The 72,089-nt window shown below is 39.0% G+C and overlaps 1 protein-coding gene across 1 annotated transcript; it reads left to right on the top strand.

Moving 5' to 3' along the window:
• Positions 1 to 25,131: 25,131 nt before the first annotated feature.
• Positions 25,132 to 66,707, top strand: LOC135703350 (uncharacterized). The gene is made up of 3 exons (XM_065224544.1): positions 25,132 to 25,257; positions 50,061 to 51,045; positions 66,333 to 66,707. Exons 2-3 carry the CDS (start codon positions 50,071 to 50,073, stop codon positions 66,705 to 66,707), a joined length of 1,350 nt encoding a protein of 449 aa, XP_065080616.1. The 5' UTR covers positions 25,132 to 25,257; positions 50,061 to 50,070.
• The last annotated feature ends 5,382 nt before the right edge of the window (positions 66,708 to 72,089 follow it).

Below are 72,089 nucleotides of genomic sequence, written 5' to 3'. Positions count from 1 at the left end.
GCTTACAGTGGCGTTGCCATCATTGTTCATAGTCGTATCAAAAATAAAATTCATTCTTCGTTAGAAACCAAAGTTTTGAAACTTTGGGAGTTTCTGTTGAAACAAAATTTGGTCAACTTACGTTTATAGGTTAGCTGCCTTTTGCCATTCCAAAGCGTAGGCCAGAAACTTTCCCACAATAGGTCTAAATTCTTCATTATTGGTGATTTTAATGCAAAACACCGCTCATGGAATAATGTTCAAAGCAACTCCAAAGGTAATATTATGTTTGATGATTGTTCTGCAGGTTATTACACTATTCAATACCACACAGCCTCCCCTTCGGCAAGAAATCTCTCAACTATTGATTTGGTCTTAACTGATTCATGTCAACTTTCTAGTCAATTGGTTACCCATGCTGACTTCGGTTCTGATCATCTTCCAGTAACTTTTTAAATATCCCAAAAAATATTTTTTTAATCCCAACAGCTCTACTTTCAATTACCATAGAGCTGATTGGGAGCAATATCGATCATTTATGGAATATAGCTTTGATCCAAACCTTTGCAAACCAAAGATGAAATTAATTATTCTTTTGAATCTCTGACTACTTCTATAGTTGAAGCAAGAGCTGCCTCAGTACCAAAGCGAGGTTAAATTCGATTCAATGTACGATGATCTTCAGCTCTCGAAAAATGTCCGCAGGAGGCAATATAAAAAAAACATGCAATTCTGCCATGAAAGTTATCTGGCGGGATTTGCAAAAACAAATTAAAAGTGATTCTCTGTCCTGAAGACCAAATCTTTTGAAAATAATGTTTCGAAATCAGACCTGAGCTTCAAACGCTTTTGGAAACTCACAAATTTTTTGAAAAAAAAACATCAAAAGCCTATTCCAGCGCTGATAGAAGATGGTAAATTTTGTTCACAAATTCAGAAAAAGTTCAGACACTAACTAAGCAATTCAACAGTTCCCATAATTTCAGTTTGGGACGTACTACTCCTATTCAGAATCAGGTTGCTCGTGATTATCTGAATATTTCAATCGAGAAAATATTTTTGATGATTCCTGGTGGACTGATTTGGGTGAATTAAGATCTTATAACAACACACTTAGAAATACCTAATTTTACAAGTGACGGAATCCATCTTTGACATAAAGGATGAGACGTAAACAAACATGTCATGTAAAATTAAATGCTCCGAGACTGAAAAGTTCGTTACTGAACGAAAAGTACGTTTGGTTGAGCTGAATTTCGCATCTATTTTGACTCAATTTTATGTCAAAATTGACGCTCGTATATGTCAGTCTCAGAGTACCTAAATTTACATGATTTTTTTTAAGTTTGTAAAAAAATTAATAATATGAAAGCTCCAGGTGATGATGGAATTTTTTATATCTCTTGTCTTTCTTGATAAAATTATTTATCAGATGTTTTCATTTGGCATACTTTCCTGATAAATGGAAAAATGCAAAAGTTGTTCCAATTTAGAAGCTGGATGAAAATCGAGCTGAAGCTTCGAGCTACCGTCCAATAAGTTTGCTCTATTCAATAAGTAAATTTTTTGAAAAGATAATTTTAAATAGAATGATGCTTCACATAAATACGAATTCAACTTTTGCAGATGAGCAGTTTGGAATTCGCCATGGGCATTCAACTACTCATCAACTCTTAAGAGTTACCAATTTAATTCGTTCAACCAAATCTGAAGGCTGCTCAACTGGACATAGAAAAAGCATTCGACAGCGTTTGTTTAAGTTCGAGCGTAATGTTATGCAATATATCGCGCACATGAAGTGTATCTCACTAATCATTGCAAATTACAGGACATCGCGTAAAATGCTACTACTTATATCTGAATTTTATACTGCGCAAGTAAAAATCAGTCTGCCATTTGTCTTGTGCATTTTGGTTGAGATCTAGTATCACGATCAATCAACCTTCTTATTTCAATCTTATTTCAATTCTAAAATCTTGTATATGGATGGTAATAGCAATGTTTGGTTGGTAATACGTGATAATTAGTTGTTTGTTTTTTTTTTTTCGTTTTCCACGGGTACAAAACGGATTGCTATATTTTATGCTGGTCACGTTTCTTGCTTGAATATAGGGCCGATAACGATTGACTTGACTTACATAATAATATTCTCTGAAAATTTATTGTGGAATGCTTCTTATATGATTAAACTTTATTAATAGTTCTTAATATAAGATCTCCTAATTTTGACCGATATTGACTTGGATTGGAAATAGAGATATTCCATACTTGGTGTCATAAAGATAGAGTCAGGGATCTAGGTGTTATTTTAGACTCAAAACTTACTTTCACCGATCATTATAACACAATTATAAACAGAGCTAACAACATGCTTGGTTTCATAAAACGTTCCTGCTATAAATTTCACGATCCGTATACGATTAAAACATTGTACATTGCTTATGTAAGGTCGATATTAGAATATTGCAGCATAGTTTGGTCTGCTTTTTCAATCACACACGAAGAAAGAATAGAGTCCGTTCAAAAGCAGTTTCTATTGTATGCACTCCGCAAGTTAGGTTGGACTGTACTTTCTCTGCCATCTTACACAGCTCGGTGTATGCTCATAAATATCCAAACATTAAAAGAACGCCGTGAATTTGCTATGATTTCATTCGTAAACGATATTGTATCACATCGCATTGATTCAATGGAACTATTGTCATCCTTAAATTTATATACACCATCTAGGCATTTACGAAATAGAAATATATTTACCACGAATCGTCATCGTACGAATTATGCCAAATTTGGACCCTTGAACCAAATGATGGACACATATAATAAGCACTGCCATAACATTGACTTTACAATGACAAAAACCAAATTAAAGCAATATTTTAATTCCTCGCGTAACGTCAGCTAGAAGTAATTTTTTTATTTGTTCTCAAAATATATTATAATTTATATAAAAAAGACAAAATTGTAAAAATAGCACTTAAGACAACAATTGTTAAACGGTATGCACTGATCGACGACAAATAAATAAATAAATAAATAAATAAATGAATAAATAAATAAATAAATAAATAAATAAATAAATAAATAAATAAATAAATAAATAAATTAATAAATAAATAAATAAATAAATAAATAAATAAATAAATAAATAAATAAATAAATAAATAAATAAATAAATAAATAAATAAATAAATAAATAAATAAATAAATAAATAAATAAATAAATAAATAAATAAATAAATAAATAAATAAATAAATAAATAAATAAATAAATAAATAAATAAATAAATAAATAAATAAATAAATAAATAAATAAATAAATAAATAAATAAATAAATAAATAAATAAATAAATAAATAAATAAATAAATAAATAAATAAATAAATAAATAAATAAATAAATAAATAAATAAATAAATAAATAAATAAATAAATAAATAAATAAATAAATAAATAAATAAATAAATAAATAAATAAATAAATAAATAAATAAATAAATAAATAAATAAATAAATAAATAAATAAATAAATAAATAAATAAATAAATAAATAAATAAATAAATAAATAAATAAATAAATAAATAAATAAATAAATAAATAAATAAATAAATAAATAAATAAATAAATAAATAAATAAATAAATAAATAAATAAATAAATAAATAAATAAATAAATAAATAAATAAATAAATAAATAAATAAATAAATAAATAAATAAATAAATAAATAAATAAATAAATAAATAAATAAATAAATAAATAAATAAATAAATAAATAAATAAATAAATAAATAAATAAATAAATAAATAAATAAATAAATAAATAAATAAATAAATAAATAAATAAATAAATAAATAAATAAATAGATTAATTCCAAAGTCAGCCAGGTCTGGTAATAAAATTCAATCCTAACTATAAAGCAGACCATCATGAGTACCCAAGTAAGAAAAAATGCAACCAAAATTCACAATCTAAACTAATAAGAGTAAAATTACACAATTGTGGAAAATTCCGCGATGATGGTTTGTTATTTTACATGACTCAAAAAAGTAGCATGGAATTTTCTGAACACGTGTAAAGCTATGCTAAGGTCGCGTTAATTTTATGTACGCTAGATTTAGCGTTAATTTACATTTTTTTTTCTAACTGTGAAGAAGTTCATGGAACTTTTTCGAATTAAGATCTCTGACAAACTGCAACGAAAATCCCTATACTGAAGCAAGGATCCCTGAAATTCTAAGAAGTTTATTGAACTACACACTTAGAAATTCCTAATTTTACACGTGACGGAATCCATCTTTGACATATATAATGCGACGTAAACAAACAAGTCATGTAAAATTAAGTCTCTGAGACTGAAAAGTTCGTTACTCGACGAAAAGTACGTTTGATTGAGCTGAATTTCGCGTCTATTATGACTCAATTTTATGTCATAATTGACGCTCGTATATGTCAGTCTCAGAGCACCTAAATTTACATAAATTTTTCTAAGTGTGTATCCTTAGATCTGTATGTATGTAAGTAGCCATCATCCTAGCTTGGGTCTTGCCCTGCATGCGGCGCCACTCAACAGCAAGATCAAATTTCGTCATCATTCTGAATTCAACATACTGCTGTATGAAGGGCCAAAAGGGGTTGGACGGATCCGTAAGCAGAGACACTTACGTGAACCCGCGGGAATAAGAGAATCTCCTTCCAACAATATGATCGAACAAAATGAATAACGAAATTAGCAATACATGTTAAGCGTCCACGGGATGGTTTGTTTAAGAAGAGCGCGTCAAATTCATTACAACTGTTGGAGTGAAATGTAACTATCTAAAATGACAGTACACATTCCCTCCTAGGCTCCGGTTGGCACTCCACTCCATTGTCCAGTTACAACTTCAACTGATGCTCCCTTCCGTACCAGCATTTATTGTAATTTACATTATAAATTTATATATAATCATGTAATTTTTTTTTTTTTTTTTATTTTTTTTTTAATAATTCGTTTATTTTTCCAGGCTCATTTGCTGTAGCTTTGCGGAGCCGATATTCATTGTTTAGATAACAAAATTACTTAAAACTAACGTTAGTAAAGCGGGGGCCGATTACTCGCGGCTATCTCGAGGTTAGGGGTAACAAATTGTAACAAATGGATGGCAGGGTAGGGATTGTGAACACAAGGTTTGGAGAGCAATGTGCTCTTGATCTTGAACTAGGCGACACTCTGATGAAAAAGACAAACATGGGGGTACACCGATGGGTAGCTAACAACTTGAGAGAACACAAGATGACACTAACTTCTAAATCCTCAAATCTATCCGTTTTAAAAACACATAAATTAAATTCAAATAGTCAAGGTCTCGGCTCGCCAAGACATCTCTAACGGGTATCGCGGGTTGTTTTCCTCGGGCCCTGAGGGATGTGGATAACTCAGATCTGGCAACACGGTGTAAGGTACACGACCAAACAACATGCTCGATATCGTGATAACCACTGCCACACGCACATAAATTGCTGCCTGAGAGCCCAATTCGATAGAAGTGCGAGTCTAACGAGCAGTGATTGGACATAAGCCTTGAAATAACGCGTATAAAGTCGCGGCTCATGTCCAACCCTTTGAACCATGGTTTGTTCGACACCTGTGGGAGAATAGAATGTAACCATCTTCCCAATTCACCATCATTCCATTTTTGTTGCCAACTGATGAGGACTTGCTGGCGAGCAATGGAGAAAAATTCGTTGAAGGCGATTTGTCGCTCAAAAATATCGCCTTCCATAGCGCCCACCTTAGCCAATGAGTCCGCTTTCTCATTACCCGGAATTGAGCAATGAGATGGGACCCAAGCTAAGGTGATAGTATAGGAGCAGTTAGATAAAGCACTCAGTTTAGATCGTATTTCAGGCAGGAAATACGAGGAGTGCTTCATCGGCCTCATTGAACGAATAGCCTCCAATGAGCTAAGACTATCCGTAAAAATGAAATAATGGTCAGAAGGTAGTGAGGCAATTCGCTCTACTGCGTAAAATATAGCTGCGAGTTCCGCAACGTATACGGAGCATGGTTTCTGCAGTTTATAGGAGGCGCTATGAAATTGATTAAATACACCAAATCCAGTGGAAGCATTTATGGTTGACCCATCTGTGAAAAATCTTTTATCGTTACTTACATGGTGGTACTTGATTGCAAAAATTGAGGGAACAACCATCGACCGATGGTGATCTGGTATTCCATGGATTTCTTGCATCATGGTCAGATCAAAATTTACAGAGGAACTATAGAAGGCTTGGAAGCAATCACGATTGGAGATTAATGAAGAAGGACCAACCTCCAGCGTCATGTACTCATAGTACAAACTCATGAATCTTGTTTGAGGATTTTGGTCGAGCAGCTTCTCAAAGTGTTCTATTACCAAAGGATTCAATACTTCACAACGGATGAGGAACCGGAAAGACAGCTCAGCGAAACGATCTGTCAGTGGGAGAACACCCGCGAGTACTTCGAGGCTCATCGTATGCGTCGAGTGCATACAGCCAAGCGCGATTCGGAGGCAACGGTATTGAACTCGTTGCAGCTTCAAGATATGTGTTTTCGCCGCGGATTGAAAGCAGAAGCTACCGTACTCTAGAACCGACAAGATGGTTGTTCGATACAACCTGATAAGATCTTCCGGGTGTGCTCCCCACCAAGTTCCGGTAATTGTACGAAGAAAATTGATTCTTTGTTGGCATTTTTGTTTCAGATACGCAATATGTTTTCCCCATGTGCATTTGGAATCGAACCAGACACCTAAATACTTGAAAGATATACTTTGAGTGATTGTTCTACCCTTTAGTTGAAGCTGTAACTGTGCAGGATGATGCTTCCTAGAAAAAACAACCAACTCAGTTTTCTCCGGAGAGAATTCGATACCCAGCTTCATAGCCCAAGTAGACAAATTGTCTAAGGTATCTTGCAATGGTCCTTGCAGGTCCGGTGCACTTGGCCCTATAACGGACACAACGCCGTCATCTGCAAGCTGCCTTAGCGAGCAATTTTCATCAAGACAACCATCAATGTCTTTAACGTAAAAATTATAAAGAAGGGGGCTTAAACATGAGCCCTGGGGGAGACCCATGTAACTAATTCGTGAAGTTGTCGAGTTTCCATGAGAAAAGCTCATATATTTCTCAGACAACAAGTTGCTCAAATAGTTGTTCATAATTGGTGAAAGCCCACTATCGTGGAGTTTATCCGAAAGGACATCGATACAAACAGAATCAAAAGCCCCCTTAATATCCAAGAAAACTGAACCCATTTGCTGTTTTTGCGCATAGGCCAGTTGAATTTCAGTTGAAAGCAACGCAAGACAGTCGCTCGTTCCTTTGCCTCTCCGAAATCCAAATTGCGTATCTGAAAGTAAACCATTCGACTCGACCCATTTGTCTAGACGAAAAAGAATCATTTTCTCCAACAATTTCCGTATACAGGACAGCATCGCGATGGGACGGTACGAGTTATAATCCGACGCGGGTTTACCGGGTTTTCGAATGGCGATAACTCTTACTTGCCTCCAATCATCCGGAACAATGTTGTGCTCCAGAAATTGATTGAATAAGTTCAACAAGCGTCTCTTCGCGACGTCTGGGAGATTTTTGAGCAAGTTGAACTTGATTCTATCCATTCCTGGAGCTGAGTTGTTACATGAGAGGAGAGCAAGTGAGAATTCCACCATCGAAAACGGAGAATCTATTTCGTTACTACCCGACGGACTATCACGAACGTTGGTTTGAACCGTCACCGAATCCGGGCAAACTTTCTGCGCGAAGCTGAATATCCAACTGTCTGAGTACTCCTTGTCTTCGTTGACCGGTGATGACGCGTTGCGCATTCTCCTGCCGACATTCCAGAGTGTTCTCATCGAAGTCTCTCTCGACAAACCATCGACGAACCGACGCCAGTAACCGCGTTTTTTGGCTTTAATCAAGCTCTTAAAAGTTTTCTCGAGGTCGGTGTACCGCTCGAAATCCTCGACCTTACCGTGTTTGCGGAAGCGTTTAAACGCGGCGGACTTCTCGCTGTTCGCGTCGGTGCAATCCTTATCCCACCACGGAGTGAGAGGTCGTTTGCGAACGAAAACACCCGGAACGCGTTTCGTCTGTGCTTGAAGAGCGCAGTCAACGATAAGTCGCGATAAAAAGGAGTACTCATCCAGCGGAGGGAGTATGTCAACCGAATCAGTACCACCGAGAACCGCGGACGCAAATTTTTGCCAGTCGATGTTTTTCGTGAGGTCGTACGCGATGTCAACCGAGCGAGTGGAAGATGAACCATTGGTAATAGAAATTTTGATTGGCAAGTGGTCACTACCGTAGGGATCTTGAATTACTTTCCACGAGCAATCCAACGATAGTGAACTCGAACTGAGGGAGAGGTCTAATCTACTTTCTCTTGCTGGTGGTTTGGCCACTCGTGTTACTTCCCCAGTGTTTAGAATTGTCATATTGAAGTTATCGCAAAGGTCGTATATCAGGGTTGAGCGGTTGTCATCGTACAGTTCCCCCCAGCCTGTACCGTGGGAGTTAAAATCTCCTAATATCAACCGAGGCTCAGATAAAGCTGAGCAGATATCTGAGAGACCTTGGCGAGAAATCGCAGTTCTTGGAGGAAGATATACTGAGGCAATACTGAGGCTTTTACCTCGAATATTTACCTGACATGCGACAACTTCAATGCCTGTCACGGAAGGCAGATCGATTCTATGAAAGGAATGGAGCTTATGAATCCCGAGAAGCACCCCTCCATACGAATCTGCTCGATCAAGGCGAATAATGTTAAAATCGTGGAAAGGGAGATCGGTGTCTGAAGAAAGCCATGTTTCACAAAGAGCAAATGCATCACAAAGTGAGTTGTGAACTAAAAATTTGAATGTGTCAAGTTTCGGTATAAGACTTCTACAGTTCCACTGAAGAACAGAGATCATATCCCCGACCTCATTCGGAAAATTATCCATCAAAGGATATGATCGATGCAAGGAAGGACCACCTAGAAGCTAGTTGCTTCAAAAGAGTTTTCACGAATGGAAGCACTAAATTAATAATGTTCCGAGTTGAGTCAGAGACGTTGAATATATTGAAGATGCTCTCCACAATTTCAGAAAACGTGAACATGGCATCATGTTCTTGCTGATTATTCAGCTGTTTTTCTGGCTGAAAAACTGGGATATCTGGGGTTTTAGATGATCCCGGAAGTGGCGGAAAGTCCTTGTTAAAATTACAAGATTTAAAACCCGGTGGTGGGGGTTTCGGTACATTTCCGCTACCTCTTAAATTTGTCAAGGTAGGTTGGTAGTCCATACGAGAGGCCTTACGAGGTTTTTGGGTGACGTTTATTTTGGACCGCTTCCTCGTGTTGCCATTAAAGACAAAAGGACTACTCTCACCCACCTCTGAGTCAGAGCCCTGATCATCATCTGGCAGGAGGTGGAATGTGTTGTTGCTTTTTGGGGTGGTTTGGGAAGATGAAGCGGTCGTTTTTAAAATTTCTGCTAACGAGCGCTTAGAGCGAGCTTGCAAAGACCGCTTTAGTTTTTCTCCCTGCTGTTTGTACTTCGGGCAATCACTCAGAGCATGCGGAGCATCCTTACAGTAAACGCATTTTGGGGTAGCATGACAAGGACCCTCCGTATGCTCCTCCCCACATTGATCGCACCGCGGTTTGTTGGAACAAAAGTCCGCGGTGTGACCTAGTTGTTTGCATTTCAAGCAATTCATTACCCTCGGTACAAACAAGCGTACAGGTAGTCGAACCTTCCCAATTGTGACGTAGTCAGGTAATGCCGATCCTGAAAAGGTCACACGAAACGAATCTGAGAGGGTATACTTTTTTTTTGTGCCTATGTGCGACACTGACTGCAGTTGAATGCAGTCCAGTATCTTGACTTTCGGGAGGGCACGGTTTTTGAAAATGCCGAAAGATTCGACTTGCAGGAAATCCTCACAAGTCAGACTCGATTCGGTGACCACTCCTTCAATTTCTACGTCACAACTGGGGACGTAGACTCGATATTCGATCGAAAAAAGCTCACAGGCAACAATCCGGTTTGCCTGTTTCAGGTCATCAACGGTAACGCGCAGTTTGTTTGACGTTACCTTAAAGATATCGGTTACGGCCGAAAAATGTTTTGTCAGATCCTTCGAAATCCGAGAAATATTCAAAGGTTTTTGTTTGGGCCGGAAAAAAACAACCCACGGACCTTTTGAGTCGCTTGGGTAAGCTTTATGGCGGGGGGTCGCAGAAATTTTTAAGGGAACGGTTGGAGTAGGGGGAACAGGTGGACGAGGGGGCGATGGTGGAGAAGGGGGGGCAGGGGGTGAAGGAGGTTGTTGTTTAGACATCACCTTTGGGTAAGCTCCAGTGCTCGTTTTGGGGTCCGAAGTAGAATCCCCTGAGGTATCCATTTCTTCTTCAGTCAGAAGCAGATTTTCGAATGATGGAGATTTAACAGACTCATCATCGGAGATATCTGCTAGCGAAATACCCCCGCCATCATTGGTTTCATCCATTGCGGGGTCTTAAGTACCTCCGCAACAGATTTCGACATAAAAAAGGAAATATATATATATATTTATATATATATATATATATATATATATATATATATATATATATATATATATGTAAGACGGAAGGGTTTAGAGTTGAGAGAATATCGGAAAAAGTAACTTTATTATCAAATTAATTAATACAACGCGCACACGCGAGACACTTTGTGTAACGGTTGGGTGAGAACTGAATTTTTCGCAAGTTACACCGAGGGGCTACTCGATCTTCCCACACGGCCTCTCCTGACACTACTTCCGACCCGGAAGTGCCCACGGCTTGATACAGTCGCCAGCAGATGATGTCTTCTTCGGTCCTTCGGTCTCGTCGTCTATCTTTCGTACTTCGTAACGATCGTTGGGGAGTACAGCGGTGATCTCGTACGGTCCAAAGAACTTTGGCTTCACCTTCTGACCAATACCAAATTGGGTTTTCGGTATCGCCACTAGATCTCCAACTTGATACTTCTCAGCCGGCTTCCTGCGTAGATTGTAATGTTTACGATTTTCCTCTTGCATCTTCTGGATACCCTCCTGTGCAATCTTCCTCAGCTCACTGCTTTCCTCCTCGAAGGTACTTTGTAACTCCTTCTGCAGTAGTTCATGAAGAATTTGGTCCTCTTTGGTGCGCATCTTTACGCCGGTCAATAATTGGAAGGGTGTCATTTCAATCGCTCTCTGCCAACTACTATTCAAGCATTTCTGAACGGCAGTAACTTGCTTGAACCACTCTTCAGGTCTATCGACGGACATCTTGGCGATCATCGGAATAATGATTCTATGAACTCGTTCCACTTGCCCATTGCCTCGGGGAACGCCAGTGGCAATCTTATGAAGCTCGATGTTCTCATCCTCACAGAATCTTGTGAACAGCCCCGATGTGAAAGCTGCTCCTCGATCGCATATAATCCTTCTCGGGTTACCGAAGGTATCGGTGATGATTCGTAGCTTCCGGATGGCTTCTTCAGCGGTCGTTGACTTCGTCGGGAATAGCCATACGAACTTGGTAAAGCCGTCGATGACCGTCAGGATATAGTTGTACGCCTTCCTGGTTGACGGCATCGGTCCCAGATGGTCGACATGAAAGGTATCCAACGGAACGTCGCCCTTTGGGATCGGATGTAACTCTCCCTCAGGCTTCCCTCTTTTCTTTTCACCTACGATGCAAGCGACGCATGTTGCAATGCAACGCTTGACCTTTTCTTCGATTCCTGATATGAAGTAATCGGCACTGATCCGCTCCTTCGTCTTCTTAACTCCAAAATGACCCTGTTCATGAGCCGATCGGATGATCTCGGCCGCCATAGATTCCGGTACGTACAACCGCCTGGACTCGCCATCACCTTCGTACAGGACACCATTGTAGACACTGCAGTTGCTGGATTTATCACCTTGTTCCAGCGCAGCTGAAATCGCCTTCGCTTCGTCGTCGTTGTTCTGTGCCGCACGCACCTTTGCGACAATCGGTGCAGACACGACCATTACACTTGCTCGCGAGAGCGCATCCACGTGAGGCAGCTTCTCTCCTCGACGATGTTCCACTTCGAAGTCGAATTCGGCTAAGTCTACTACCCACCGTGCAATTCGAGCATTCAACTTCTTCTTGGACATGGAATCCTTAAAGGCCATGCAATCCGTAACGATCTTGAACCGATGACCTAGCAGGTAACACCGAAATTTCTTCACGGATTCCACAACAGCTAACGTCTCCAGCTCGAATGAATGATAATTCTTCTCGGAGCCGCTGGTTAAACGGCTGTAGAAATAGCAGGGGTGGAACTTCCCATCATCCTTCGCTCGTTGCATCAGGATACCTGCCAACGCTTCCTTGCTGGCATCGGTATGAACTTCAATCTCGCCGTCAGGGTGAAAAATGCGCAACACCGGGAAGCTTGCAAGGATCTCCTTGATACGGTTGAAGGCTTTCACCGCTACATCGTCAAAATGAAAAGAATTTCCCTTTTTCAACATACCTGACAATGGACGAGCGATACTTGCAAACGCCGGAACAAACTTCCTGAAGTAGCTGGCTAATCCGTAAAAACGTTGCAGCTGCTTTACTGTTGACGGCTGCGGAAACTGCAAAAGCTTTTCAACCTTCGCAGGAGCTGGCTGCACCTGGCCATCGTGAATGGTGTAGCCGAGATACTCGACACGACGCTGAAGGAATACACACTTCTTCCAGTTAAACTGCAGCCCGGCATTCGCTGCTACTTCCAACACTCGCTTCAACACTTTTAGTCCTTCTTCTTCATTTTCGGACGGGATTATTACATCGTCCACAAACGCCATAACCGTTCCATCGTTAATCAAATCCTTGAACACCGTCGCGATGAACCGACCGAACGCGTTACCACTGGTACACAATCCGAAAGGAGCGCGAAGGAACTCGTATTGTCCGTCACTAGTTACGAACGCGGTGTATTTCCGGCTATTTTCATCTACCGGCACATGAAAGTACGAATTCTTCAAATCGAGCGTGGTATAAACACGGGCATCCGACAGCCGATCGATTTGTTCCTCTACGTTCGGCATCGGGAATTTGTCACGCACAACCTTCTTGTTTATCTCGCGGTAGTCGACACATACACGATATGACCCGTCCTTCTTCGGAACGACCACAACTGGACTCGCGTACTCACTTTCGGATGGCTGGATTATTCCATTTTCAATCCATTCACCAACCTGCTTCTTCACCACATCTTTTTCCAGCTGGGCCAAGCGCCGTGGATTTTCACAAACGACATCATTATCCTTCAAGTTAATCGTCAATTTGTTTGCTGCAACCACTGAATCCTTCGGCTTATAGTTCTCAACTATTTCCACAACTTCGTCGCGATACTGATACGGGACCGTTATTTCATTTTCCCCTACGAACTCTTCAACGCGACGAATCCACTTGGCTTCGCACTGTTCCGATTCTTCGGTTATCGGTGGATACTTCTTCACTCGCGCACCGTCAGGTGTGATCGAATAATCAACACCATTAAGGAAATCCATTCCAATCAGAAGCTGCATGTCAATCGCGTCAACCGGCACAACGTAGAAACGAATCACATAATCATCATCTTCAATGACGGCATTGAGATTTGCCTCTCCGCAAACAACGCTCACTTCCCCGCCGTACCCGCGCACTTTCATTGTCGACTTTTCCATACGTGCACCGGTTTTCGACAGCTCCTTCCACAAATCTTTACGGATCAACGATAGTTCACTCCCGGTATCGATAATCGCAGAAATTTCGCGACCGAACAACTTGATCATCACACGTGGTTTGCCAATGTTTACGTTTTGCAGCACGTTTACTTTCGAAGCTGCTTTTTTATCACCGTCTTTCTTCTTCGCGCTGCAGTCCTTTGACAGATGACCGAAAGAATTACACCCGAAGCACTTCGGTCCGTCACTCTTCTGAGGGCACTCGTTCGCAACGTGGGAAGCATCACCGCAATTGAAGCAACGCCTCTTCGCTTCAGATTTGCTGCTTTGTTTCGTCGAGTCCTGCTTTTGACGTTCTTTCTTCCTGCCGGCGGCGTCGTCAAACTTCGGCTTCGGTTCGGCTTTTTTCTGCGCCTTCTCGAAATTCAGCAACTTCGCCTTCAGCTCTCGGACGGTGTGTGCTCCGTACAGCAGGGATCGATGAAACTCGTCGTTCGTTATGCCATCGACGATGTATTCACACACACTAGCTTCGTCGAGGTCGATCGGCAGGGCAATCCGTTGCATTTCATAAATGTAATCGCGTGTTGATTCCGTAGGCTTCTTCTTGCGTCCAGCCAACGTACGGTGTACGTCGCTCGCTCGTACGAATGGAGAAAACTCACGAATCAGGGCATCTTTCACCTTTCGGAACGTCGTCATATCGCGTTGGGAAAACACAAATCGTCGTGCTGTGCCAACCAACTTCTTTCGGCACATAATCAGCTTCTGGTCGGCGTTCCAGCAAGCCGTTTTCGACATAGCCTCAAACTGGTTCATCCACATCTTCACATCCTGTCCCTCGTCGGCTCCGAAAGCCTCAATACTGTCTTCAACATCCCGAAACGAGTACGGTCGTTGCTCCGGGGATGGGCGTCTGGCTGGCTTCGGTGTTGACGTCGTTCTCGCCGTCTTCGTTTTTGGTGTAAAGAATTCCGCGTCGTCACTGTCACCGTCGTCGTCGGTGAGTGCGTCCTCTTCGTCGGCAGTATTTCGGCTCTCGTCGTCGTTTTCTCCTTCGGAATCATCGTCATGTTGGCTGTTGTCCTTCACCTCGCCTTTGGTGACACGAACACCATCATCGTCTGCCTTTTCTTCCTCGATAGCAGTCATCGTCGCGTCATGATCGATGATCCGCTTCGCCATAGCCTTTTTATTGCCGGTGCTCGGCAATCCTCGTTTTTCGCACTCTCGCATGATTCCGACCTTCGTGAACGTCTCACATAATAGGTCTATTTGTTCCGCCATCTTGAATGCGATTTGCGTCGTACTTCTTGTGATTAATTTAAGCGAAATTAAATCACATCGCGTTCACTGTCTCAACAACTCTCCTTCCCGGACGAGCCCCCATGTAAGACGGAAGGGTTTAGAGTTGAGAGAATATCGGAAAAAGTAACTTTATTATCAAATTAATTAATACAACGCGCACACGCGAGACACTTTGTGTAACGGTTGGGTGAGAACTGAATTTTTCGCAAGTTACACCGAGGGGCTACTCGATCTTCCCACATATATATATGCGTTGAGAAAAAAAAAATAATAAATAAAAAAAAAATAAGAAAAAAAATAAACTTATCCAAAAAATATAACGGTAAAAATAATACTTAATCCAACAAAGCAAAAAAAAAAAAAAAAAAAAAAAACTTTAAAATGGAAAAAAATAATGCCAGGAAAGTTAATCAACACTATAGGGAGATTAATCAACTTGCAAAAAAAAAAAACAGTGAATGAAAAAAAAGAGAAGAAAAAAAAAAAAAAATGAAAATTTTTTCAGGAAAAAACAAAAAGGTGTCAGAAAAGTTAATCAACACTGTATGGAGATTAATCAGGTTGCGGAGAACGGAAGATAACCGTTTGTTACTTAACTCTCCACACAAGCGCACGGAGTGTGGCTGATGACGATGATCTATCCTGATGTGAGAATGATGGTGATGATCGTTCTATTGTTGCCCTCGAGTGTTTGCAACAAAGCACCGGCTGGCTCGCCGGCTGGTGAACTCGATGACCTTGAGTTTGCCGTTTCGTGATGCGATGAAACTTGTTGGTTAGAGATGTACAGCTCATCTGCCGGACTCGGCCGGAAATGACTGCTTCCTTTCTCGAACGATTGAGCGGCAATTACAATTCCGCGATGCTCACTGCACTGTTGTATACTACAACACCACTCAGTATGAAAGCGGATTGAAAAAAAAAACCTCAATAGGGGAAAAAAACTAGTACCGATTACGGAGTGCAAGCAATACTTGACCGAAACAGTCGAGCGTTCGATGTGGAATGTAAATTCAGTTTAGTATTCTGCAAAAACATAGACTGCTATTGTTTTATAAAGTCATGAGGTATTAATTTCCCTAATTTTCCAATTAAATAGGAAACAAATTCATCCGGCCCTTCAACTAATGTTTCTATATAACATCTGTCGGTTGTGACCCATTGTTCAAATTAATGCCTTTTTCCACGATTTCTTCCAATAACTTTTGTTCGAAAAAAGATTAATCCAGGTTGTAGGCAGTAATCTATTGCTTTTCTTTTACATATCAAACTATCTGTAATCGACTTTAAATCAATGGACAAATCAAATTTCTTTAAGTTGTGAATAATCAAATTAACATTTTCATGAATAGTACATACAAACACATTATGTGTCCCTGAACTAGTTAACAATTTACAGTTAGTTCTTAGGCCTGAGATTCGCAAAGGCTGAAAACCCAACTTTTTTTTTAAGGTTTTGTTTTTCCAGGCTCATTTGCCGTAGCTTTGCGGAGCCTATATTCATCGTTTGGGTTACAAAATTACTTAAACTTAATGTTAGTGAAGCGGGGGCCGATTATTCGCGGCTATCTCGAGGTTATGGATAACAAATTGTAACAAATGGATGACAGAGTAGGGATTGAGAACACAAGGTTTTTCGAGCAATGTGCTCTTGATCTAGAATTAAGCGACATACTGGAGGAAAAGACGAACATGGGGGTACACCGATGGGAACCTAGCAATTTGAGAGAACACAAGATGACGCTTACTACTAAATCCTTAGATCGATCCGTTTTAAAAACACATAAATTAAATTAAAATAATCGGGATCTCGGCTCGCCAAGATGTCAAAGGTTGTTTTCCTCGGGCACTGAGGGATGCGGATAACTCGGATCTAGCAACACAATGGAGGGTGCATGGCCAAAGCACGTGGTCGATATCGTGATAACGGAATTGAGCAATGAGATGTGACCCAAACTAAGGTGATAGTATAGGAGCAGTTAGATAAAGTACTCAATTTAGCTCAGATTTCGGTTAGGAAATACGAGGAGTGCTTCATCGGCCTCATTGATCGAATAGCCTCCAACGAGCTAAGGCTATCTGTAAAAATAAAATGTTATCTTCTACACCCTGTTTATCCACAAAATTCAGTGTATGGCTGAAAAATAATAAATGATTAGTTTGATTTGTATAGCTTAGGTAGTTTACCTTACCAATTGATCGAAATAATCTGCTAAATGTGTATATTTGTGCAAAGAAGGTGGTAAATTGCCACTGGTAATGCTTTAATGAACGGGAACTCCTCCGAAATACTTTTTTTTTTCAATTGTTCGTACAGCAACTTAACATTTTCAGCATTCAGCTTCCATGACGAAAGCGCCAAATTGCTGATCAGTCACAAATTTTTCATCATATTCCTACTAACATTCAAAATATTGGCATTTATATTTATATATTTGTAGTCAAAAAAATTTCTTAGAAAAGCTTTAGATTTGATTAAAATCTGCTCCCGATGTTTCAAAGGTCAATGTTTGGACTACCCATGAGAAATAAATGCATCAGCTGCAGTGCATTGTGCTTAAATAAAATTAGTTTAAAGATAGAAATTCAAATAAGAAGCGTTTCATTAAAACTGCTCAAACTTCATACAAATTCAACCAACCATACCGATATAACTTGAAAAGTTGAAGTACCAGCAGCCAAGGTTTCAGAAATTTTAATGTCCATGCAAAAAAGTTACAGCTTATTGACCTTTTTTGAAGAGTTAAAAATCCGGTACTGCACATCTCTGCTTTTGCATTTCCAGGATCAAATCAGATTTAATCATTGAAATATTTGTATTTATATATAAAGTGAAACAAAAACACAACTGAAAAATTCTATGGTGAATGCTGATGGTCGTGTTGTTGAGAGTATGACACACACACATACACACAAACTGTGAGTTTATAGGAGAGTTTACAGTGCCGATCGATATAGTAGCAGATATAACTTTGTTCTCTTATGATCAATTGAGCTGAACCTTTGTTCACAGAACTTCAAATGTGTTCAATTTTTCGATTTTTTAAAGCACCTGCCAGAAGTGAGAAAATAGGGATTTTTTTTGAAAAAAAAAATAATTTTAAGTATTTGAATTTTAACAAGATTGTAAAGAAAAAATATCGTCGTTTTGCAGGACTGTTTACATGATATGACAACTTCTACGTTAATTCAGATTTTTCGGAGGATATGGCCACTTTACACCAAAATTTAAATTCTTTATTAAATTCACATTGAACTCATGAATCTGAACAAACATGGAAAAAATCGCAAGGTTCGAGGACAATTTTTATAATGTGGCCACTTTATCGGTCAATCCAGATTATCCAGTGAACCAGGATTTGGCCACTATATTCCAAAATATGTATTCCAAGTTAAATACGCTTTGCTCTCTTGATCCTTTATCCATCTCTTTGTTAGCCTTTTTTACCTCTGCGATGTGTTCCTTAAACCTTGTTTCCAAAGTCCTTTTCGTCTGACCAATGTAGATTTTATTGCTAGAGATTGTGTAGACTCCGGCTTTCCCTAAGACATTTATTGAATCTTTTATAATATTTATATATTGAAGACATTAAATATATTCATGAGGCACTAAGAGCATTTTTATTGTAAAATTTTCTGATCTTCCCGAAAAAATATTGTCGGAATTGGAGAAACGCAATATAAATTTAAAAATGGCCAAAAACTACCAACATTTTAAAAATATCTACTTTCAAACAGCTACATCTTTAACCGTTGTGTGATCGACAAAAAAAAACACCTTTAAAAGCTCGAAAAGGGTACCCGGGTACCCACAAATTGAAATACTTGCTACTGTGGCCAATTGTGACTGATTTGGAATATTTTGGCACCATTGGATTCAAAAACTTATCCTCTTTCTGGACATTGCCGACAATGTTCATCCGGAATAGTATGTTTCCCGGAAATTCCGATTTCCTGTGTAATCTTCCAGAACTATTCATTTTCTTGGCACTTTCGCTAGAATTTTGAAGGAATCGATATCAAAGTATTAGAATTTCCTTCAAAAACAATTTCAGCTTACTTTAGGACCAGTTTAAGGTTTCTCCCCGGAACGACCATTCCGGCGCAGGTTCCCGTAGGGCCTCTAGTGCATGCTTGGCATACACAGTTTTGGTCACGAACTGCTCATTTGCTAATAACTTTGCACACAGTTGACAGAACATAGTTCTTTTTGAAGCAGTAGATAGAATAGAGTGTAAGATTGTTATATATATGTAAAAAAAGTAGTTTTTAATGCTAGTAGTAAATTGTATTTGTTTTTGTGTTGTAAAAATGAGGGGAGAAATGCTCAGTACACATCTCGGAATTTTAGTGTTAAATTGATTAGTGTTGATTAAAATGTTAAGCTTAACCTAATCTTCGCATATCTATAGTAAACTATGAGCCTAATCTATCAATTACTTTAAAGAAAAATAAATTTTAACATCTGAGTGAAAAGTTATTACCAAATGAGCAGTTGGTGTGTACAACTGTGCATGCCAAGCATGCTCTAGTGGCCATAGAAGTGTTTGGGAAGAAACCCCTATAATATGGGTATCAAAATTCATGAATTTACAGCAGGAGACTGTTTATCATAATCCTGTGATCATCCGATGGATTGTCCCCGGGACGGCCATTCTGGAGTAGGTTCCCGTAGGGCCTCTAGAGGCCATAGAAGTGTTTGGGAAGAAACCCCTGCAATATGGGTATCAAAATTCATGAGTTTACAGCAGGAGACTGTTTATCATAATTTTGTGATCATTCGATGGATTGTCCCCGGGACGGTCATTCCGGAGTAGGTTCCCGTAGGGCCATAGAAATGTTTATGAAGAAACCCCTGCAATATGGGTATCGAAATTCATGAATTTACAGCAGGAGACTGTTCATCATTATTTTGTGGCCGTCCGACGGATTGTCCCCGGAATGGCCATTCCAGAGCAGGTTCCCGTAGGGCCTCTAGTGGCCATAGAATTTGTTTGGAAGGATGTTTCTACAATATGGGTATCAAAATTCATGAATTTTCAGCAGTAGACTATTCATCATATCTTCGTGGCTACCTGACAGATTGTCCCCGGCATGGGCTTGGATAGAATGCTCCTTATTTTTTGAAATTTAAAAAAGAAACTTTTCTCATTATTTGTTTGTATCTGACTAAATGTCCATGGAACGGCCATTTTGGAACAAGTGAATAATCGAGTGGTGCGTACGCGTATACGTATACATCAATTTTAGTGCGCTTTGTGAGAAAGTATTAGTGAAAATCCGTGGAAAATAATAGCAAACTGCTATCAAACTCATTTTAGAAGGAAGAATCCATACATGTTGAGGTTAGTTATAGGAAAACATTGAGCAACTTCGCACGGTGATTGTGTCTGTTAGTGAGCGTGCTTTAAACGTCACTAATATCTAAAAGAAGCTTCCCCTGATATTCAGATGACGAAATAATGACATGGGGCAAAGTTTCCTTCTGTAAATTCATTAATTATGATACCCTATAGGGGCTTCTTCTCAAACACTTCTATGGCCACTAGAGGCCCAACGAGAACCTTCTCCGGAATGGCCGTTCTGAGGACAATTCATCGAAGGATCACAAAATTATGATAAATAGTCTTCTGATGTAAATTCATGAATTTTGATACCCATATTGGAGGGATCTCTTCCCAAACACTTCTATGGCCACAAGAGGCTCTACAAGAACCTACTCCGGAATGGCCGTCCCGGGTACAATCCATCAGATCACCACAAAATTATGAAAAACAGTCTCCTGCTGTAAATTCATGAATTCTGATACCCATATTAAAGGGGTTTCTTCTATGGCCACTAGAGGCCCTACAGGAACCTACTCCGGATTGGCCGTCCCGGGGACAATCCATCGGATGACCACAAAATTATGATAAACAGTCTCCTGCTGTAAATTCATAAATTTTGATACCCATATTGCAGGGGTTTCTTCCTAAACACTTCTATGGGCGCTGGAGGCCCTACAGGAACCTGCTCCGGAATGGCCGTTCTGGGGACAATCCATCGGATGATCACAAAATTATGATAAACAGTCTCCTGCTGTTATCATTAATTTTGATAACCATATTGCAGCAGTTTCTTCCCAAACACTTCTATGGCCACTAGAGACCCTACGAGAACCTACTCCAGAATGGCCGTCTCGTCCATCGGATGATCACAAAATTATGATAAATAGTCTTCTGATGTGAATTCATGAATTTTGGTACCGATATTGCAGGGGTCGCTTCCAAAACTCTTCTATGGCCTCTAGAGGCCCTACGGGAATCTGCTCCGAAATGGCCGTCCCGGGGACAATCCATCGGATGATCACAAAATTATGATAAACAGTCTCCTGCTGTAAATTCATGAATTTTGATACCCATATTGCAGGGGTTTCTTCCTAAACACTTCTATGGGCACTGGAGGCCCTACAGGAACCTGCTCCGGAATAACCGTTTTGGGGAAAATCCATAGGATGATCACAAAATTATGATAAAGAGTCTTCTGCTGTAAATTCATGAATTTTGATAACCATATTGAGGGGTTTCTTCCCAAACACTTCTATGGCCATTAGAGGCCCTACGGGAACCTGCGCCGGAATGGCCGTGGCGGGGAGAAACCTTAAACTGGTCCTCAAGTAATCTGAAATTGTTTTTGAAGGAAATTCTGATACTTGGATATCGATTCCTTCAAAATACTGGCGAAAGTGCCAAGAAAATGCTTAGTTCTGGAACACTATACAGAAAATCCGGATTTCCGGAAACCAGACTATTCCGGATGGACATTGTGGGCAATGTCTAGAAATAAGATAAGTTTCTGAATCCATTGGTACCAAAAAATGCAGAATCGGTTAAAATTGGCCACAGTAGCTAGCAGTTCAATTTTGTGGGTACCCGGGTACCCTTGTCGAGCTTTTTAAGGGTAAAAAATTTTACGACCCCCCCTTTCGAAGCCCCTTGCTGCAATTTGAAATATTTCGTCACGAAAAGTTGTCACTCCATGAGTTCTAAGATGCCACTGAATTCTGGTTTCCTGTCGTGAAAATAACTTCATAATGTATTAACTTGAAATCTGAAAAGGTAGGGTAAAGAACTACTTCGGCCTAATCGCCCATTTTGAGCCTATCGAGCAGAAAACTTCAAATAAATCCATGATTTCAGAGTTAACAAGGCAATAATGCGTTTGGCACGATACTTTAGTTAATAAGCTACCGAACGGAATCAATGAGAACGCGTGATATGAAGGTTTGAACCCATAATTCCCAAAAACAAAAGAAGCGCTCCGACCGAATGAATTTCTATCTTCATCCGATAGGCCAAAGTGAATTCATTGGCATTTCAATGCGTTAGGCCGAGTTTAGAATCCGTAGGCCGAGTTTAGCGTCAAGAAGCAATATAAGACTTTTGACAATATCTCAATGATTGGTTCCTCTTTATGAAATCTTACGGTACGTACGGAAAGGTACATAAATTTGGAAGCCATCAGTAATAATAATATTCCGTTTGGTGCTAAGCTGCGCTAGATTAAGAAACACTAAGTGCGGTTTGTGCTTAATAGGCCGGAAATGGGGTATTTAACCCTACCCAGATACCCTGTCGATCACATAAGGGTTAAAACGGTGCGACTTAGAAAAAATTACTCGGTTGCTTTTTTATTGTAAATTTGGTGTACTTTCGTTATATAAAGTTAAAAAGGTAATTGGACCAAGTTTTGGATATTTTTCCAAAAACTTGAGTTTTTTTTAAATCATAACTTTTTGCCCATCATTTCTATAGTGCAATAGATGGCATTTTTTGTCTCCTAAAACATATCAACAAATAAAAAAAAATACAAAAACCTTTTTTTGAGAAAAATTGTTTTTAAGATTTTATTTGAAATATAAAAAAAAAGTTGAGTAAAGTTTTTAGAGTGCATATTTTTTCAAATAGTCTCATCTATTATCTACAATATTGCCCATGACACCAAACTGATCGGACAAGCAGTTTTCGAGTAAAATTTTTAGATAAGCTTATCTTCTAAATGATGTAAAAAATGGTATTGAAAACAATCTGGGTGAAAAATAAAGTGATGTTGTTCCCACTTCGGTGCCAAGATTGAAAACTAATGGGCATGAGCGATCAGTATTCCTCCGATGTTTTCATTGACTACTTAAAGATTTAAAATGAAGACATTGCTATAAATGATGTAAAAGTAGTGAACATGTTTGAAAATCCACGCTTCACTTATAACAAGTTTAGTGTTGTAATTGAAGTCGATGTCGATACGTATAAATGTTTGCTATGTGCGAACAAAGTAAATGTAGGGTTTGATCGGTGATCGGTTCCCGCGATTAATATGTTGAGATACTTCAAATGTGGAGAATTTGGGCACAAAAGCATGGATTGCACAAAAACTGTGAGAGATGCTCTAGGTGCAACGAACAACACAAAACGTCGGAGTAGACGTACGTCAACTATATTAAAATGTATTAATCAGTGCCTGTTTTTATCATGTACCATCACACGCAAGGAGTAGCGCTTCAACCCAGTGTAGATGAATTGCGTTTGTTTTGAAAATCTTCGCTGTTACGTACTAGCGAAATGAACAAATTGAGTTCATTATACATAAACAAATACGCGTCTGTTGATATTCTCCAGTGCTTGATTATCCAACCCAAAATTGTCAAAATCAGAAATGATCCTCAAAAGCAAAATAATCAAATTCTTTTTGGGCAAAATGATTATTTAGAATATTGTCGATTCGAGAGCCTAAAACCGGGATTTTATCATTAATACAGCATGAGGTTTGTGAGCAAAAACTTACACGATACGTCCTTCAGCGCTATATTAGTGTAAAATGAAAATAATCGTTTTGCATTTGATCCTAAAAATCATCCCCAACAAGATGAAGACGACCCTAATAAACGATTACCATACACTAACGATATCATAGATGGTACGACCATACCACATAAAGTTTGGATGATAGCTCGAATTGGTGGTTAGGCGCTTCTTATGGTTATTGTTTATGCGGGGAATATCAATATTCACAACAACGGAGGCGATAATGAACATCCAGCCACGAATGAAGAAAAACAAATGTTGACTACGATACTCAGAGGTTGCCTCGATCAAAAGAGAATGTTGTTATGTCAAAATTCAGATCAGAGATGCCAGATGTATTTTTTATTTTTTTTTTTTTTTTCAGAAGTCTGCGAAAAATGTCTGTGAATTTCAGAAATATCTTATTAGGCTGTATGAAATTAGCACAATTTTTGCTTGTGATGGGGACGGGGATGTGGTCATGAAATCGATGATGACATTATTTTTCTCTACAGCTTTGTCTGCGACGTCATTCCGATAAGAAATGTCGTTTTCGTGGTACAATTATTGGAAAAAATCAAGGACGCCATTTAGGAAACTTTGCAAAATCTAAAAGGCCCGAATTTTAGCAAGAATGTGAATCATTACCCATACAAACAATTACACAAAGTTTCATACAAATTGGAGAAGGTCGAGTCTGATCGATTCATCGTTTGACGTGGAACTTCTCACATGTAGATTGATATTTCTGTGCCCGGTTAGTTTTGATTAAAAAACAAGCAACCATGAGTAATCAACATGACAGGCCTGTTGTCAATATTTAAAATTGTGCTGATAAAAGCGATAAACCAATCAACAATCACCTTATTTATTTACCAAATTTAGAGGAAACGGAAATCCAACCCAAACAATTTGTTTTCGTCCACTGGTCACCAAATGCTTACACTGAAAATGAATTTGACCCAGAGAATGAGTCACACTCTCTTACAGAATACACGAAATTACACCTTTTGTTACCAGGTCAATCTTTGTAATTTTCGAAAAAATAAATGAGATTTTGACGAAGGTTTTTTTCGAAGATCAAGCCTATCTAAGACTATGTGGAAAACAATTTTGAAATATCGCGCAAAAGTCTGTCATTGACAATGAAAAAGCTCAGGACTGCTCGCCAGTGCGAGATTGTGCATTTGCAATGTATTATTATCGTTATCAGAATTCGACGCTGCGGAGCATATTAGGTCATCACAATCCATTTATAAGAGCGATGTGACGGTGAAGTCAAGTTAGTCCTTATCTAGAGTGCTCCGCTGTAAGGTTAAGAACTCAGTGCCTTGTGGTATTTTTGTGGTGCTTAATTCGATGAATAAAATTGTACTCAGCATAATTCAAATTAGTGAAACTAACGAAGTGTAAATTGTGCCGCAACTAAGAGTGAGTATCATAATATGAATAGTCGTTTAAAGCTGACTGACGGCCGATCAAATAAAAGAGATGACAAAAGATTTTAATTCGATTTGCTCATGAATTTTATTACCTTAAACAAATGGTGTAGTGTAAAGGCGAATGTTATAGATTATTTTGCAGTGCTGTTTTAAATATTCGATTAATTAAGTGTGAAATTATGCTTGTTCAGCGGTAGAATTGATCGTATGCGTGCCCCGTAGTGATCATTTATTTGATAAGTAGGAGTGTGATAGTAAGTCTGTTCTTGTAAATCAGTCTTCATGAAGATCGGCTTCGACGGCGGTGGACTTCCGGGGGACTGCCTAGACTGTCATTTTAAACAGTCTCCAGAGAGAGAGAGAGAGAAAGACTGTCCACCAAATGGACAGTTAGATAGGGAACCTAAACGGTATCAAACGGGGACTACCCACACTGAAAATGTATTTTCGTTATTTCTCTGAAAACCGTTTCGTAAAAATTAATATTTATGTACGATATAACATAAATGGTACGAAACATTCGTTTTTCCTGTCATCTGACGCAATGCTGATATTACGCCTTATTCATATAATACACAAATTCAACTTCGTACACACAAACCAAAAACTGTCCTTCTTGTCTCCTAAAGTGCTGATTGTGTGTTGGAGATGGTATACTTTTTTCTTGAAACATTTTCGGTTTGCAATACATGCAAGCTACCACAATAAATCAAATTACTGGTCACGGTGGTTTTATGTCATAGAAAAAAAAAAAATACATACAAGCATCAAAAACCGCAAACGAAATCTAATTACCGTTACATGAGTGCTTCTTATTTACATTTAGCCTTAGCCTTACCAGCACAGATAGAGCGACGGATAAAGCACAGATCTGACTATCGCAAGGTTCATGATACGAGTCCAGTCTGAACCCTTTTTATTTTTTCGTCATGTTTATTTCTTCCAATGATGAAGTTATTTTAACCCATCTTCACTAACACATTCCACATTTTTCGGTCCCCACAACCAACACTTGTGGCCCGTTGGTTGGGTGTAGCGATAGCGAGTGTGACAGTTTTAACGAAACTAGCTTCATACAATGTACAAATCAATCTCGTTGCAGAAAACAACGAATAAATTCGTAGAACAAACGAGCGATTTCGTTGTATAAACGAAATTTGATTTTCAGTGCAGAGGGGTCCCTAATAAGAGCGTAGAGGCTATAAGTACTTGTACTGAATAGACTTCAGAACACAACTGGTCTATTAATCAAATTCGTTGGCCTTTAATAGGTGGCCCTATGTTGCGCTACATTGTGCATTTGCACGGGTTCTAATGGGGAGACTTCTGGAGAGACTTATGCTGAGGTCAGCGTGACAAAATAATCAATAACTTTGTACTCAGCGATCGATTGAACTGCAGTGCACTTACCGTGGTGTGGTGCCTCGATACAGCGTATCGATCACGTAAGCATAATTAATTATGCAATGTGTAATTTGGGCATTTCGCAAATCGGTTTATTTTTGTATTTTTTTTTTTATGTGTTTAAATTTTCGGAAACGTTCTTTATGACCGACAATGCCATTTTGCACCATCATGTCGCCATTTTCAGCATCTCCATATCGTCATGGAATTTTAAAAGGGCATAAAGAAATATATCCAGCTCATCTTCAGAAAATTTTTATTTGAAAACTGTTCGTCCGATCGGTTTGGTGTCTTGGCCAATATTGCAGGTAATAGATGAGACTATTTGAAAAAATATAACACTCTAAAAACTGTACAAATTTTTTTTAATTTCAAATAAATATTTTTTTTTTATTTGTTGATATGTTTTAGGGGACAAATACTGCCATCTATTGCATTATAGTTCAAGATGGAGAAATGATGGACAAAAAAGTTCTGATTTTTTGAAAAACTCAAGTTTTAAGAAAAATATCCAAAACTTGATAATATATATAATGAAAGTACACCAAATTTACAATAAATAAGCATTCAAGTGAAATTTTGCTAAGTTGCACCGTTTTCGAGATGTAGTGGTTTGAAAGTAGATATTTTATAAATTTTGGTAGTTTTAACCATGTTTAAATGTATTTTGTGGTTCTCCAGTTCTGAAAATATTATTTTCCAAAAGATTAGAAAATTGGTAGCTCATCGATATGATCTAAATTATCCGGAATGTGTATTTTTTAAAACAATTTATTTTCTTGCAAAAACATATTTCGCTCGTTAGCATATGCAAAGAATTTATAATTGCGATTTTTCGAGAATAATTTAATTTATTTTTACATTGTTAGATTGTTATACGTTGTAATAGAAATCCATATTTTAATTCTTAGTAATATCAACAACTTTCTTTTCATTATTACAGTTTGAAAAGTGTCTGACTTCTAATTGTCTTTCAGAAATAGGAATAAATGAGTGGTATTTTTGAGTTCCTTGAATGGCTATAGCCTTTGAGTGTTGTTCGTTGAACTCGTGCTTATGAGTTTCATATTCTTCAGTAGTTGCATAACAAAAGAAAATTTGAGTCAGCTGATCCTCGTTTCGCTTCTGAGCCCAATCGTTTGCATTTTTTTATCGGATGTTCACGTTCTCTAGCTAGACTAGCTCTGGTAGCCATATGTTTCAGTGTTCCTCCAATAGCATCAAATGGACCTTTTCCATGCGATGTTGCGAAGAAATGTCATTCTACTTCTATTCCATATTTATTCTTAATTGGCAAATACTAGATTTTTTTTTCCGATTTATATACTGGGATGCATCTCTGTCAGACATGAAATAATTTTTTTTTACAGTTAACTGCTGTTCTGTACGTACAAAAGCAATCATTTTTGAGATGAATAAGTTCACAGATACAGAATCATGGCGCAAATCTTCTGAAATTACTACATAACTCAAATGATTAATTTTTCCTTCATGTTTAAAATGAATGATAAATGGATGAATAGTTGCTTGTTGATTATTCCAGTGATGACTTTGTACTTCGTCTTCTTATACAAATGTGTAGTATTCTGAAAAATCAAATATTACTACAAATTCACCTTCATGTAAATTCAGTTTAGTATTCTGCAAAAACATAGACTGCTATTGTTTTATAAAGTCATGAGGTATTAATTTCCCTAATTTTCCAATTAAATAGGAAACAAATTCATCCGGCCCTTCAACTAATGTTTCTATATAACATCTGTCGGTTGTGACCCATTGTTCAAATTAATGCCTTTTTCCACGATTTCTTCCAATAACTTTTGTTCGAAAAAAGATTAATCCAGGTTGTAGGCAGTAATCTATTGCTTTTCTTTTACATATCAAACTATCTGTAATCGACTTTACATCAATGGACAAATCAAATTTCTTTAAGTTGTGAATAATCAAATTAACATTTTCATGAATAGTACATACAAACACATTATGTGTCCCTGAACTAGTTAACAATTTACAGTTAGTTCTTAGGCCTGAGATTCGCAAAGGCTGAAAACCCAACTTTTTTTTTAAGGTTTTGTTTTTCCAGGCTCATTTGCCGTAGCTTTGCGGAGCCTATATTCATCGTTTGGGTTACAAAATTACTTAAACTTAATGTTAGTGAAGCGGGGGCCGATTACTCGCGGCTATCTCGAGGTTATGGATAACAAATTGTAACAAACGGATGACAGGGTAGGGATTGAGAACACAAGGTTTTTCGAGCAATGTGCTCTTGATCTAGAATTAAGCGACATACTGGAGGAAAAGACGAACATGGGGGTACACCGATGGGAACCTAGCAATTTGAGAGAACACAAGATGACGCTTACTACTAAATCCTCAGATCGATCCGTTTTAAAAACACATAAATTAAATTAAAATAATCGGGATCTCGGCTCGCCAAGATGTCAAAGGTTGTTTTCCTCGGGCACTGAGGGATGTGGATAACTCGGATCTAGCAACACAATGGAGGGTGCATGGCCAAAGCACGTGGTCGATATCGTGATAACGGAATTGAGCAATGAGATGTGACCCAAACTAAGGTGATAGTATAGGAGCAGTTAGATAAAGTACTCAATTTAGCTCAGATTTCGTTTAGGAAATACGAGGAGTGCTTCATCGGCCTCATTGATCGAATAGCCTCCAACGAGCTAAGGCTATCTGTAAAAATAAAATGTAATCTTCTACACCCTGTTTATCCACAAAATTCAGTGTATGGCTGAAAAATAATAAATGATTAGTTTGATTTGTATAGCTTAGGTAGTTTACCTTACCAATTGATCGAAATAATCTTCTAAATGTGTATATTTGTGCAAAGAAGGTGGTAAATTGCCACTGGTAATGCTTTAATGAACGGGAACTCCTCCGAAATACTTTTTTTTTTTTCAATTGTTCGTACAGCAACTTAACATTTTCAGCATTCAGCTTCCATGACGAAAGCGCCAAATTGCTGATCAGTCACAAATTTTTCATCATATTCCTACTAACATTCAAAATATTGGCATTTATATTTATATATTTGTAGTCAAAAAAAATTTCTTAGAAAAGCTTTAGATTTGATTAAAATCTGCTCCCGATGTTTCAAAGGTCAATGTTTGGACTACCCATGAGAAATAAATGCATCAGCTGCAGTGCATTGTGCTTAAATAAAATTAGTTTAAAGATAGAAATTCAAATAAGAAGCGTTTCATTAAAACTGCTCAAACTTCATACAAATTCAACCAACCATACCGATATAACTTGAAAAGTTGAAGTACCAGCAGCCAAGGTTTCAGAAATTTTAATGTCCATGCAAAAAAGTTACAGCTTATTGACCTTTTTTGAAGAGTTAAAAATCCGGTACTGCACATCTCTGCTTTTGCATTTCCAGGATCAAATCAGATTTAATCATTGAAACAAAAACACAACTGAAAAATTCTATGGTGAATGCTGATGGTCGTGTTGTTGAGAGTATGACACACACACATACACACAAACTGCGAGTTTATAGGAGAGTTTACAGTGCCGATCGATATAGTAGCAGATATAACTTTGTTCTCTTATGATCAATTGAGCTGAACCTTTGTTCACAGAACTTCAAATGTGTTCAATTTTTCGATTTTTTAAAGCACCTGCCAGAAGTGAGAAAATAGGGATCTTTTTGAAAAAAAAAAACAATTTTAATTATTTGAATTTTAACCAGATTGTAAAGAAAAAATATCGTCGTTTTGCAGGACTGTTTACATGATATGACAACTTCTACGTTAATTCAGATTTTTCGGAGGATATGGCCACTTTACACCAAAATTTAAATTCTTTATTAAATTCACTTTGAACTCATGAATCTGAACAAACATGGAAAAAATCGCAAGGTTCGAGGACAATTTTTATAATGTGGCCACTTTATCGGTCAATCCAGATTATCCGGTGAACCAGGATATGGCCACTATATTCCAAAATATGTATTCCAAGTTAAATACGCTTTGCTCTCTTGATCCTTTATCCATCTCTTTGTTAGCCTTTTTTACCTCTGCGATGTGTCCCTTAAACCTTGTTTCCAAAGTCCTTTTCGTCTGACCAGTGTAGATTTTATTGCAAGAGATTGTGTAGACTCCGGCTTTCCCTAAGAAATTTATTGAATCTTTTATAATATCGATATATTGAAGACATTAAATATATTGATGAGCCACTAAGAGCATTTTTATTGTAAAATTTTCTGATCTTCCCGAAAAAATATTGTCGGAATTGGAGAAACGCAATATAAATTTAAAAATGGCCAAAAACTACCAACATTTTAAAAATATCTACTTTCAAACAGCTACATCTTTAACCGTTGTGTGATCGACAAAAAAAAACACCTTTAAAAGCTCGAAAAGGGTACCCGGGTACCCACAAATTGAAATACTTGCTACTGTGGCCAATTGTGACTGATTTGGAATATTTTGGCACCATTGGATTCAAAAACTTATCCTCTTTCTGGACATTGCCGACAATGTTCATCCAAAATAGTATGTTTCCCGGAAATTCCGATTTCCTGTGTAATGTTCCAGAACTATTCATTTTCTTGGCACTTTCGCTAGAATTTTGAAGGAATCGATATCAAAGTATTAGAATTTCCTTCAAAAACAATTTCAGCTTACTTTAGGACCAGTTTAAGGTTTCTCCCCGGAACGACCATTCCGGCGCAGGTTCCCGTAGGGCCTCTAGTGCATGCTTGGCATACACAGTTTTGGTCACGAACTGCTCATTTGCTAATAACTTTTCACACAGTTGACAGAACATAGTTCTTTTTGAAGCAGTAGATAGAATAGAGTGTAAGATTGTTATATATATGTAAAAAAAGTAGTTTTTAATGCTAGTAGTAAATTGTATTTGTTTTTGTGTTGTAAAAATGAGGGGAGAAATGCTCAGTACACATCTCGGAATTTTAGTGTTAAATTGATTAGTGTTGATTAAAATGTTAAGCTTAACCTAATCTTCGCATATCTATAGTAAACTATGAGCCTAATCTATCAATTACTTTAAAGAAAAATAAATTTTAACATCTGAGTGAAAAGTTATTACCAAATGAGCAGTTGGTGTGTACAACTGTGCATGCCAAGCATGCTCTAGTGGCCATAGAAGTGTTTGGGAAGAAACCCCTATAATATGGGTATCAAAATTCATGAATTTACAGCAGGAGACTGTTTATCATAATCCTGTGATCATCCGATGGATTGTCCCCGGGACGGCCATTCTGGAGTAGGTTCCCGTAGGGCCTCTAGAGGCCATAGAAGTGTTTGGGAAGAAACCCCTGCAATATGGGTATCAAAATTCATGAGTTTACAGCAGGAGACTGTTTATCATAATTTTGTGATCATTCGATGGATTGTCCCCGGGACGGTCATTCCGGAGTAGGTTCCCGTAGGGCCATAGAAATGTTTATGAAGAAACCCCTGCAATATGGGTATCGAAATTCATGAATTTACAGCAGGAGACTGTTCATCATTATTTTGTGGCCGTCCGACGGATTGTCCCCGGAATGGCCATTCCAGAGCAGGTTCCCGTAGGGCCTCTAGTGGCCATAGAATTTGTTTGGAAGGATGTTTCTACAATATGGGTATCAAAATTCATGAATTTTCAGCAGTAGACTATTCATCATATCTTCGTGGCTACCTGACAGATTGTCCCCGGCATGGGCTTGGATAGAATGCTCCTTATTTTTTGAAATTTAAAAAAGAAACTTTTCTCATTATTTGTTTGTATCTGACTAAATGTCCATGGAACGGCCATTTTGGAACAAGTGAATAATCGAGTGGTGCGTACGCGTATACGTATACATCAATTTTAGTGCGCTTTGTGAGAAAGTATTAGTGAAAATCCGTGGAAAATAATAGCAAACTGCTATCAAACTCATTTTAGAAGGAAGAATCCATACATGTTGAGGTTAGTTATAGGAAAACATTGAGCAACTTCGCACGGTGATTGTGTCTGTTAGTGAGCGTGCTTTAAACGTCACTAATATCTAAAAGAAGCTTCCCCTGATATTCAGATGACGAAATAATGACATGGGGCAAAGTTTCCTTCTGTAAATTCATTAATTATGATACCCTATAGGGGCTTCTTCTCAAACACTTCTATGGCCACTAGAGGCCCAACGAGAACCTTCTCCGGAATGGCCGTTCTGAGGACAATTCATCGAAGGATCACAAAATTATGATAAATAGTCTTCTGATGTAAATTCATGAATTTTGATACCCATATTGGAGGGATCTCTTCCCAAACACTTCTATGGCCACAAGAGGCTCTACAAGAACCTACTCCGGAATGGCCGTCCCGGGTACAATCCATCAGATCACCACAAAATTATGAAAAACAGTCTCCTGCTGTAAATTCATGAATTCTGATACCCATATTAAAGGGGTTTCTTCTATGGCCACTAGAGGCCCTACAGGAACCTACTCCGGATTGGCCGTCCCGGGGACAATCCATCGGATGACCACAAAATTATGATAAACAGTCTCCTGCTGTAAATTCATAAATTTTGATACCCATATTGCAGGGGTTTCTTCCTAAACACTTCTATGGGCGCTGGAGGCCCTACAGGAACCTGCTCCGGAATGGCCGTTCTGGGGACAATCCATCGGATGATCACAAAATTATGATAAACAGTCTCCTGCTGTTATCATTAATTTTGATAACCATATTGCAGCAGTTTCTTCCCAAACACTTCTATGGCCACTAGAGACCCTACGAGAACCTACTCCAGAATGGCCGTCTCGTCCATCGGATGATCACAAAATTATGATAAATAGTCTTCTGATGTGAATTCATGAATTTTGGTACCGATATTGCAGGGGTCGCTTCCAAAACTCTTCTATGGCCTCTAGAGGCCCTACGGGAATCTGCTCCGAAATGGCCGTCCCGGGGACAATCCATCGGATGATCACAAAATTATGATAAACAGTCTCCTGCTGTAAATTCATGAATTTTGATACCCATATTGCAGGGGTTTCTTCCTAAACACTTCTATGGGCACTGGAGGCCCTACAGGAACCTGCTCCGGAATAACCGTTTTGGGGAAAATCCATAGGATGATCACAAAATTATGATAAAGAGTCTTCTGCTGTAAATTCATGAATTTTGATAACCATATTGAGGGGTTTCTTCCCAAACACTTCTATGGCCACTAGAGGCCCTACGGGAACCTGCGCCGGAATGGCCGTGGCGGGGAGAAACCTTAAACTGGTCCTCAAGTAATCTGAAATTGTTTTTGAAGGAAATTCTGATACTTGGATATCGATTCCTTCAAAATACTGGCGAAAGTGCCAAGAAAATGCTTAGTTCTGGAACACTATACAGAAAATCCGGATTTCCGGAAACCAGACTATTCCGGATGGACATTGTGGGCAATGTCTAGAAATAAGATAAGTTTCTGAATCCATTGGTACCAAAAAATGCAGAATCGGTTAAAATTGGCCACAGTAGCTAGCAGTTCAATTTTGTGGGTACCCGGGTACCCTTGTCGAGCTTTTTAAGGGTAAAAAATTTTACGACCCCCCCTTTCGAAGCCCCTTGCTGCAATTTGAAATATTTCGTCACGAAAAGTTGTCACTCCATGAGTTCTAAGATGCCACTGAATTCTGGTTTCCTGTCGTGAAAATAACTTCATAATGTATTAACTTGAAATCTGAAAAGGTAGGGTAAAGAACTACTTCGGCCTAATCGCCCATTTTGAGCCTATCGAGCAGAAAACTTCAAATAAATCCATGATTTCAGAGTTAACAAGGCAATAATGCGTTTGGCACGATACTTTAGTTAATAAGCTACCGAACGGAATCAATGAGAACGCGTGATATGAAGGTTTGAACCCATAATTCCCAAAAACAAAAGAAGCGCTCCGACCGAATGAATTTCTATCTTCATCCGATAGGCCAAAGTGAATTCATTGGCATTTCAATGCGTTAGGCCGAGTTTAGAATCCGTAGGCCGAGTTTAGCGTCAAGAAGCAATATAAGACTTTTGACAATATCTCAATGATTGGTTCCTCTTTATGAAATCTTACGGTACGTACGGAAAGGTACATAAATTTGGAAGCCATCAGTAATAATAATATTCCGTTTGGTGCTAAGCTGCGCTAGATTAAGAAACACTAAGTGCGGTTTGTGCTTAATAGGCCGGAAATGGGGTATTTAACCCTACCCAGATACCCTGTCGATCACATAAGGGTTAAAACGGTGCGACTTAGAAAAAATTACTCGGTTGCTTTTTTATTGTAAATTTGGTGTACTTTCGTTATATAAAGTTAAAAAGGTAATTGGACCAAGTTTTGGATATTTTTCCAAAAACTTGAGTTTTTTTTAAATCATAACTTTTTGCCCATCATTTCTATAGTGCAATAGATGGCATTTTTTGTCTCCTAAAACATATCAACAAATAAAAAAAAATACAAAAACCTTTTTTTGAGAAAAATTGTTTTTAAGATTTTATTTGAAATATAAAAAAAAAGTTGAGTAAAGTTTTTAGAGTGCATATTTTTTCAAATAGTCTCATCTATTATCTACAATATTGCCCATGACACCAAACTGATCGGGCAAGCAGTTTTCGAGTAAAATTTTTAGATAAGCTTATCTTCTAAATGATGTAAAAAATGGTATTGAAAACAATCTGGGTGAAAAATAAAGTGATGTTGTTCCCACTTCGGTGCCAAGATTGAAAACTAATGGGCATGAGCGATCAGTATTCCTCCGATGTTTTCATTGACTACTTAAAGATTTAAAATGAAGACATTGCTATAAATGATGTAAAAGTAGTGAACATGTTTGAAAATCCACGCTTCACTTATAACAAGTTTAGTGTTGTAATTGAAGTCGATGTCGATACGTATAAATGTTTGCTATGTGCGAACAAAGTAAATGTAGGGTTTGATCGGTGATCGGTTCCCGCGATTAATATGTTGAGATACTTCAAATGTGGAGAATTTGGGCACAAAAGCATGGATTGCACAAAAACTGTGAGAGATGCTCTAGGTGCAACGAACAACACAAAACGTCGGAGTAGACGTACGTCAACTATATTAAAATGTATTAATCAGTGCCTGTTTTTATCATGTACCATCACACGCAAGGAGTAGCGCTTCAACCCAGTGTAGATGAATTGCGTTTGTTTTGAAAATCTTCGCTGTTACGTACTAGCGAAATGAACAAATTGAGTTCATTATACATAAACAAATACGCGTCTGTTGATATTCTCCAGTGCTTGATTATCCAACCCAAAATTGTCAAAATCAGAAATGATCCTCAAAAGCAAAATAATCAAATTCATTTTGGGCAAAATGATTATTTAGAATATTGTCGATTCGAGAGCCTAAAACCGGGATTTTATCATTAATACAGCATGAGGTTTGTGAGCAAAAACTTACACGATACGTCCTTCAGCGCTATATTTGTTTTTTTTTTTTTTTTGTTAATTACTTTATTTGTACAGGCTCATTCGAATAAACTTTACAGAGCCAAGTTATCATTTTCTTTATACATTATAAATGTCTTAAATCTAAAATTAAAGGATTGGAACCGATTACTCGCGGTCTTCTCGAGGTTAGTGGATGACAATTGTTTGGATCGGGAGAGGGAAAAGGAGATTTGGAATATGATTTATGATTAAAAAATTTCACTATTTCTAAAACAAATACTTAATCCTATCGACGTTATATCAACTCTGTAATTATACAATTATTACAGAAACAAATCTACAAAAAAAAATACACACACACATACAAAACACAAACTAAACACAAGGTTAATTAAACTTACAATCTATGGTTAATATTCTTCAAGAAAACATATATGAGTTGCATAAACTCCAGATCGCGTCTAGCCAAAATATCCCGAACTGGAACATTAGGTTGTCTACCTCGAGCCCGAAGGGAATCATACAACTCGGATCTGACTCCACGGTGCTCAGCACATGACCAAATAATGTGATCTGCGTCCTGGTAACCTTGTCCACATTCACAGAGATTACTGTCGCCCAGCTCAACACGGAACAAGTGAGCGTTTAACGAGTAGTGATTGGACATGAGGCGAGACATCATACGAATGAAGTCTCGACCCACATCCAACCCCTTGAACCAAGGACACTTCGACACCTTAGGGATGATTGAATATAACCATCGTCCCAAACTCCCTTCACTCCATTTATTTTGCCAGCTGGCGAGGGACTGTTGACGATAAATGAAGAAAAATTCGTCGTAGGCGATTTGTCGATCGTAAATATCGCCTTCCATAGCGCCCACCTTTGCAAGCGAGTCCGCCTTCTCATTGCCCGGAATCGAGCAATGAGATGGGACCCATGCAAAGGTGATGACAAAAGATCTTAAAGATAAAGCACTTAGAAGCTCTCGTATTTTCATGTGAAAATACGAGGAGTGCTTTACCGGCCTCATGGAGCGAATAGCCTCGACAGAACTGAGACTATCCGTAAAAATAAAATAATGATCTGGTGCAAGTGAGGCGATCGTTTCTAGCGTATAATGTATTGCCGCCAGTTCCGCAACAAATACGGAACAAGGAGCATGAAGCATTCAAGAGGCGCTATGAAATTCGTTATAAATACCAAAACCAGCGGACGCCTCTATTAGTGATTCATCTGTGAAGAACGATCTTGCGGAATCAACTTGGCCAAACTTTGCAGCGAAAATTGACGGAGCAATCATGGAACGATGATGCTCTGGGATTCCGCGAATCTCTTGCGTCATTGATAAATCAAAATGAACAGAACTGTCGAAGTCGGAGAAGCAAACACGATAGGGATTATGCTGCGAAGGGCTGACATCCTGTGTTATGTACACGTAGTACAATGACATAAAACGAGTTTGAGGGTTTAGCTCAAGAAGCTTCTCAAAGTTTGCAATCACCAGTGGGTTCATAATTTCACAACGGGTGAGGAGCCTGAGGGATAATTCCGAAAACCGATCAGAGAGTGGCAACATGCCCGCTAACACTTCGAGACTCATCGTATGAGTCGAGTGCATGCATCCTAACGCGATACGAAGACAGCGATACTGGATCCGTTCCAGTTTGATGATGTGCGTTTTAGCCGCCGACTGGAAGCAAAAACTACCGTACTCTAAAACCGATAAAATCGTTGTCCGGTACAACGTTAGAAGATCTTGCGGATGAGCTCCCCACCACGTTCCGGTAATTGTTCGGAGAAAATTGATCCTTTGTTGGCATTTTCGTCTCAGATACTCAATGTGGGATCTCCAGGTGCATTTTGAATCGAACCAGACCCCAAGATATTTGAAGGACATAGAATGAGTGATCGGTTTACCCAAAAGTTGAAGCTTTGGTTGTGCTGGGCTATGCTTCCTAGAAAAAACGACCAACTCAGTTTTCTCCGTGGAGAATTCGATACCTAGCTGGATAGCCCAAGTAGACAAATTGTCTAAGGTATCCTGTAAGGGTCCTTGCAGGTCGGCCTCTCTGGGTCCTGTCATAGACACTACTCCGTCATCTGCAAGTTGTCTCAACGTGCAGTTGTCCCTTAGACAATTGTCAATTTCTCTGACGTAGAAATTATACAGAAGGGGGCTTAAACATGAGCCCTGGGGGAGACCCATGTAGCTAAATCGTGAAGCTGTAGAGTTTCCATGAGAAAAGCTCATATGTTTCTCTGACAGCAAATTGTACAAAAAGTTATTAATTAATGGAGAAAGGCCACAAGCGTGGAGTTTGTCTGAAAGGACTTCAACCGATACTGAATCAAAAGCCCCCTTAATATCCAAGAAGACAGAAGCCATTTGCTCTTTATTAGCAAAAGCCAACTGAATTTCAGTGGAAAGCAACGCGAGACAGTCGTTCGTTCCCTTGCCCCTACGGAAACCAAATTGAGTATCTGAGAGTAGGTGGTTCAACTCAACCCATTTGTCCAGGCGAAAAAGGATCATTTTCTCCAACAATTTTCGAATACACGATAACATCGCAATGGGACGATACGAATTGTGATCTGACGCGGGTTTTCCAGGCTTTTTAATGGCTATAACTCTCACCCGCCTCCAATCATCCGGAACAATATTGAGCTCCAGGAACTGACCAAACAAGTTCAACATGCGCCTCTTAGCGACGTCTGGGAGGTTCTTCAACAAGTTGAACTTGATTCTATCAGCCCCCGGAGCCGAATTGCCACACGAAAGGAGCGCGAGTGAGAGCTCCAGCATTGAAAAAGGCTGGCTGATCTCGTCTACCGAATTCGTCGTTTCGCGAGGAATCATCTGTGCCGGCACAGAATCAGGACATACTTTTCGCGCGAATCTGAGGATCCAACTATCGGAGTACTCCTCGCTCTCGTTGTTTGAAGACCGGTTACGCATCCTTCGCGCCGCATTCCAAAGCGTATTCATCGACGTTTCGCGCGATAATCCGTCCACGAATTGCCGCCAGTATCCGCGTTTCTTGGCTTTGATGAGGCTCTTGAGTTCGCGTTCAAGAGCCGAGTACGCTTCGAAATGTACGGGTGTTCCACGTTTCCGGAAAAGCTTAAACGCGTCGGACTTTTTACGATAAACCTCAGTGCATTGCTGGTCCCACCAAGGGGAAGGAGGTTTCCTACGGAAAGACGTTACTGGAACCGGCCGAGTTTGAGCTTGAAGCGCGCTGTCCAAGATCAGATTGGAGAGGAAGTTATATTCCTCCAACGGTAGAAGCCCTTCTACCGACGTTAGGGCATCTTCTATCACATTCTTGAACTTTGTCCAATCGATATTACGGGTAAGATCGTACGCGACGTTAACGGGTTCCGACGGATTGAACCCACTGGCAACTGAAACTTTGATCGGCAAGTGATCACTACCGTGGGGATCTTGGATCACATTCCACGTGCAATCCAACGATAATGAGTTAGAGCAAAGTGTGAGGTCTAATCTACTTCCATTCGAGGATGGGCCAGCCAAACGTGTTACTTCTCCATTGTTAAGAATTGTCATATTAAAGCTGTCGCAGAGGTCATATATCAAAGTAGAACGGTTGTCATCATACAGTTCCCCCCAGCCTGTACCGTGGGAATTCAAATCTCCCATAATCAACCGTGGAGCAGGAAGTACCGAACAGATATCTGAAAGTTGTTTGCGATTAACAACGGCTCTAGGAGGAATATAAACAGAAGCAATACAAAGGCTCTTACCTTTAATAATAGCCTGACATGCAACAACTTCAATACCTGGAAATTGTGGAAGATTCACTCTATAGAAGGAATGGCACTTTTTGATCCCCAAAAGTACCCCTCCTCCACGCGAATCCTCACGATCCAGTCGAATAATGTTAAAATCATAAAAAGGAAGATCGATATCTGAAGAGAGCCAAGTTTCACAAACAGCAAATGCATCACAATCATTATTGTGAATTAAAAACTTAAAAGAATCTAATTTAGGAATGAGACTTCGACAATTCCACTGTAGAACAGTGATCAAATCCCCGACCTCGTTTGGAAAATTATCCATCGAAGGAAATGATTGCTGCAATGAGGGGCCACTTCAATGTCAATTGCTTCAAGAGGGTCTTCACAGAAGGAAGCATTGCCAGAACAATGCTTTTGAGAGGATCAGAAATATTGAGGTACTTGAGAATATCGTCCACAATTTTATCAAATGAGAACAACCCGGATGAAGAAAGGGCTTCTGTTCTTAAAAATGGGCCATCAGGGGTTTTTGATGTCCCCGGGAGAGATGGAAAGTTCTGGTTATAGTCAGTTCGGCGGAATCCAGGAGGAGTTGAAACTTCCTTTTTTCCATCACTCCTTGATTTGGGCAAGCTGATTTGGGGTTCCTTATCTGCAACTTTCCGCGAACGGATGCGTTTCCGTTTCCGTGCAGAACCTTCCGGAAAACTGAAAGAAACTCCCTCCTCAGCCAAGTCAGAGTCAGACTCGTCATCAGACAAAACAGCAAAGGGATTTTTGTCGTTGGTTGATGGTGTGGCTGTTTTTAGCATTGCTGCAAAAGACTGCCTGGAACGCTCCTTAAGAGAGCGTTCTAGTTTCTCCCCGCGTTGTTTGTACGCCGGGCACGATGAGAGACCATGAGGAGTTCCCTTACAGTACACGCATTTTGGTGCAGTGACTGTGCAGGCGCCATCCTCGTGCTTCTCCCCGCATTTGGAACAGCGTGCCTTGCTGCCACAGTGAGAGGCCGTATGTCCCAACTGTTTGCAATTTTGGCAGTTCATGACCCGAGGAACAAACAAACGCACAGGTAGCCGAAGTTTTCCCAACTCGATGTAGTGAGGAAGGGCTGAACCAGAAAAGGTCACCCGAAACGAGTCTGTGGGGGTAAAGCTCTTTTTACCCTCGCTGAAAGATACTGAGTTCAGCTTCTGGACTTCCAGTATCTCAACCGTGGGAAGCAAGGGGTTCTTGAAACGGCCAACCGCTTGCTTCGCCAAGATCTCGGGGGTCAGACTCGCTTCGGTGACCACACCTTCGATCTCCACATTACGAGCTGGGATGTACACTCTATACTCGAGTGTAAAGAGCTGGGAGGCAGCAATCTCGTTAGCTTGTTTCAGGTTAGAGACGACAACGCGAAGTTTATTGTACCTCACCTTCGAGATTTCGGTCACGGCCGAGAACCGCTTCGTCAGATCATTAGTAATTTGCATTACATTCAAAGGTTTCTTTTTGGGCTGAAAGTAAACAACCCATGGGCCAGTCGAGTCTTCTGGGTAGGCTCGCGATCGGGGGCTTATCTGTCCCTGTCCATTACCAGACTGAGATGACGAACCAGGGATGGCATCATCTGATTTCTGGGATGACAGACGTTTTCGACCCTTCTTGCTATCGCGTGGCAAAGTGGTGTCATCTTCCGACAAAACGTCCATTTCGTCTTCCGACAAAATGTCCATTTTGCCGTACTAGTGGGAGCGAAAAACGCTCTACCACTGCAACGATAATCAAAATTACTCGGACACAATACACGAGAAAAAAAAATACAAACACAGAAACACAAACTTAAAATTTAACTGATGGGAGAAAGAAAGAAACAAGAAACAAAAACTTATCTGATAATCCTATACTACTATCACCGAGCGTTTACACAGCAGCAGCGGAGCGACGCGCAGCTTTGATGATCTTCGATCCGCGTGTGCGGGCGGTCTTCGTTGGTGTGTGCTTGTATGAAGCTCGGCACTCAGCTGAACACACGAGATGGATGAGCGGTTTGAATGTGGAGGCAGATGCTGACACTCGATGACGATGATCCGTGTGCACAGGTATGCGTGACCACGCACCGATGGTGCGCAAAATGGTTGGCGAATTGGCAATCGCAAAAACAATTTTCCTTCCGATGATGCCGAAAACACACTTTCTTCTCAGAAAAAAACTCACTTTTTGATAAATTTATCGAGAATTATGCCAGGAATCACTAAGCGAGAAAAAACTGATTATTTACGTCAGATAATAGCGAGAAAACTTCCAAATTAACGGAGCGCGAAACAAGTCGACCGTACTTCTTGCTAGGACGCAGTGAGATGCAGCGCTATATTTGTGTAAAATGAAAATAATCGTTTTGCATTTGATCCTAAAAATCATCCCCAACAAGATGAAGACGACCCTAATAAACGATTACCATACACTAACGATATCATAGATGGTACGACCATACCACATAAAGTTTGGATGATAGCTCGAATTGGTGGTTAGGCGCTTCTTATGGTTATTGTTTATGCGGGGAATATCAATATTCACAACAACGGAGGCGATAATGAACATCCAGCCACGAATGAAGAAAAACAAATGTTGACTACGATACTCAGAGGTTGCCTCGATCAAAAGAGAATGTTGTTATGTCAAAATTCAGATCAGAGATGCCAGATATATATTTTTTTTTTTTTTCAGAAGTCTGCGAAAAATGTCTGTGAATTTCAGAAATATCTTATTAGGCTGTATGAAATTAGCACAATTTTTGCTTGTGATGGGGACGGGGATGTGGTCATGAAATCGATGCGAAATTTGAAATGTCTGAAAAGTCATGGTCGAGCAAAAATCACCTGATTTTATCGAATTGAACCTAATACCCCGTACAGACTATGGCTTATATAATGTAATATAGGCTGTCTTGCAATGAGCACCCATACATCTAGTTTTCACTGGAAATCCTATGTATGAGTGCTCATTGCAAGACAGCTTATATTACATGATATAAGCCATAGTCTGTCCGGGGTATAATTGGAGTTGGGAATACATCCATTACGATTACACGACAAATGAGGGCGACTCAAAGTTGAGATTAGTTCACTCATATTCTTGAAAACGTAGTTAACTTATAGGCTTCGTAAAGATTTATGAGGCTCAGAAAATTTTACACAGTCTACAAGTAAACTAAGTTTTCTAGAGTTTGAGTAAATTAAACTTAAATTTGAGTTGATTGTATATGCCATGTAGTGTGGAAATCCGTTAGCTGCTTAGTACTGCTCCTTTTGTACACCAGCAGCGGGGGATCGAGCATATCTTAGTTAGAGATTCAACTTTCCAACACCTAAATATGGAGAAATCGACAATCAAAAGAGCAATTTATAAGCTTATTAATACGCATCTAAGCACTTCGTGCTCAATAAGTGTTGATGAATCAGGATCAGATTTGCTGAAACGATTCAGATAGGAAGGAATATTGAAATAAAGATCATCGAGAATTGGAGAGGACTGTACAACGCAGCCAAGTACGATAAATTGGCGCTAAACACCAACACTGTTGCAACGATTTTTTTCAGTTAACCTGTAATGACCTTATCATGCAAACTGAAGCATACCTACGCAAACGCAAATTCCACCATAGGATAGGAGAGAATTTCCCTAGCCGACGGTGCTGTAGAATTCGCAATACGAGCTTTGATTTGCGAAAAAAGAGCATTACAAGATTTGATTACAAAAGCCTTTTTGAACTGTTGGTCGAGATTTCACAACGTTCCTTTCTTACAAACAAACGGCTGCCAACGTTACCTGTCATGGTACTTATAGAGATGTGAGCCGATATGAGATATGGGACCGAAAAAAATCGATATAATTTAAGCACGATTATACCGGATGAATTCGATAAAATGGATTTCTCCGACTATAAATCAATAAATCTGGGATTTTCGTTCCTCTCGGTTTCATTCACTTTTTCGGCTACAGTGACTATAGATAGTCAAATTAAAGACCGGCCAACGTGAGTTGACGTATCCAAACAAACCGTCAAATCGTATGAAATCGATTTGAATGCATTGCACATGTAATTTGATTAAAGATGAAAACAGTGTAACCAAATAAATTTTCAAATTTTCCCTTGATTACAAAAGTCTGTAAATATCTGTGAAAAAAACTAAAAAGTCTGTAATTGTTTGAAACGAAAAAAAATTCTGTTAAAAAAATAAATGTCTGTAAATTTACAGACATGTCTGTAAATCTGGCATCTCTGATTCAGATTCATGCAAGAAGTTGGTCTATCTGTTAAGATTGGCTTTATTTTCAGCAAGGCTCTGAACCATTTTGCGATTTTTTTTTTAACTTTTGGTTAAAATTTGACAAATGGAAAGTTATCGATTAACCCTACTATCCGAGCATGGTTATTTCGGACCGACAAGAAGTTAAATTTTGACGACCATGGCTCGAAAACCATTCGATCGACAGCACGGGGATTTTCGAACATAAGAAATAACTTTCGAAATGTCACTTTTAACCACGAGTTAAATTTAACTCGGCAAATGGTTCACAGCTTAAGTTGAGTGTAGAATAAATGATTTTTATCAGCACTGGTATTAATTGTTTGAAAATGAATAAAGAACGTCAAATGAACTTGGACGTCAACCATGCCGCATTTGGCTCTGAATGTTTGCTCTATAAAAGACTTTTTGATCAGCAGAAAAGCAGCTTGCGTTTCAATTAATAACAGCAAAGTTCCAGGAATGTGAATCAATTCGATTTTTTGTATTTGAATATTGCGGGGTTGTCAACAAGCCACCGACATAAATGACCATAGCAAAAACAATAAAATGTCATACCAAAGCACACTACTGACATCTGGCTCCGTGTATGCGGCAAATATTTAGCTAAACCATGAACCCCCATGTAATAGTTATGAATTGGTTCGTGTCTGATCTATTCTGGACAAATTATGTTGATCTAAATAAAAAAATCCCATGGATTTGACAGTTTGGATCACTGCACATTTAAATGGCCGTTTACGATTTTCGGGCCTAACTCAGAATTAAGTGTCATGTCGGTTTGTCGGTGAACAAACTACGTAGCATTACGTCAGATTGTTGAGGAAAAACGTCCTCTTTTAGTTTTATTATCTGAAACTCATATTGTAGAAACTGAAGCTTTTGATCAGTATAGTATTTCGATACATACTGTTTCTGCTTGTTTATCACATTCTAGACACACTGGCGGTGTTGCTATTTATGTCAAAGAATCAGCTCAATTCAACCTTCGTACCAACGAAGTTATTGATGGCAACTGGTTCTTGGGCATTAGAGTTGTACGTGGCATGATGATGGGTAATGATGGTGTTTTGTATCATTCTCCCAGTCCTAGTGACCAGCGTTTTGTTGAAATTTTAGAGAACTGGCTCGAGACATTCCTTGATTCTAGTAAATTAAATATATTGCTGGTGATTTTAATACTAATTGGCGTTATAATTATAATTTGAATCAATAGAAGCGTTTATCTATTTTTTTCAATTTATAACAAACGGTAGATGAATAAACGCGTATTTCCTGGCTCTGTAGAATATTAATTGACCACGTTTATTCCATCCAATTCCAATTTAGATTCCATTTGTTCAGTTACGGATACTGATTTGAAAATAACCCATCATGGCCATGTAACATTGTAAGTTTTATCGTGGATTTATCTACAAGTCTGAATAATGGTCTACAGAACCTTCATAAAACCAAATTCGTTACTTACACCTAAATGATTAATGCATTAGATAACATCAATAACAGCGATGACTTAGTCAAATTGAAGTGCTGGAGGAAATATTCGATGCAAGTTGTTTCGAATCTTGTTGAGAGGAGCGAGGATTTTCCATTCGCTACCAGTAACTTAGATGAATCTACATCTGTTCTTAATAACGCTTTGAAGACGTGTACCAATCAACTAGTTGAGTAAAAGTTTGTTTCTTTGAAAAACTCGAACAGCTGGTACAATTTGGATCTTTTGCGTCTTAAACGGTACACAATCGCGCGTAATAAGTATTCACAATCGATAAAGAAAACTCATTGTGAATATGTACAAAAGAAGATTGATCAGCATCAAAACAACAGTAAAGAGTTATGGAACATTTTGAAATCTTTATTATAACCTAGTAATTGCAAACCGCGGTCCATAACTTTTAATGGCACATTAGAACAGTCAGAACAAGTAATTGCATCTAAATTTAATGATTATTTTGTCGGCAGTGTTTCATTGATGAATCAATCCATTGAATTGGTTGATGAACCTGACGAAATAAAACAGCCAGTTAATAGTAGTTGTAGATTTGAAGGTTTTCACCTAATTACATCAGATGAACTTAGCGTTATTTGTTTTTTATTAGGAAAATTGGCCTGAGTAGATAATGTTAATGCTAGAGTTTTTCATGATTGCTTTCGTGTCTTCTTGCTGGACCTTATTAAGGAATCATTGCAAACTGGACATGTACCACAAATGTGGAAGGAATCCTTAGTGGTTCCTATTCAAAAAGTTACTGGAATGATTAAACCCTATAGTTTTATTTAATTTTTTTATTTATTTATTTATTTATCTAAATAAGTGTAGACCGTTTAACAATTTTACTTAAACGCTAATCGTTACAATTTTACTTCAAGTACTTGCATAACATTTATAATTTATTATTGATGCCTAGCTAACCTCGTGAAGAAAGATTTTTTAAGCGTACTTTTATTCATTGTTATGTCAATAGATTCAGATTATGTATTATGGCAAGACATCATTCTATTCAATGGCTATTTTTGGCAAAGTATTTTCTTTAATTGTTGATGCTAAACAAATTTCTATTCCACAGTGAGCGAGTGGGAGCATACAATTTCTGAGTTAACTCTTTGCGAAATCACATAGTTTATAAAAGCAATCATTGCGACCTCTCTTCGCTTTTTGAGCTCATCTAAATTAATTAGCATTCAACGCGACTCATAAGATGAAAGTGGAAAACTCGTCCAACCCAACTATCTTAGAGCAAACAACAAGAACTGCTTTTGAACTGATTCAATGCGGTTTACATGTCTATCATGATATTGAGCCCAAACTATGCTACAATATTTGAGAAGAGGCCTCACATATGCTACGTAAGTGTAAACTAAATCTTTTAATGTACCCGAGCATGTTGCTTGCTTTGTAGATAATGTTATTGTAGTGATCAGCAAAGGTTAACTCGGAGTCGAGGATAATACCTAAGTCTCTGACTGCATAGGATCTTTGGATTGTTTTTTGGCCAAGAGTAATTGTGTCGTGTATTACAGCGTGCTTTCTTGTGAACATTTGTGCTCATTCATGAAAATTATAGATCTTAAGTAACTTGCAAAACCCATAAACACATCTTAAAAAATGAGCTACGACTTTTGTCGCTTTTAAATAAAGTAGACGACTCAATTTTCAATCTTCTCATAATCAAAATACACGATACGAAAAAAATACCCAAAATTAAGTTTAAAAAACTCAACGTTAGGTTCTATTATTTGAGCTCCACCGTGAATCAGCAAAGTGACGTTGGTACAAATTTTTTCATTGATTTGTTTTCGGTCGATCTTGTTTTCCATGCTGAGCACCAATGCTACCGACGCCAGGAAGGCAGCTCCAACACCTGGACCCTACCTATCAACCCATAAACTCATGAACCGGAGACCAACGGCTTTACTTCCCTTTTGAAGTGATCAGAGATGTTATGCCTCAGAACATCCCGGCGGCACCTACTGAGATTGAACCTATGACTGCTGGGATGAGAGGTAATCACGCTTACCACTACTACACCGGCGCCGCTGTTGAGTTTTAATAGATGAAGTCAAGTTTTAGTTTATTTTTCGTTAATCATTATTAAGCTCAAAACGTAATATTTTCCACTATCGATTGATGTAACACTTTCCGTATTTGTTTAAAAGTTGCGAATTATGTTACATAATGTTATTATCGAAAAATATCTTGAAATATATTTCATATATTTCGCTTAACTCAAACACGCTGTGATTCAAAGTAAAAAAGAACTCAATTTTCAGTTAAAAGTACTCATCCACTTAACTTAGTTTTGGATGAGAATCATAGCAACCTGCGTTGTGCGATTTTGTCATTTTTTTTCGTGCACCATCGCCTCCGTTCGTGCTGCATTAGACATCGTATTAGTCTTCATTAGTGCGTGGTACAAAGTGACAAGAAATATTTGGATGCTGGGTTGTGAGTGTTTTTACTTCCATTGTAGCATGATGATGATGATGATGATGATAGAGGTTTGCCACCCATTGTAGCACGCAAACTAAGTCCGATAGCAGTAGGCTCTCTTCTCTGTTTGTCTTGATCAAGCTTAATATCCTCTTATTATCCTCAACATGTTGGTGTATGAAGGGCGAAAAACGGATTGGGTGGATCGATAGGCAAAATCGCCTATACGCATCTACGGAACAATAAATAATCTCCTTCCAGCAACATGATCGCACAATTGGTCAAAAAGACGAGCCCCCAAACAGGAATGAGTGGGGAGAAGAGCCCGCCCTTTATCCACGAAATGTTATCAACAAGGAGTTGGCATTCCCACTCTCCCCGTCCAAATCGCTTCAACGGGTGCCCTGTTAGACCCTTCCTTCCCTTTTGTACATGCATTTAAATGTTTATGTTATGTAAATGTTATATATAATGAATCATCACTAATGCGAGTTGATATTGTCAATAACGCTTACATTTCGATGAAGATGATGCTACCTATTTTACCGTTTATGTCTATTAACAATGCATTCGTTCCGAGAAGGGGCTCATGGTACCACTCATCCTGTATAGTCATCTTCTTTTCTCCAGGATCGCTCACCACCCGGAATGAACGCTCGGTGCGGTTAGTAAAAACAAATAGTGTTACATGCAACAGAAAAAGAGATACAACTAGGATGAGTTTTTTAAAGTAATAGTTTCATCTGAATACCTAACTAACCACATCGTATCTCAGTGACATTGTCTCAATCTGAACCTACACTTAAAGTTATGTTGTGATTATATGGTTACACGTCCGGACATTAACGAGAATATGGTTATACATCTTCACTATCGGAACAACGGGTAATCATCGAAAGTACTTGAATTTTTACTCAAGCACTTTTGAGCAATTTGCAATCACCCTCTCATACTCAAAATGTGCCACGACCAACCTGGCACAACGATGCCCTATACGGAGTGTACCCCATTAGGCATAAATACGTTAGGCATACGGGCGTAAGGCATAATGGACGTTAGGCATAAAATACCTTGCTGCTGTGCAACTCTAGAAACCTGTTTCGAGCATGGTCAACAATGCTTAAATTAGGCTAAGCGTTGAATGAAAGATGATAAAAGTTATACAAACATAGTTTAAATAAACACAATTTGAAATCCATTCTAAGATTTTGTGAAAAGCAATGAGGTATAGGAAAAACGTCACGATAGGGGGGGGGGGGTAAATTTCTCCTCGATTAAGCGTGACATAATTAATGCATGGGCCCCTATAGGATCTCTGATCAAAGCGCAGGGAGTGTTTTAGTTCCATTGTTTACAAAAATCTCAATTTGTATCTACTGCAGATTTGCATCGACCATGAACTTCCGAAGAAGTCAAACTTGGTATAAGGACGATGAGGTTTTATTCTGCTGAGAAAGAGTGGTTTCGCTCAGACGAGTTGTTGCGGAAGTGCTTATTAATTGTTTTGTAATTGTATATTGTAATATTGTATGGAAATAAATTCAATTTATCTTTGGTTGTCATATATTCGTTGATTTCCATTCGATTTTTTTAAATCCGACGTTTACCTATTCCATTCGTTTGATTATTAGGTAATATTCGCTCAATGAATTCTTGATCAGTATTTCTCAAAATTGAGTTTTCTTTTTTAACTTAACTTTACCAAGCCCCACAGAAACCACGTGTTGTGTGAAAGGAACTCAATTTTGGGTCCTTTTTTTTTCTTACCGAAAATTCTAGTGGTACCCCTATTTTTGAAATTCATCAAGAAATAGCCAAACTATGTCATTGCAAACTTACCGTTACATTTTTTTTAAAGTTTAGTACCCACCCTGTTCGGAGTGTTAATTTAAATTCTGTTACTACTATATATCTAATGTTGTTCTTACACTTTAATTTTTTACTAGTGACCTGCATAGCTTATTGAGTTGATGAAATATTTATCCTTTTTTTTTTCAGGTGGTTCAAAATGGATCAAAAATTGTATGAAAGTGAAAATAAGTCGGGTGGCAACGGCGACGAATTCCAAATAGACATTGCCCTCGCACTGTCGCTGCGTATGCGGGAATTAAGTTCCACTACAAGGATGGCGTATGGAATGAAGATGGCCGACAAGTTTGACGACGTTGTGTTGATTGACGATACAAACAAGGAGATGCACTTAATTCAAGCAAAACACGGTGATACCAAGTTTGAAAAGGTTAAAATTGTCGATCTGGATGCCCTGTTTCCGACCGAAACTAGAGCCAAACACTGCGGAGACTTTTCTTTGTTCAAGTATGCCAAATCCTACTTTATTGTGAATGGAAGATTGGAATTAAGGGAGTACAAGAAGATGTTTTACATCTTCACCAATAAAGATCTTAAACAGACCGATAACGAGTGGGTGAAGTTCGAAGAACGAGAAGTAAATGAAATCCTACGTTTTTCTGGATTCAGTGCCCGAAACCTAAAACTTATTCCAACCGAGAAGGCTATCGACGAGGTGCGCAATTACATCAACAAAGATATCATTGCGATTAAAGATGCGATCAAAGAGTTCTTTCATAGCGGAACGATCAGCCTAAAGTTCATTCACTATTGCACTCCATTGAAAGAGGTTATGACAATAGACCAGAAAAAGTGTCGCTTTGCAAGCGACTTCAATGCTGAACATACAAATCCCAATGTTGCCATGCTATACACTTTGTTGCAATGCGATCAGGTTGATATGAAGAAAAAAGTAACCGTCAACAATAATTTCCTGGCGAAAGACTCAAGGAACAAACTTTTGCCACCATTCGTTGGTGAGGATGACATTCGTGACTTCTTTCGCGATTTTATTCTATCGGTGGGTCAACCGAACGATTTGCGGCCTATCATCGTTGGTGAACTACTGGCTTGGATGAAGACGTGGATCCAGCCGGACATTCTCGGTCAGCTGGGGGAAAAGGACTTGGAGCAGGTATTTATCGACCTGCAAGGTCATTTTTTCGACTATAACAAACCTGTTAAAGAAAAAAAGAAGCGCTGGTTAACCCAAGAAGCTATAGAACAATGCTTTGGACAAATAAAGCAAGGAATGCAGACGGGTGTGATAAAGCGCATAATGTCAGAGGCAGAAGAATGGCAATTAACGTATATTAACCGCCATATAAAGTACGAAGAGGTGGCATTAGAACCAACCGGTAAATTATTAGACAAGGCAAGAGATAAGGATAGGACTAGCACAATAGTTCGACAGATAAGTGATACTACATTTATTGAAGAGCTTCGAGGATCATTCAAAAACCAGCAACATATGTTACTTGTAGCAGACCCCGGTATGGGAAAAACCAGATTACTGCAGTTTTTGACATTTGAAGTTCAAAAAGAAAACCAATCTGCAGTATTCTTGGTATATTTAAGCACGCTTTGTGAGGAACTTAACAAAATAGAAAAAGTATCAAGCTTAAACGATGTCCGGGGAATTCTCAGCGCTGTTCTTTCAGAGAATAACTGTAATCTCATCCTAAATGCCCCGGAAAGGCGAAATGACGAAGGATTTTCCATTATTTTAGCATTGGATGCATTTGACGAAATACATTCCAAATACACCGAGAAAATAATTAGTATACTCGAACTGCTCAGCTCGAAAAAGAGTATTCAGTTCATAATCAGTTCAAGACACCACGTGCAGAAATTATTGCAAAGCAAGTTCGATGTGAAGCTAATATTCCTAGTCCCTTTTCAGCGTGAGGACCAGATCCGGTACTTGAAGAAAATATGGATGAAAAACATGGATGTTGATAAGAAAGTTGCTGAAAACTTTTCGGAAATTCTTTTAAAAAAATATTCCAGCATTTTATCCAACTTCAGTGAAATTTCCGGTATACCTCTGATGATGCGAACGCTTGCTGAAATTTACTCTGACAGATTCGAACAATTTATTTTAGCAGGGAATATAAAATCATTTGATTGGTCAGAAGACATATTGAATACTGTGCAACTTTTAGAGCATTTTGTAAAGAAATGCTTTCACGTCAAATTTGAAGAAAAATTTAAGACCACGGTTGATATCAACGATGCTGAATACAATTCAATAACTGACGTGTACGTTTTGGAACATCAACTGCTAGCGATAAAGCTGCTAGACATTGAAATGCTCATGGATTTATTCATGAAGCCGGGTTATAAGCAAAAATATAACTCATTCAAAAGCCGTTGTGAGCAGGATGCAGAAAAATCTATTTTGGTGAAAGTAGTCAACAATGATGTTCAGTTCTGCCATTTATCTTTTGCTGAATACTTCGTAGCAAAATATTTAAGTGATCACATTTCCGAGTTGGAACCAAACTTATTGATCAACGTTCTATCTCAACGCGATTTTATTAGGAAACTGACACTGATCAAGCTTGAAGAAAAGAAAAAATACTTCGAGACTTTAACTTTGAGCAGGCTTAACTGGAACGTAGCATTGTGGGCCTGCGAGAGTGGTTGTCTGAAATTGGTTGAATCCCTAATAGCTGAATCGTACTCCACTCATAAACTAAACTATATGTTAAAAGTCTCTGCGAAGTGCGGATATTTTGAAATATGTAATTTTTTAATTGGTTACAATGCAAATCTCGATAAAAGTACTGCGCTGCTTTCTGCCGCTGGGAATGGTCATCCGAGTGTTGTTAAACTTTTGATAGCGAATAATGCGGACCAAAATGTGATGGACGATGAGAATTGGACTGCCCTCCATCATGCATGCCGAAACGAAAATATAGAAACGATACAATTCTTGATTGATCGTGGTTTGAACACTTCCTCTCGGTCAATCCATGATCAAACTCCACTTCACATCGCTGCACTGAATGGCCATCCAAGTTCTGTTAAACTTTTGATAGCGAAAATTGTGAACCCAAATGAGGCGGACGATGAGAAATGGACTGCCCTCCATCAAGCAAGCCGAAACGGAAATATAGAAACGATACAATTCTTGATTGATTATGGTTTGAACACTTCCTCTCGGTCAATACATGATCAAACTCCACTTCACATCGCTGCACTGAATGGCCATCCGAGTGTTGTTAAACTTTTGATAGCGAATAATGCGGACCGAAATGTGGTGGACGATGAGAATTGGACTGCCCTCCATCATGCATGCCGAAACGGAAGTATAGAAACGATACAATTCTTGATTGATTATGGTTTGAACACTTCCTCTCGGTCAATCCACGGTAGAACTCCACTTCACATCGCTACACTGAATGACCATACGAGTGTTGTTAAACTTTTGATAGCGAAAATTGTGAACCCAAATGAGGCGGACGATGATAAATGGACTGCCCTCCATCATGCATGCCGAAACGGAAATATAGAAACGATACAATTCTTGATTGATCGTGGTTTGAACACTTCCTCTCGGTCAATCCATGATCAAACTCCACTTCACATCGCTGCACTGAATGGCCATCCGAGTGTTGTTAAACTTTTGATAGCGAATAATGCGGACCCAAATGTGGTGGACGATGAGAAATGGACTGCCCTCCATCATGCATGCCGAAACGGAAATATAGAAACGATACAATTCTTGATTGATTGTGGTATGAACATATCCTCTCGGTCAATACACGGTAGAACTCCACTTCACATTGCTGCTGGGAACTACATTCAATTACCATAGAGCTTTGGGAGCAATATCGAACATTTATGGAATATAGCTTTGATTCAAACATTCCTTTGCTAACCAAAGATGAAATTAATTATGCTCTTGAATCTCTGACTACTTCTATAGTTGAAGCAAGAGCTGCCTCAGTTCCAAAGTGCGAGGTTAAATTCGATTCAATTATAATAGACGACGATCTTCAGCTCTTGATCCGTCTTAAAAATGTCCGTAGGAGGCAATATCAAAGAACACGGGTTGCTGCCATGAAAGTTATCTGGCGGGATTTGCAAAATCAAATTAAAAGGCGATTCTCTGCCCTGAGGAACAACATTTTTGACTATTCCACAAATTCGGAAAAAAGCCCAGAAACTTTCTAAGCAATTCGAGAGTTCTCATAATTTCAGTTTGGGTCTTACTAGTCCTATTGAGAATCAGGTTGCTCAGGGTTATCTGAATATTTTCTCTCGGAAAAATATTTTTTATGATTACTGGGGGACTGATTTAGACAAAGTAAGATCTATAGCTAAAAAGTTTCATAATATGAAAGCTCCAGAATCCAGCATGGTATTTTCTAAATCCTCCTCAAAAAACTCCCAGAGAGTACCTTGTCTTTCTTGGTAGAATTATTTAACAGATGTTTCCATTTGGCATATTTTCCTAATAAACGGAAAAATGCTAAAGTTGTTCCAATTTTGAAGCCGGATAAAAATCTAGCTGAAGCTTCTAGGCACCGCCCAATAAGTTTGCTTTATTCAATAAGTAAACTTTTTGAAAAGATAATTTTAAATAGAATGATGCTTCACATCAACACGAACTCAATTTTTGCAAATGAGCAGTTTGGATTTCACCATGGGCATTCAACTACTCATCAACTCTTAAGAGTTACAAATTAAATTTGTTCAAATAAATGTGAAGGCTGCTCAACTGGAGTTGCTCTTCTAGACATAACAAAAAGCATTTCGAATGTTTGGAAAGAAGGTTTGATTGCTTAATTGAAAAAGTTTAATTTTCCACTCTACATTATGAAATTAGTTCAAAATTATTTAACTTTGCAGGTAAATTATCCAAATTCCAAATCTAATCGACTATCTGGAGTTCATCAGGGTAGCATTCTTGGGCCTATATTGTATAACATTTTCACTTCGGACCTCCCTGATTTTCCTCAGGGTTGCCACAAATCTTTGTTCGCTGATGAAACGGGCATTTCCGCTAAAGGAAGAAGTCTTCGTGTTATTTGCAGCAGACTGCAGAAAATTTTAGATATTTTTTCTTCTTATTTACAAAAATGGAAGATTTCTCCCAACGCTTCCAAAACTCAACTTATAATATTTCCACACAAGCCTAGAACTTCCTTTTTGAAAGCTAGTAGTAGTCACATAGTCACTATGAACGGAGTACCAATTTCCTGGTCAAACCAAGTGCAATATCTTGGATTAGTATTTGACCAAAAATTAACTTTTAAAGATCACATTGAGGGCATTCAAGCCAAATGTAACAAATATATAAAATGTTTGTATCCTCTTATAAACAGGAAATCCAAACTATGCCTGACGCGAGGGAGGCGACACATCTGAATCTTAATCCTAGATGCTCAGCAAATCTCACACTAGCGAATAAATCTTCGAAAAATCTTCTTTCATTTCTCGCATCTACTTGCATCGCGCATCATATATGTGCAGGAAATCTTCAGAATTGTCATCAATCTTCTTTCTATCTACTCAGCGTGCGTGCAGCTAACCACAGCATAACACAGTTTTTCCTGCATCGTAGATGGAGTCGCTCCCCTCGGCCTGACGAATAAACTTCTAATATTTAAACAAGTTTTTAGACCGGCCATGCATTACGCTGTGCCAATATGGTCCAGTTGTTGCACTACCAGAAAAAAAGCACTTCAAAGGATTCTACCGTACTACCGAGGTACATAGAATTTCGAATGTTGAGACTTTAGAACAAATGTCCAACAAAATAATTAATAATTTATTTCGACTAATTCTCTTTATACTTCGATAAAATTTAGTTTTAGTTTTTAGTTTTAAGATTTCAGTTGTTATACTGACATGCAGGTTAAAAAAAACTTGTTTAAAATACTGAATTGCCCAGACAGGAACAATGAAAAACATTTATACATATATATCATAACAATTAAGGCTGGTAAGTAACTGTAGTAGCTGGAGCACCTAGGTTAAAATTAAATGTAATTTATTTTAAATTTGGAACAAATAAAGAGTTTAAAAAAACGTCAGCACTACCATGCCGAGATAAGTTGAAGATTGCAGTTTCCGTTTTTTGTGTTTGCTTATCTTTGTTTTTTCGTCTCCTTCTTCCTGTGCGACTGGTTTTATTTTCGTTGGTAAATCTGTTGTGGTGGTTCGTAAGTACCCGAAATGGATATATTAGATGATGGCGGGGAGATCTCACCCTCCGACGATGATTATCTGCTGGATTTTCCTTCTTCTGAGACGATGAATACCTCTGGTGGTGATGGGTCAGCCCTTTGGTTCAGTTTAGGATCAGTTCACCCACAGAGAACAGACGTTCAAGCTCGGTCAGAAACTTGTGTAAAATAAGTGGGAACGTCGCCGTTACGTGGTGTTAGCATCTCCTGATTTACTCTATAAATTTTCCACTTTCGACCAATTTGGCGCTAGTATCGATAAATTTTCTGTTGAAAATTGCCACTTGGCGCTACTAGCACTTAGTGTCTAGTGTAATTTGTGCAACGCCAACGCCATCATGTTGTCAAAGAGGGTTTTTAAGTGGGGAAGTCGCCGTTAGTGGTGCTTAAGTCAAATAGGAATCTTTACACAAGTTTTTGGAGAAATTTTGTTCGAGCCTCCATGTCTGTTCTCTGTGGTTCACCGGAGCCAACCGGGTCTATACAAGGTGTGAAATTGTAAGCCTGAATGTAGTGGTGCACTTCGTTTTTCACTCGGCTATCATTCCGCTTCGCACGATTCGTTTCTTTCGTTCACTCAATCACCCTTGTAGTTACGTCATAACGTTTGTTTCGATCGACGCTTGCATAGGAAATTTAATATGGATTTTAGAATGTATGTATGCTACCAAAATTTATGAATGGTCTGCCACTAAATGTTGAGATAATTTATTGATAATTGAATTATCACACTGTATACCATGAAAAAGTAGCCTTTTTGTGAGTTTTTGCCTGTTTTCAAGTAAGGAGTTATCTAAAAAAACCCAATAGCAGCTGATATTTCCCGGTGACTTTACAAAAGAATTCAAGCAAGCAAAATCATCATGCAAAAATAGTTAGGATTTGTTTTCCTTCTTATTTCGCAAAATTGCTTTCGAGTTTTATGACGGCGTCACCATCGTTTCCCACAAAGTTTACTTTTTTCCGAAGACTACAAATCAAGAAGACTGGCAACTTTGCCAGAACCCAAGTGACAGATATAGTGGCGCTGCGCTTGAGTGAAGGTGGAAGCAATGCATAGAAAAATGAGCAAATACACAAACCCTTCTTCTGAGGATGTAATTTTGCTATCAAATTCGTTCGAAGTATTTACCTTTGAGCGGAAGATGATGCGATTGTACCTGTCTCATAGCGTTTGTATGAGAAAATGGAACAGTTGCCAGTCTTCTTGATTTGTTGTCTTCGATTTTTCCCTCTACCAACACATACGTCACGGCTAGATATCCACACCTTGTATAGACCAGGTTGCAGTAAACCGTCGTTGCAGCGTGGACACCGGTACGTTGAGGTCGAATAAATGAAAAACTTCATCAAAGGTAGGCAGGATGGTAAAAGAGTTAAAACACAATCTGGTCTATATAAGGTGTGGAGATCTAGACCAGGTTGGGTTTACTGACTATTCTTGTAATAGGGTAGATCGCTATTCCGTTGTAATCGCCCATTTTCGTTCTATCGATCAGAAAAGATCAATAATATCAATGATTTAACCGTGCACAAATCAATAATAGGATTGTTCTGATGCGTTAGTTCATTAGCTACAACATAAATCCTGTTAGAGCGCATTGTATGAATACTTACGCTCATTGTTCTCAAAACAAAAGGAGCGTTCCTAGCGAATCCCCTTTTTCTACGTTTATCCGTAGGACGAAGAAAATCTAATGGCGTTTTAATTAGACCTGTACGCCGCCACGCCACGCCGCCGCCGCCGACGATTTTCATACTCCGCCGCCGCCAATGAAATTGAACCGGCGCGCCGCCGCAGTAAAATTGTTCACGCCGCCGAATAAATTTATGTCACGCCGATGATAAATCCGCAACACCTCTTCGGTAAAATGCATCTTGAACGCGTTGCAATTAGAACGTGTGTGCACGCTCGTTAATGGCTACTCAAAATTTAGTGAAAACTCACTCAATTTCATTACAACCGGATCTACTCTAAATTTAGTAACATAGCCAGAACTAAATTTTGAGTAAAATGGCGAGGTACTTGTTGATGAGCTATTTCTACTCATTTCCATAGAATCCAAAATATAGGGAAATGAGTCAAAAATACACGAATGGGCAAATATTTCGTGTCTTTTCGTTTTTTCTTTAGGATTAATAAACCAAAAACTGAAAAACAGTTAAATCAAGCATCAAATAAAACAAATTGCAAAACAATTACCAATTATTTTGCGGTACGTTTCTGCATCCACGGCGGCTGCAATTTGCATCATTTTCGAATGAATTCTTTCGAAATTTTCAAATTTTCTTCTACGACGGAAAGGAAAACTTCGTATTTTTACATTCTCACAATCAGGGCTGAAAAATTTCATTACAGTTAAAAAGCTACTTTTAGAAATTATGAAACTATGGGATATTGAAATAAAAAATTTTATATGTAAGATACAAGAAAAGGAGGTAAAGCTTATGTAGGACACATAAAACCTGTCAATGTCACTTCCAGAGGGTCGCAATTACCTATTACACTGAAACCTCCATTTACGAACCAAAACGGGGGTTCGTAAATCGAATTAGTGCGTAAAAAAAAACCTCGTTATTTGGGATTTACTTCGTAAAAAGAAAACTCGTTATTTGGGATTTACTTCGTAAAAAGAGGTTTTTCAAAATATTGTCAAATACCCCGCAATATGGGTATTTTTGGAATCGGAGTGACGTGTAGGGACCGGAAATCGATGTCTGACGCCATTTTAAAACCCAAGATGGCGGCTTCCGGTTACAGAAAAACTTGGACATTCTGCCAGATACCCCACAATATGGGTATTTTTGGAATCGGAGTGACGTGTAGAGACCGGAAATCAATGTCTGACGCCATTTTGAAATCCAAGATGGCGGCTTCCGGTTACATAAAAACAGAAAAATAATGTTAAATAACCCCACAATATGGGTATTTTTGGAATCAGGGTGACGTGTAGAGACCGGAAATCGTTGTCTGACGCCATTTTGAAATCCCAGATGGCGGCTTCCGGTTACAGAAAAACTTGGAAATTCTGCCAAATACCCCGCAATATGGGTATTTTTGGAATCGGAGTGACGTGTAGGGACCGGAAATCGATGTCTGTCGCCATTTTAAAATCCAAGATGGCGGCTTCCGGTTACAGAAAAACTTGGAAATTCTGCCAGATACCCCACAATATGGGTATTTTCGGAATCGGAGTGACGTGTAGAGACCAGAAATCAATGTCTGACGCCATTTTGAAATCCAAGATGGCGGCTTCCGGTAGCATAATAACATGGAAATTCTGTCATATACCCCACAATATGGGTATTTTTGGAATCGGAGTGACGTGTAGGGACCAGAAATCAATGTCTGACGCCATTTTGAAATCCAAGATGGCGGCTTCCGGTAGCATAAAAACTTGGAAATTATGTCATATACCCCACAATATGGGTATTTTTGGAATCAGAGTGACGTGTAGGGACCGGAAATCAATATCTGACGCCATTTTGAAATACAATATGGCGACTTCCGGTAATATAATAATTTCGAAATTCTGTCAAATACCCCTCAATATGGGTATTTTTGGAATCGGAGTGATGTGTAGGGACCGAAAATCAATATCTGACGCCATTTTGAAATCCAAGATGGCGGCTTCCGGTTACAGAAAAACTTAAACATTCTGCCAAATACCCCACAATATGGGTATTTTTGGAATCGGAGTGACGTGTAGGGACCGGAAATCGATGTCTGACGCCATTTTGAAATCCAAGATGGTGGCTTCCGGTATCATAATAACTTGGAAATTCTGTCAAATACCTCACAATATGGGTATTTTTGGAATCGGAGTGATGTGTAGGGACCGGAAATCGATGTCTGACGCCATTTTGAATTCCAAGATGGCGGCTTCCGGTTACATAAAAACTTGGAAATTCTGTCATATACCCCACAATATGGGTATTTTGGAATCAGGGTGACGTGTAGAGAAATCAATATCTGACGGCATTTTGGAAATATGGGGAAAAGTTCGCGAGTCATAGTGATTTTTTGCGAACTTTTCCATCACTGCTTACACGTCACTCCAATTAAAAAAAACACATATTGTGGGGCATATGACAGAATTTCCAAGCTTTTCTTTTACCGGAAGCCGCCATCTTGGATTTCAAAATGGCGTCAGACATTGATTTCCGGTCTCTACACTTCACTCCGATTCCAAAAATACCCATATTGTGGGGTTATTTAACATTATTTTTCTGTTTTTATGTAACCGGAAGCCGCCATCTTGGATTTCAAAATGGCGTCAGACATTGATTTCCGGTCTCTACACTTGGATTTCAAAATGGCGTCAGACATTGATTTCTGGTCCCTACACGTCACTCCGATTCCAAGAATACCCATATTGTGGGGTATATGACAGAATTTCCATGTTTTTATGCTACCGGAAGCCGCCATCTTGGATTTCAAAATGGCGTCAGACATTGATTTCCGGTCCCTACACGTCACTCCGATTCCAACAATACCCATATTGTGGGGTATTTCACAGTATATCCCAGTTTCCCAAAATCACAAAAAAACTCGTTATTTGGGATTTACTGCGTAAAAAAAGACTTCGTAAACGGAGGTTTCAGTGTATTTATAACGAAGGGTATTCACTCATTGAAATATCTCATTACAGCTAAAATAGCTAATTGTGACCCTGTGAATGCAAAATTGACAGGTTTTATGTGTCCTATACAAACTTTACCTCCTCTTCTAGCATCTTACATAAAAAAATATTATTATTATTATATCTCATCGTTTCATAATTTTGAAAAGTGTAAAACGCCACTCTGTAATGAGATTTTTCAAGCCTGCTCACAATTCCAGTTTGTTTCTTTTTGAGTCAACAAATGTGCTGAAATCTCAAAATTGAGATCCGCCTTTATTTATTTATTGTTGAGTCAATGTTGCTCATATTCATAAATCTCAACTACTCATGCTTTGACGTTTCGAAAGAAGTTATGAAAATGAAAATGTCTGACTCATGTTTGAGTAACCTCAAACAAGCCTGTATGAGGCAACTATTTAGCGTTATTTATAGCGAATTCGTTTATTATCAGTGCGAAACCGAACTTTTTGGCAGTGCGAACCTCAACCGGAGCTGGGTTTTAAAAACAAATGAGCAAACTGATGTTTGTCAGAAAACAAGCAGACCCAATTTTGACACCCGATCCAGATTGGAACTGAATAATAAACGAATTCGCTATTAGTTTTTTTACGTTTGTTCGCACTTGCTCTATCTAGCACACAGGGATGAATCACTATTTGTTCTCCTGCTCGTAATTGTTCGAGATTGCGTTTTGGTGCGCTGATCAAACGTCAAAAATTTCAGTTCACTGGTTTCGTCTCGATGAGCAAGAACGGCCAGATCTACAGGTGAGGCAGAAGGAAACTAGCCGACTCTTTCTTTCTCTCGATCCGACGAGAACACCGGATGAATGAAACAGTCGACTTACGTTTCCTTCTGCCTCACCTATAGATCCTGCGCATCGGTCTCGTCTTTACGCATTTGAGTTTTGGAGGTTTTGTTTCCATTCACGACGACTTCAGCGATGTCGAATTTGAATTTAAATAAAATTCCCTTGAATTTTCTGTCGATTGATACTTGGAGAGGAAAAAACCTTTAAAGTGAAACTTGGAAAGAGTGACGTAAGAATACATATATTGAAGGAGAAAGTGATCTGCTTGTTATGCATGTCAGAGGCTAAGAAGAGGCCGGGTGATACCGAGGTCCGGAATTGTAAGTCGAAATGGATAAAATAAACAGACACATCTTAACCGATATCGAAGAATCTGGAGATTGACTTGATATGGATGAGCAAAACCCGTTATCTAGTATGGAGGAGGAGCTAAATGCTCAACTTCCGAGTTTGTGTGAAACGAATGTCAATGTTCCGTCAAGGACCTAAATAAGCCCCAACACTTAAAACAATCAGCGTAACACGTTAGCATTACTTACGTAATATGATGAAAAGTCTCGAACTAAATAGAGCTGGCGTGAATGCTCTATTGAACCGCCTCACGATCTCATATTCACAGCACATGAGTGGGCGCTAGTTGAATACTTCCGAAACTATCTTGAGCCGTTTGTGGTGAGTTTTTTAATGAAGTCGTGGTTCTGAAACTATAATTGTAAACTATTGTTGCTATATCTCTAGCAACTAAGCCTACTAATAAGTTCCATCTGACCGAAGGGTTTGAAAATTACTATCCAGTCAGTGCATTGAAGATCAGATGTTTGTTTACTGATACACTAGACATTCGATAGCTGAGAAAATAATGTTTGATTTTCACCTAACGAACGGAATTCACTAATTGAAATGCATTTAAAAAGCATCAGTGTTCATCCAGTTAATCTTGACATTTTGAAATTGCATCATTTTGGCAGAAAATGTACTTCAACTGAAAAATTGTCTCAGTTAGCGGACAAGTTAAAAACGTGCCAGTTAAAAGTCGATCACGTAGCGAACGTCTAGTGTGAAAAGTTTCATTTTAGGTCCAATGTGATTTTACTCTAGTCTGTTTCTAAAACATGGTGACATAATGGTGGTGAAAAGATTGTAGTAAAATTCCGTTTTGGTTTACAGATAGTAATACATAGATACAGATAGTATAGTAACCCTGTTGTCTGCTGAAAAGAATGCAGCAGTTAACATTGCCATGCTCTTGCGATCGGTGATTGAAGCTTGTATCAATGAAAAAAAAATGAGGACTTGCTTGCCATGACACACATGAATCTGGGGATGAAGGAGCATCTGAATCGAAAGTTTCCTGTTAAGGACCTAATTTTGATTTCGACTTTACTTGACCCTCGATTTATGAACCTGAATTGCATTAAAAGTGCTTTGGATGAACGCTCAATAACCAATTTCTTGTACGTACTATGTGATATGAGTTTATTGTACGGACATCATTAAAAAACGAATATTCAAATGGGTTTCTAATCGGTAACTACATCATATGAATGCGATGAACTTCCTTCTAACTCATCTTCCTCGTTGCTTCGTCTTGCTATGAAGCACTCAAACGTTGAAGATAGTGTGACCTCTGTCATCGAGAAAGAGTGCACCGCATATTTGGCTACGTCATACCCGAACAACGTTGTAGATGGAGATATTCTCTGCTTTTGGAAAATTAGAAAGCTTGGCAGCCTTGGTTCGCAAGGTCTCGCAAAAGGTATTGTGTGTGCACACCAAGTGAACGAGTTTTTAACATAGCGTCGGTCAGGCATCCACCATAAGAATGTGGATAAAACATTCTAAATTCATGACAGTTACAGCATTTGCAAAAATAGAATTGTGCAATAATCACTGGCTTACTGACGAGGATCGGAGTTACATAAAAGTGAATAAGGGACTATTATTAACAACACGCTGAAATTTGACCTTGTTTTTTAATCTCTAACAGGTCCAAGTTGTGCGTGTGATTCTACGTATATCCGAAAGACTTCATCTTCAATTACATAAACAAAAGTTATATGACTACAATGCGCGTATATTCAAATATGCATCAGAGTAATAAAAGCACATCATTTATCACTATCAACATATAAATTACGTGTAATACTCAATAAATGATAAAAGATTACTTTTCAATACTATCCACCTCTACATAACGTACTTTTCTTATACTTAATAAAAAGGTTGCTTACACTTTGCTATACGACTCCACCCCCTGCAAATGTAAATTAGCACTTGACTTACTTTTCCAAACAAATTCTGAATGCACGGCCAATGAGAACGACTCAAAATTGAGTAAGAGTAACTCATATTTGAGTTCAGGTTACTCAAATTCGCGAAAACGTAGCTCACCCATAGAATGAGTCAATTTTCCGACGCTTTTCCGAGGAAAATCTCGAACATGAGGAAAACTGAATGTAGTTGTAGTCGTTCCACTAGTGCACTTCTAAACGTGTGTAAAATTTTCTTAAATTTTCCACATATTCAAGAAGTTTTTCCCGGGAAAGTGTCGCAAAATGTATTCACACTATGAGTGACCTACGTTTTAGCGATTTTGAGTAATCTGAACTCATATGTGGGTAGCATTTATTGTACATGTGGGATTAGTTTGAAAAGTATTTTTTTCTAAATCATTAAAAATAAACTCACGCCGACCCACGCCGCCACGCCGCCGCCACCGAAAGCAAACGGCGTGACGCCGCCGAAAATATTTTGATCGGCGCACAGGTCTAAATGCGTTAGGACGGAATTGAAACTCGTAAAACGAATTATGGAATCCAGAAGCAATATTAGATTTTAAACAATATCTCAACAATTTGTGACTCTTTATCAAATTCAATGGTACGTATGGAAAGGTGAATAAATTTAAAAGTCATCTATGACAAAAATATTCCATTTTTTGATCAAACCCGTTCAAAAAAGTGAGGTAAAGCACGGGTTGTGCTTAGTAGGACGGAAATTAGATCAAAAACCCTACGCGCGGAATTTATTGTACACTCAAAGTTAAATTAAATCAAAAAAGCTTAAAAAGTATGCAGATTCCCGCTTCACCTTATTCAGTCCGAGCCATGATTACTTCGGCAGTTGTCTTGCATGATTAAATTCTAAATAATCTTTCCAGTATTAATTTTTATTCTTTTTTAATATTAATGTATAATCCAAAAATATTAAAATTCATTCAAAAATTATTATAATAGAATCCAAAATGGTTAAAAATTATTCAAAAAACATTATTTCAGTCTCGTCAACTATGATTATCATACGATTATTTTATAGAAAGAGAGTATAAAAAATTTTAATCCTTAGATATGATTAAACTGAGTTTAATGTCAAATTAATTAAATTTCAAGCAAAATGGGAATCGGTTAATTGATCAGTGTATGCATATGGTAGCACTAAAATGGTCTCAAAATAAAGAAAAGGAAAATGTTTTGGTGCTGACTGAGTGTTTTCTCAGTACGCTAAGAGTTTGGGTAATTGTTTCTATGTCAAGCTGAGTGAGTATTTAATTTATGATGTGTAATGGAATTATACTTCCCATGACCTGTTCCTGACAAATACCGGTAGCCTTGAACGAACTCAGCTGTGACCAGAATTCTGAGACACATCCGATTGAAAATGTACCGATTTTAAATTGGCAGGGCTTTATCAGAGCGATTAGCAGTGACGGAAATCACATGTTGTTTATGTGAAAACGGATCAACCAGAAATCGAATTGATAACAAAAGTTCGATAACGAAAACCTAAAATGCACTGTTGAAAGATAAAAAGTAAGAGGTTGTATCCAAGATTACGAAAGGTGGTTTTGATGTCACAGCAAAAGTATAGTATATATTCAATTGATTTCTTAACTCGTTATCAATGAAAAAGTTCGATAGGTTGAAATTCGGAAGCAATTTGAGAGTTCTGTTTGTGAGGTGCTCTGTCTATGTCCATGTAGTACAAGCCAATCCTGGACGATATGTCTTGAATACAAGCTCTAACTTTTTAGTTAACTCTTTTATCAGTCATATGTGGCCCTGAAAAGGACCGATGGGTTGGAAGCTTGGAAGCCATTTCAGAAAAATGCTGTGGAAATTTGTCCTTGATGGATTGTAAATCCGCAGAAAAACGAAACGCTTGCATACAAGCTGCCTTCCAAAATTCATTTGATCCGCCACTGGAAACGTTCACTGGTTTGCGAGACTCGTCGTAAAGTCCGAGGTTCGAATCCGAATATTCTCTCTCGTAAAAAAAAATCAATCGAACCAGAAATAGATTGAAGCGAGACAGTTTAATCAAACGGTACGAGCGAGAAAGAGATAGAGTGTTCAATCGGCTCGAGATCGTAGTTGATGAGATTTGTCGTTTGAAAAGGTCGTTAATTACTTCGGTAATTGACGTACTTCCGGCCACGAAGACTATGATCACGATTTGATCTGAGGGTTTTCGGAACCTCCACTCGTCCATTTTGACCTGGACCGTGGAAGAGGCGAGAGTGCGTGAAATAGTTTTCTTGTGTCGCGGTGTGTTTTAATTGGTACCTATAAAAAATGTGAGAAGTCTAGTGATCGAATTTAATGTTACTTTTTGTTTCCTTCGTGTAGCCTAAAGTTCAGCAGTTAGGTCAAAGTTGACGTGCGGTCAATTTTTGTGTGTGCGTACTTAGAGAAAAGGTAAATTCGTGGATAATTGTTTTGTGTGGAAATTTTATTGTTAACGCGTCGAACAGTCGTTCGACGGCTTTTTATGTAGGATTCGCTTCTAGCAATATACGGCCGAAGCTCGGCATACCGCATCTCGAGATAAAGCGCGACTCTCGACCCCACAATTCTGTGTCAAAAGACCCGGTTTGAGGGGAAAGCCGGAAGGAAACAAACCGTTTCGACAGAGCGGCCATTTTGCCATTTCAGCCACGTGTAAAACATCGACGCCCCAACGTCGTCTACAGCGCCAATTCATTTCGGCGCGATTTCAGTACCAGCTTCGAGACTATCCATCGACTGGGAATTTCCGCAGCATCATCGCCAAAAGCCGCATTTCGGGCGATAGCCACAATACCGCCGCAAACCAGCCGGTATCTGCTTTGCTGACCAATTCATCAGGCAGCTATTTCGGTGCCGTGAGTAAACCCAACAATTAATCTAACCATGCGCATGCGTAAACGACACCACACACACACACACACACCACGAAGAAGAGCTCGATGAGAAGAACTAGCTAGCGATCACTAGATCAAAATCCGCACACAGTAGGGAACAAGAGAGGAAGAAACACGAATAATGAAAACCTAGGTTATACAATTAAATAAACTTACTTAAATGTTTTATAGTAGTTTACCCCAATAAATGTTTTTCCGTTAAATGTTAAAGTTTCCCATGTAACTTATTTTTTGGTTTCGAGAATTCTCATATTTCGCGTCGTTCTACTTTTTTGTGTTAAATTTCGCCAGGTTAGACTGCCTGGGAAATCAGTCTCTCCACTCACGTGTCTCGATCGGCGGGGATCTTTGAATCAGTGAGTTCCTCCGGTGATGATACTGGTGAGTGTTGTTTTCGTGAGTAGGTAGAACGACCGGTACCATCAACTATTCTCTCGTCGCGATTGTGGCGACCTCTTTGTGTTGAGAATCTCGATCCATCGTGTTGTTTGAGTCTTCTGTTTCGTTCTGAAATTAAATTTTTGGTTCTGATTGAACAAAACCGCCCTGAGGTCGGGTTTCTAGCCGGGCAAACAAGACTCGACGGACGGTCCTCCTTGGAGGTGGCGCTTAAGCCGTTTATCGAGCCAGGGAACGATCCAGAAGACGGAAAACCGTTAGCCGCATTATGCGCGCTACAAACAACAACCCCGATATGTTCTCAGCTGATGAACTGATGGAAATCTTCGTCAACATGATCAGTGCTCTTCGTAAGTGCCGCAATAAGCCCGAAAAGATCCAAGTCCTCGGTAAGTTCATCATCCAGTATGGCGTCTAAACCGCTAACTATCATCACCTGGAATGCTTGCTCTGTAAAAGCTAAACAGATTGAGCTTGCCGACCTCCTCCGCAAGCACATCATCGACGTGGGCCTTCGAACCGAGACCCATCTAAAGTCCGGCGACAGCTTCTGATTGCCTGACCATAATATTATTCGGCTTGATCGCACCAGCTCCAGGGAGGTGGTGTTGCGGTCGTCGTCAAAAAAGGAATAAAATACCACACTCTGTCCCATATCCGCACCTCTATCATCCAGGCCCTTGGTGTGGAGGTGGATTCGTCGACTGGATACGTCCAGTTCATCGCCGGCTACTGCCCTCGACAGTGTGCCGCCAGTAGTGGACTAGCGGCTAAATTCAAGAAAGACCTGTCCACCATCACCCGTACCGGTTCCCGCTTCGTAGTTGGAGGAGATCTAAATGCTCGCCATGAGGCCTGGTGGAACTACCAACAGAATCAGAACGGTCGTCTGCTGTTCGACCACTCGCAGCATGGGCTGTACTCCGTTTGATTTTCGAATGAGCCAACATTCATCTCACCGGCGGGCAACCCATCGACGCTAGACCTCAATCCGGTAGCCTTGAACGAACTCAGTTCCGACCACCAACCGGTGGTGGCTGAACTGGGCTACAACTTCAATCCTGCTCCAAGCCATCGCGTAAACTGGGCCCAGTTTGGACGCGTCACATCATCGACAACCCACCACGGTGTCCACCAAGCTGACGAGGCGTGCATCCGAAGATTTCCTGTGAGGGGTAAGTTATTGCCATTGATTCCCACACCTAACTCTTGGTTCGCCTGAGAAATGTTCGTAGACGCCAGTTGCAAAGAATCGGAGATCTAGCGAGGAAACGTGAAACGACCGCTCCAGACCATTCTGGAAAGTTGCCAAGGTCCTAAAGACGCACCTCAAACCCATTCCACCACTCAAAGATGAATATGATGACGATCGGCTCATAATCACCCCTCAGGAGAAAGCAAATGCGATTGGTGAGCATATTGCCAAATCGCACTTATTTGGCTCCAACATACAAAGTCCGCTCGAAGTTCATGTTGAGCAATGCGTACTCAACCTTGATTCCTCCTCTTTTGGTATCCCTCCGGAGGATAGAATCACAGTGGAACAGATTTGCTCAGCGCTGAAATGCACCAAAAACATGAAGGCCTCCGGGTTCGACGGAATATTCAGATTCACTCTCTGCTGGCTGCTGTCTTCAACAGATGCTTGGAACTGCACTACGTTCCAAGTATCTGGAAGACAACGAAAATCATACCTATCCGCAAACCCGGGAAGGACAGATTGATCAGTCTTCTTTCAGCGCTGAGCAAATTGTTCGAGAAACTTATTCAAGTTTGTCAAGAAGCAAAACATTCCCCTACCGGAACAGTTCGGGTTCAGGAAGGGGCACTCCACAAATCATCAGCTGGTACGGGTGATGAATAACATCCGAAGTAACAAAGCTGTATACAAGTCCACAGCCATGGCATTGTTAGACGTTGAGAAAGCGTTTGACAATGTCTGGCACAATGGGCTTTGTAACTTCAACTTTCCTTTGCATCTCGTTAAGATCACCCGTAACTACCTTCAACAACGGTCGTTCAGGGTGTTATGTACTCAATCTCTCTTGGGGTAGATCATTGCCCTTACCACAACAGCACAGACGAAAACCTACCTTGTGATCGAGCCACCGACAGCTATGCACTTCACAGCCAGCAGCGTCACCGTTGGCTGTACACGCTACAGCGACCAGCCACGGGCTGCCTCTCTCGAACGAAGGACCACGACACAACTCGTGATCAAGCCACCGACAGCTGTGCACCTCACAGCCACCAGTAGTGGGACGATGAGCCACTGACAGCTGTGCACACCACAGGTACCAGGGAAGGGACGATGCACCGTTGGCTGCGCACACCACAGCGGACAGCGCAGGAACGATGGGTCGCCGATAACTCTTCAGCCACCAGTCGTTGAGCTGCCAACAGCTGTAACCACTACAGCCACCAGCGAAGTAAACCTCTCTCTCTCTCGAAGGACCACGGCAAACTGCCGAACACAAGGCTCCGATGAGCAGGAAAACAGGAAATTTCAACTCTTTTAAAAGTGTCCACTAGGTGGAACTTATGGAAGATGAATCGTTCACCACATGCAACCAGTGGATGAACGAACAGGAACTGGACGAAGCACGAATGCTCGGGAAGTCTCCGTTCTCGGACGAAAAGAATGAGACACTGTTCTCAATTCTGCCTTTATTTATTCGCTGCTTCCTCTTCAATGGTTAAATGAAGGGTACAGAATGAAACATGATTTTTTTTTTACATTAAATTTATTTTTATTCAGTTGTTTTGTTTTACCATAGTTTTACAATGTACGTGATCAACATTTGTTATTCATTCTTTACTAAAATTACTGAAAGCCATTGGCTAATTTTTGCTTATTGATATTTATTATTTTACAGTGTGAACATTTGTTCTATTTTAAATTTTTTAAATTTTAAATTTTAAATTTTAAATTTTAAATTTTAAATTTTAAATTTTAAATTTTAAATTTTAAATTTTAAATTTTAAATTTTAAATTTTAAATTTTAAATTTTAAATTTTAAATTTTAAATTTTAAATTTTATATTTGAAATTTTAAATTTTAAATTTTAAATTTTAAATTTTAAATTTTAAATTTTAAATTTTAAATTTTAAATTTTAAATTTTAAATTTTAAATTTTAATTTTTAAATTTTAAATTTTAAATTTTAAATTTTAAATTTTAAATTTTAAATTTTAAATTTTAAATTTTAAATTTTAAATTTTAAATTTTAAATTTTAAATTTTAAATTTTAAATTTTAAATTTTAAATTTTAAATTTTAAATTTTAAATTTTAAATTTTAAATTATAAATTTTAAATTTTAAATTTTAAATTTTAAATTTTTATTTTCTATTTTAAATTTTAAAATTTTTAATTTTTAATTTTTAATTTTTAATTTTTAATTTTTAATTTCCTATCTAAATACATTAAATCCTAACTAAACCAACTATTTACAACATTATGGGTAAAGATTTCTAATTTTTTCGTACTCTGAATTTAGAGTCCTAGTTTGGTGCCTACTGGCGAGCGCAGTCATTCTCTGGTCGATTTGATCGAGATTTGCCAGCCGATGAACGTCGGCTATCCGTGTGCGCGGAGGCAGATTCAGAATCATCTTCAGGAACTTGTTCTGCAAGACTTGGAGCTTCTTCCGATGTGTTTTAGCACAACCCTTCCATACCGGAGACCCATACTCCAGCATAGGCGCAACAATCTGCCTGTAGACAGCCAGCTTGTTGACGGTGGATGCTTTCGAGCGACGGTTGATGATCGGATACAGACGTTTCAGCATGATGGTGCCTTTTTTGACTCGGTCTTCCACGAGCTACCGGAAGAGGAGCTTACTGTCGAGAATGAGGCCAAGGTAGCGTACCTCAATGGTTTGCGTTTTGGCCGCGTTCACACATATCCTCCAGTTGGTGAGATGTATGGTGTAGGCATCCAATCCGTTTTGGAGCTTCGATACGAGAGTGCGCATTACTCATCCCTTGTAGCTGATTGCCGAATCGTCAGCAAACAGCGACAGTGTTCCACCTTGCGGCAGTGTCGGTATGTCCGATGTGTACAGATTGTACAATATGGGTCCCAGGATGCTTCCTTGAGGGACACCAGCGGGTACATCATACGGTTCCGAGAGAGCACTGCCTACGCATACTTGAGACGTCCTGCCGTCGAGGTAGTCTGAGATGATCTTCACCAGGTAGCTGGGGAAACGAAATTGCATAAGCTTGTGTACCAAGCCATCGTGCCACACGTTATCGAATGCCTTTTCGATGTCCAGTATCGCCATGACCGTTGTCTTCAAGACCGACTTCGCCTGATTGATAAGGTTTGAGACCCCATTTGAGTTGGTCCACCGTCGAGTGACCTCGTCGGAATCCAAATTGCTCGTCCAGTAGGATGTCGTTCGCCTCGGTGTGCTCGAGGAGTCTGGCGTAAATGAGGAAAGCAAACTGATCGGACGGTAGCTTGACGGGTTGGTAGGATCCTTTCCCGGCTTTGGTATCGGTACCACCTTGGACCTTTTACAGGTAGCTGGGAAGTGTCCAAGCTCCAGACAGCGATTGAAGACGTTCACCAGAAGAGTATGCACTTTCGGTCCCAAATTCTTCAGGACAATGTTGAAGAGTCCGTCGAAACCCGGTGCCTTCATGTTCTTCGTCGACTTGGTGGTGTTCACCAGCTCATCAAGTGTGATTTTCCGGTCCGCCGGAAGCTCGCTAGGTTCAGTAGCTAGCTGGTAGACGCTCTCAAGCACCGAACCCTCCACCCTCCACAATATCTCGACCCAGATTATGCGAAGCCATAAAATGTTGAGAAATGGAGTTCGCCTTTTCGACGGCTGTTATGTGAACCTCATTATCAACTCTAAGAGGCGGCATGGGCTTTGGTTTGTTTTTAAGCACTTTTGTTAAACGCCAGAAGGGCCTAGAGTAATTTGGTAAACTACTAAGGTCTTTTGCAAACTG

This window comes from Ochlerotatus camptorhynchus, unplaced genomic scaffold (genome assembly GCF_037179485.1).
Source record: "Ochlerotatus camptorhynchus isolate MF236.1 unplaced genomic scaffold, CSIRO-AGI_Acam_v1.1 ptg000212l, whole genome shotgun sequence".
NCBI classification, from domain to species: domain Eukaryota; kingdom Metazoa; phylum Arthropoda; class Insecta; order Diptera; family Culicidae; genus Ochlerotatus; species Ochlerotatus camptorhynchus.
Note: the sequence above shows the minus strand (reverse complement) of the source record. Positions and strands in the feature narration are given on the sequence as shown.

Coding starts and splice junctions, on each gene's coding strand:
- LOC135703350 (XM_065224544.1), top strand. CDS start 50,071: ATGGATCAAAAATTGTATGAAAGTGAAAATAAGTCGGGTGGCAACGGC. Junction 51,046..66,332: donor GGGAAAAGGACTTGGAGCAG/GTATTTATCGAC, acceptor ATTCGCTTCTAG/CAATATACGGCCGAAGCTCG.